Below are 60,948 nucleotides of genomic sequence, written 5' to 3'. Positions count from 1 at the left end.
ACAGATTACTGCACCTGTACATAGCCCATCTATAATTTAGCTTAAACAACTACCTCTCTCCCTACTGTATTTATTTATTTATTTAGCTCATTTGCACCCCATTATTTCTATCTCTACTTTGCACATTCTTCCACTGCAAATCTACCATTCCAGTGTTTTACTTGCTATATTGTCTTTACTTCGCCACCATGGCCTTTTTTTTGCCTTTACCTCCCTTATCTCACCTCATTTGCTCACATTGTATATAGACTTATTTTTCTACTCTATTATTGACTGTGTGTTTGTTTTACTCCATGTGTAACTCTGTGTTGTTGTATGTGTCGAACTGCTTTGCTTTATCTTGGCCAGGTCGCAATTGTAAATGAGAACTTGTTCTCAACTTGCCTACCTGGTTAAATAAAGGTGAAATAAAAATTATTTTTACTGGTCAAATTACGTTGGTAACCAGTTCATAATAGCAATAAGAAACCTTGGGGGTTTGTGGTATATGGCCAATATACCACGGCTAAGGGCTGTATCCAGGTACTCCGTGTTGTGTTGTGCATAAGAACAGCCCTTAGCTGTGGTATATTGGCCATATACCACACCCCCTCGTGCCTTATTGCTTAAATATACCACGGCTTTCAGCCAATCAGCATTCAGGGATCGAACCACCCAGTTTATAATACTATTTATTCTCCTGTGGTTTTTGATTGACAGGTTTCTTCAGTGGCTGCTGCCCAAACTGAGATGTTCAAAGAAATAATGGCCAACTATTACTTCTACCACACACACACACACACACACACACACACACACACACACACACACACACACACACACACACACACACACACACACACACACACACACACACACACACACACACACACACACACAGATTCTGAGTATTGGTTACTCCTACAACACACACAAGCGTAATTTCAGAGACAGGAACTATGATTAGCAAAATACATGTTTAGGCTTGGAAATATAGCCAGGAGAAGCAGGGTCAACACCTCTACTCGTGCCATAAGTGCATGACATCTTTAGTAACCACAGAGAGATAAGACCTCTGTCTCCACAGTCTCATTTAAAGGACAGCACTAACCTTAGGGTAGTGTCACTGGTATTGGGGTCTTAGGTCTCCTATGGCCAAAGGGAAGAGAAGAGGGCCCCTGACTGGTCTCCTTGCAATATCTGGTCTCCCACACAGAGATGTAAATCTACACCTGTTTAGATCCTTGAGGAAATGGCTTCAGATGAAAGACAGCAGAGAGATGCAGAACGTAAAAGCTTGAAACATTGTGATATGCAAGTTCAGGACCATTGTACACTGAAGTGGAGCATGCATCTGGTCTGAAGCATGTCAAAAGAGTGAAAATGAGCTGGGACTGGAGGACTGCATCACATTTCAACTAAATTAGCACGTATCTGATTTAGCTACACTCATCTGTACTTGAATTGTGCTGTTTGAAACGTGTATTTCCAATAAAGCTTTATAAATTCAAATTATTTGTGTCAGACAGATTTTTGTCTTAATGAATTACATCAGGTGTTCTTAAACTTTTTACATCAAAGGAATATTTATTGTACTGATATTACCTCACCTGTTATCAGTCGGGGGGGTTTATTCTGCTGCTCTGGACTGTATCCCACGGTTGGTGGCGGTAGTGAACCAATAAATAGTTGGATTGCTCGCCAGAAACCCAACCAGGCGGGCAGACTGTTGTTACCATGCAACGAGCAGACGCTTGTGAAGCGTACTAGCTACAAAATTGGCTAAATTGCCTGCTGCTGTATACATAGCGCGCGAGTGTGTATGTTGCTAACCTAGCTAGTTAGCTAGCCATCAATAAAGTTCCTAACGTTACAACATGGCAGACGGCTGGAGCACCGACACCGGAGAGGCTGCCTATCGTTCCCGGGATGCTGTAAAAAACCTTACAATTAAGTAAGTTGCAGTTGGCCTTTGTGTGGCTTTTATTCCTTGCATTGCCATACAAGCAAGACACTGTCGTTAGCTAACGTTAGCTCTCAAAGCAGATGATGATAAACACCCAGTATATCGCTTGACCTGATCCCAGAGTTTGCCATGAAAACATGGCATTTAGCTAGCTAGAATCCTGTTTACTTTGTTTATATTTACAATGGTGTTTACAGGATCCGTATTCAGAGAGTCACCTCCACAGCAGCCCTCTCCCAACACCTTCAGCAGCAGGTTTTGACTCAACAGGAGAGGGGAGGCATTGAGCTGGACACCCTCAACTCACAGGCTCAATCAGGTATTAACACTGTTTTGAAACAGCAAGATGATGTTAGATGTTTTGAAACAGAAAGATGTTAAATGCTTCTTAGTTGAGTAGATGTTATTTTCGTGGTGGCTAGATATGGACCAGAACATCTTGGTTTTGTTTTCAGCCGGAGATGGTGAGGAGGAGTTAGTGGTAGGCAGGCAGGAGAAGCTGATCAGTCAGGTAGGTCCTCTACCAGTGTCCTTATAACAAATAAGACTTCACTGTTTAGGATAGTTTGATGTTGTGTGTGTGTGTGTGTGTGTGTGTGTGTGTGTGTGTGTGTGTGTGTGTGTGTGTGTGTGTGTGTGTGTGTGTGTGTGTGTGTGTGTGTGTGTGTGTGTGTGTGTGTGTGTGTGTGTGTGTGTGTGTGTAATATGAAGTGGTTTTGTTCCAGAGTGAGTCAGTATGCCAGACTCCACTGGAGAGACAATACCACACAGCGATCATGGCTCTGGAGCGGGCAGACGAAACCGCAAGATTTCACCTACACTGATTCTGACTGCTATATCAATTGGGATGGGGTGGATTTCTACTGAATCTCCATTTCTGTAATGGTTCTGTAACCACAGACGCTGGGAGTGGGGCAGCAAGTACAGGGTGAGGATTTACTAATAAATAGACATGAAACTAAAGAAGAACAGAGTCTGGACAAGAGAAACAAAACATTATCAATGCAGACACAGGAATGAAACTGAGGATGTGACAGATATAGGGGAGGCAATCAATGACGTGATGGAGTCCAGGTGAGTCCGATGAAGCGCTGGTGCGCGTAACGATGGTGACAGATGTGTGTAATGATGAGCAGCCTGGCGACCTCGTGCTCCAGAGAGGGGGAGCGGGAGCAGACGTGACAATTTCATTATTCAAAACAAAGCATTTACCTAATTTCTGTCCCAAAGAAACGTTAGTGTTTTAAAGCTGTTTTTGATATACTCATTACAGGATTCCCAGAGTATGGTGACGCAGGTCAAGTCCAACCCTACCTTCCTGGCACATAGGATGGCCAATGTCAGACACAGACGACATGACAAACGCCCAGTGTAGGTCCCAGTTACTCACCAAAGTGAATTATTATTAAAGTGAATGCAATTGAAGCAACATTGATGTGTGATGTGCTGCTTTGAAGACAACCAGTGTACCGGTATGTTCACATTACACCATACCCTTGTATGCAAAATGTGTTTGTGGTATTCTGTTGGTCTGCAGTGACAGCACCGTCCCCAAGTCCAGGCTGATTACCTGGGAGCCCTCGGAGGACTTTATGAAGACCAGCCACGTGGTCAACACACCTGTACAGACCATGCACATCATGGGGGACCTGGGACCACCAGGCAAGTGAGTAGCACAAGGGGAAGAACCACTATGTAGCCTATGCACTTATTACACTGCTTTGTATGTAATAACTTTGAAGTACATTCCAATTCAGGAATTGAAAAGTGGCATTGTATTCTTGTATTCCTCAGACGATCTTAGTCCTGTATTGACACTTTGCCTGTTTGATGGTTCGTCGGAGGGCATAGCGTGATTTCTTATAAGCTTCCGGGTTAGAGTCCCGCTCCTTGAAAGCGGAAGCTCTACCCTTTAGCTCTGTGCGGATGTTGTCTGTAATCCATGGCTTCTGGTTGGGGTATATACGTATAGTCACTGTGGGGACGACGTCATCGATCCACGTATTGATGAAGCCAGTGATTGATGTTGTGTACTCCTCAATGCCATCGGAAGAATCCCAGGAACATATTCCAGTCTGTGCAAGCAAAACAGTCCTGTAGTTTAGCATCTGCTTCATCTGACCACTTTTTTATAGACTGAGTGCTTCCTGCTTAAATTTTTTCTTGTAAGCAGGAATCGGGAGGATAGAATTATGGTCAGATTTGCCAAATGGAGGGCGAGGGAGAGCTTTGTACGCATCTCTGTGTGTGGAGTATAGGTGGTCTAGAGTTAGCTTGTATTCTGAAAAATGAAGAAGAGCAGTCTGAATGAGTGGACCCTAAAGTGTCACAGAGCTTTTTCATGCGCGCGACCGAGAGAGTGCGTTTCTTGTTTACCTTTTAAATTGACAACGTTATTGTCCGGTTGAAATATTATCGATTATCTAGGCTAAAAACAACCTGAGATTTGAATATAAACATTGTTTGACATGTTTCTATGAACTTTACGGATACAATTTGGATTTTTTTGTCTTCCTGCTTTGACTGCGTTTGAGCCTGTGGATTACTGAAGAAGACGGGCAAACAAAACGGAGGTTTTTGGATATCAAGAGACTTTATCGAACAAAAGGGGGAAAAAATGAGTAAATGAATGTCTGCTGAGTGCAACCATATGAAGATCATCAAAGGTAAGGGATTCATTTTATCTCTATTTCTGACATGTGTAACTGTTCTACTTGGCTGGCTACTGTTTGTAATGATTTGTCTAGTGGGCTATGTTCTCAAATAATCGTAAGGTATGCTTTCGCCGTAAAGCATTTTTTAAATCTGGCACCGTGGTTGGATTCACAAGAAGTTAATCTTTAAACCTATGTAAAATATGTTTTGTTTTCTGAATTTTTATAATGAGTATTTCTGTATTTGAATTTGGCGCCCAGCAGTTTCACTGGCTGTTGAAGAGGTGGGACGCTACCGTCTCACGTGCCCAAGAGAGGTTAATGTCCCCGGCCACTAGGAGCGCCGCCTCTGGATGAGCGTTTTCCTGTTTGCTTATGGCGGTATACAGCTCATTGGCGGTATACAGCTCATTGAGTGCGGTCTTAGTGCCAGCATTGGTCTGTGGTGGTGTGTAGACAGCTATGGAAAAATATAGATGAAAACTTTCTAGGTAGATAGTGTGGTCTGCAGCTTATCATGAGATACTCTAGCTCAGGCGAGCAAAACCTTGAGAGACTTCCTTGGATATCGTGCACCAGCTGCTGTTCTATCCTGCCGATAGTGTATAACCCGCCAGCTGTATGTTATTAATGACGTCGTTCAGCCACGACTCTGTGAAGCATAAGATATTACAGTTTTTAAGGTCCCGTTGGTAGGATATATGTGCTTTTAGTTCGTCCCATTTATTTTCCAGCTATTGTACGTTGGCTAACAGTACGGATGGCAAAGGCAGATTAGCCACTCGTCGCCTGATCCTCACAAGGCACCCCGATCTCCTTCTGCGAAATCTACATATTTTTTTCCTACGAATGACAAGGATGAGGGCCTGTTCAGGTGTCTGTAGTAAATCCCTCTCGTCTGACTCATTAAAGAAAAATTATTTGTCCAATTCAAGGTGGGTAATCGCTGTTCTGATGTCCAGAAGCTCTTTTCGGTCATAAGAGACGGTAGCAGCAACATTATGTACAGAATAAGTTTCAAACAATGCGAAAAAATTAACAAAATAGCATGGTTGGTTAAGAGCCAATAAAACGTCAGCCATCCTCTCTGGCGCCAGTACAACTTTATAAGTCCATGTTACGGGGAACAAAGGGAATTCGTTTTTCTGAAGGGTTTGGTCACAGATCTGCCAGTTCAGATCAAATCCCACATTTTGTTGCCTGACTCAGGACTCAAACCAGTGACCTTTCAGTTATTGGACTAAGTCTCTATCTTCCACCTTCTAACACTTTTTTATTTTTTTATTTCACCTTTATTTAACCAGGTAGGCTGGTTGACAACAAGTTCTCATTTACAACTGCGACCTGGCATGGGCATCCTAGGCAAAGTTCCCTTTACACTGTCCCATGTGCGTGTTTCATGATCTGGTAATGAGGTAGTCCTGCCTGTAAGTTTAAAATCAGTGTCAACCTCCGCTCAAGAGGGCATTACATCTTGGTCTAATGGTCAAGACACTGGTTTTTCCCATGGGAGGCCCGGGTACAGATCCTGCCCATGAAATATCCACACCTCTCACAAAGCACAATTCCACTACCACCAATGTAGTGTTTTTTTTTGCAATGAAGTGGGTGATGGGTAGGACGACCAGTATGAACTATATATCTATGAATGTATTACAAACGGGGATGGATGCTCTTCATCAATACCATCTTTTCTGTGAAACTAGATATCAGCAATCAATCAACAAGACTAATGAAATGGAGCAAATGAAGACATTAGAACTGCTAAAGGTAATATATTATATTCTGAAACTAATTTCTTACTGGTAGATTTTGTACATGATCTGTCAATCCTGAGAGTGACGCTCTCTCTCCTCCCCTTCCCCCCATCTCTCTTTGCATGTGCTGGGGCGAAGTTTCCCCTAGATACAGATCTAGGATCAGCTTCCCCTCCCCAAACCTAACAAGTACCATTAGCGGGGGGAATTCAAACCTGATCCAAAGCCAGGGTCTATTTGGGGAACTTGTCCCATCCCCCTACATGTGGATGCGGCTTTCTCCAGCTCACCATGCTCACAAAGAAAACAGCAGTGTATTTCAGCTGTAAGTATTTTGAAGTTACTAGCGATATTATTTTAAATGAATTTACCTAGCTTCGTTATTATTCAACAATAACTCGGCCAATGTAGCTGTAGCGGGCTACATTTTGTAAAGGGTTGCGTCAATCAAATCTGGTATCAGGATAAATGTGATGCAGAGTCACCGAATATACTATAAGTACTTTTATTAAACTCAAGCGGTAAATGCAATTTTCGTATATACGGGTTCACTGTAACACCTCGCAGGGCAGAACAGAGTGACTTATTCATACAGAGTTCTTCTTATATACTTCTGACAGAGTTAGTTCCCGCTTCTGAGCTGGCCTGTCAGAGTAGAGGCTGAGCGAGGTCTAGACTCACTCAACCTATCGTTGGCGCACAGGCTGGTCCCAGCCCCCAGGGGCTCCCGTTGGCAGGTGTAGTTGTTGCTGGGCAGATTACCTTCTGGGCCCACACCCTGGATACAGTTATCACACATCTGGCTCCTGTTATTGTCTAACAAAAGACAGTTTGTTCTCGCAACACTATGCTCTGTATGTGTCCCCCACAACTCATGATAACTGCCTACACCCAAGGTTAGCCACAGCCTTCCCACTAGTCACACCATATGTTGCAAAATGTTACTTCCAGCACACACACACACACCCCCATGATAGGCCAAGCATATTTTCAATCCTCACAATTTCGTCGATGCATGGAAAAGTATTAGCTATGTTGAAACATTATGTTAGCTAGCTAGCAGCTAGCTAGCGAGCCATTTTTCCTGGCTATACTGATAGGTTAATTAGCCAGCTAGCTGCTAAAGGTTGCTGGAGTAGACATGAATACATTCCAGAATTGATTATTATTGCATTGCTTATCTTTGCTATGATGTTTTAGATGTTCTCATATGAAAGAATTTTCTGTTGTGCATAATGTTAAACTCCATAGGAGTAATGTTAAACTAGCTACGGGTAGCTAGCTACATTGTAATGCAAATGTGGTCCTAGCTCGGTAGCTTTCCTGTGGCAGGACGAGTTATTTGCGCAAGTCACAATGTGAGACATTTTGTTTCGAGGTGATTGTATTTTGAAATGGCAGCTAGGGATAGCCATTTGGAATATTTCACTATTCAAATATGGATATCCGGATGGTCCAAATACATTTCTTTATTTTGTGAAAATATGTTTTGTTTGCCGCAGGACTGGCAGAGACCGTGCGGTGCTAGAAGGGAAGGTTTGATTGGGAGAGACAGTTGTTTCTGCCATAGGTAATCTGTCATACTATATATTTTTTAATGACGTGTCTATTTTAAAATTGTTCTCGTCAGAACATGGATAAAAGCAGGAATCTCTCGTGCCAAGGTATGTAGCCAACCGTCAACCACCCCCTCATTTCCTGCATTTTAAAGTGGCAATCGGCAGTTGCGAAATCAATTTTTGGACCTGCAATTTAATGATATATACCTATTGATTCTTGAAGAATCTAACTTATAAATGCCTCATGAGCTTAGTTCAACTGTTGTACCCCATCAGAACTCAACATATAAGCATGTTTTACTTCAATGTGGGTAAACAAAATGTAAACAAAAACTATATAGCCTCAAAACATGGTTAAACATGGATCAATCCACTAATGGGAGGGAAATGTAGCCTCAAAATTAGCTGTTATTGGCAGAGAGATTTCAAAGTCTTTGTTATTGGTCTATTAACTTAGACCACCTGGGGATGTCACCAAGCAAGCCACAACTCCACCAATGCAAAACCTGCTGATTTAGAATGTCTTATGTAGATTGTATTTTTAATCAGCAACTATCAGGAAGTTACACTGATAAAAAAAAAATCATAGTTTCATCAGCTGTTGTACAAATATGATACAAAACACCAACTGAGTGACACCGGCTGCATCAGTGAGTATGAACCTGACAGCGAAAGCTCGAGTGACAGGTGTTCAGAACTCACTCAGCCTGGTAAATTTGTGACGGTAGACACCGGCTGTTTTCGTAAAGCAAGGGAACAGCCGCAGTCTACCGTCAAACTTACCAGGCTGAGTGAGTTCTGAACAAAAATGTAATGTCGTTGCTTGCTAATATGTGGATTTGTTGTTACTTTTATGTATGTTCCATCTTTTTGTGTTTTTCAGGCAAGCCTGGGAAAGAACTGAAAAAACGCACTAAAGAGTCAAGACAGACACCAGAAAGAGGCCCAAGAAGACTTGTACACAGGATCAGAGGACACCGAGGGATGTTCAGAACTCACTCAGTCCGGTAAGTTGGTGAGGGTACACTTTGAGACTGCTTACCTGACACGGAGGAAGTATTTTATTTTGATCTCCTCTCCCTTACCTTCCCTATGCCCCCCTCCCCTATTGTGTTGGACCATCATGTGTTTTAATCTTTTCTTTGTTTGCGATTAGGTTTGGAGAATGACTTCTCAACCCAAGAGGCCTAAGAGCAGCTGTGAGAGAGCATCAGTTTGGGAAAATGTAAAGTGCTAAAGAAGGGTCCCGGCAAAGAGGATTGCCTGTTATGGGTCAGAGCCAGCTCTCAAAAACAGAACATGGAAAGACATAAAAACCTGGTGCACAACAAAATGCAGACAGACAAGGCTCTCCGCAGCCAGTAAAAGGCTAGCATGCCACGAAGCTGAAGTTCACACAGGGGAATGGGAGAGTTGTAAAAGACAAAAAGCTTTTTAGACATAGCTCTAAAATGCAGGTCCTAGTTGAGCCCGTGAGCTAGTTCTGCTTTTTTTGTGTTTTTTTGTTTTGTGGTGGAAAACTTAGTGTGTCGAGCATAACACGTCAACCCTGTTACCAATAGATAAAAAGGCTAGACATTTTTTAGCAATTTCATTTTTTGTCTGAAACTTCCAATTCAAAAGCTTCCAATCCCCTTGTCACAAGGGATTTATGCATGATTTATAATGAAACCCTGCCTCCCAAGTGGCGCAGTGATTTTAGGCACTGCATCGCAGTTGCTAGCTGTGCCGCTATAGATCCTGGTTCGAGTCCAGGCTCTGTCGCAGCCGGCTGCGAACCGGAGACCCATGGGTTGGCGCACAATTGTCCCAGCGTCGTCCTGGTTAGGGGAGGCATTGTGTCAGGAAGCAGTGCAGCTTGGCAGGGTCGTGTTTCGGAGGACGCTCATGTTCCACCAACCAAAGGACATCCAGCCAACTTGACAACTGTGGGAGGCATTGGCTTCAACATGGGCTTTCAACACCTTGTAGAATCCATGCCCTGATAAATTGAGGCTGTTCTGAGGACAAAAGGGGGTGGGGGGGCTAACTAAATATTAGGAAGGTTTCCTTATTATTTTGTACACTCAGTGTATAACCTATAGGCTACACTGCGCATTTAGGGGCCGTCTGTAAAGGTACTATCTTTACCAGCATCATAAAAGCTGATATTATCTCATGGGCCTATTGCAACGACGAATGGCCACTAGAATATTGCCAGTTTATATTCATAACTAAAAGTTCACCTAATTTTACCTTCTGTTATAAAGACCATATTCAAATGAATAAAAACGAAAATAAAAAGAGATAAAGAAATAAAATTGCACTGAGACTGCACTTGTGAAGGTGGTAAATGACCTTTTAATGGCGTCAGACCGAGGCTCTGCATCTGTCCTCGTGCTACTAGACCTTAGTGCTGCCTTTGATACCATCGATCACCACATTCTTTTGGAGAGATTGGAAACACAAATTGGTCTACACGGACAAGTTCTGGCCTGGTTTAGATCTTGTCTGTCGGAAAGATATCAGTTTGTCTCTGTGAATGGTTTGTCCTCTGACAAATCAACTGTACATTTCGGTGTTCCTCAAGGTTCCGTTTTAGGACCACTGTTGTTTTCACTATATATTTTACCTCTTGGGGATGTCATTCGAAACATAATGTTAACTTTCACTGCTATGCGGATGACACACAACTGTACATTTCAATGAAACATGGTGAAGCCCCAAAATTTCCCTCGCTAGAAGCCTGTGTTTCAGACATAAGGAAGTGGATGGCTGAAAACTTTCTACTTTTAAACTCGGACAAAACAGAGATGCTTGTTCTAGGTCCCAAGAAACAAAGAGATCTTCTGTTGAATCTGACAATTAATCTTGATGGTTGTATAGTCGTCTCAAATAAAACTGTGAAGGACCTTGGCGTTACTCTGGACCCTGATCTCTCTTTTGACGAACATATCAAGACTGTTTCAAGGACAGCTTTTTTCCATCTACGTAACATTGCAAAAATCTGAAATTTACTGTCCAAAGATGATGCAGAAATGTTAATCCATGCTTTTGTTACTTCTAGGTTGGACTACTGCAATGCTCTTCTTTCCGGCTACCCGGATAAAGCACTAAATAAACATCAGTTAGTGCTAAATACAGCTGCTAGAATCCTGACTAGAACCAAAAAATGTGATCATATTACTCCAGTGCTAGCCTCCCTACACTGGCTTCCTGTTAAGGCAAGGGCTGATTTCAAGGTTTTACTGTTAACCTACAAAGCGTTACATGGGCTTGCTCCTACCTATCTTTCCGAGTTGGTCCTGCCGTACATACCTACACATACGCTACGGTCATAAGACGCAGGCCTCCTAGAATTTCTAAGCAAACAGCTGGAGGCAGGGCTTTCTCCTATAGATCTCCATTTTTATGGAATGGTCTGCCTACCCATGTGAGAGACGCAGACTCGGTCTCAACCTTTAAGTCTTTACTGAAGACTCATCTCTTTAGTAGGTCATATGATTGAGTGTAGTCTGGCCCAGGAGTGTGAAGGTGAACGGAAAGGCTCTGGAGCAACGAACCGCCCTTGCCGTCTCTGCCTGGCCGGTTTCCCTCTCTCCACTGGGATTCTCTGCGTCTAACCCTATTACAGGGGCTGGGTCACTGGCTTACTGGTGCTCTTTCATGCCGTCCCTAGGAGGGGTGCGTCACTTGAGTGGGTTGAGTCACTGACGTGATCTTCCTGTCTGGGTTGGCACCCCCCCTTGGGTTGTGCCGTGGCGGAGATCTTTGTGGGCTATACTCTGCCTTGTCTCAGGATGGTAAGTTGGTGGTTGAAGATATCTCTCTAGTGGTGTGGGGGCTGTGCTTTGGCAAAGTGGGTGGGGTTATATCCTTCCTGTTTGGCCCTGTCCGGGGGTTTCATCGGATGGGGCCACAGTGTCTCCTGACCCCTCCTGTCTCAGCCTCCAGTATTTATGCTGCAGTAGTTTGTGTCGGGGGGCTACGGTCAGTTTGTTATGTCTGGAGTACTTCTCCTGTCTTATCCGGTGTCCTGTGTGAATTTTAAGTATGCTCTCTCTAATTCTCTCTTTCTTTCTCTCTCTCGGAGGACCTGAGCCCTAGGACCATTGCTCAGGACGACCTGGCATGATGACTCCTTGCTGTCCCCAGTCCACCTGGCCTTGCTGCTGCTCCAGTTTCAACTGTTCTGCCTGCGGCTATGGAACCCTGACCTGTTCACCGGACATTCTACCTGTCCCAGACCTGCTGTTTTCAACTCTCTAGAGACCACAGGAGCGGTAGAGATACTCTTAATGATCGGCTATGAAAAGTCAACTGACATTTACTACTGAGGTGCTGACTTGCTGCACCCTCGACAACTACTGTGATTATTATTATTATTTGACCATGCTGGTCATTTATGAACATTTGAACATCTTGGCCATGTTCTGTTATAATCTCCACCCGGCACAGCCAGAAGAGGACTGGCCACCCCTCATAGCCTGGTTCCTCTCTAGGTTTCTTCCTATGTTTTGGCCTTTCTAGGGAGTTTTTCCTAGCCACCGTGCTTCTACACCTGCATTGCTTGCTGTTTGGGGTTTTAGGCTGGGTTTCTGTACAGCACTTTGAGATATCAGCTGATGTACGAAGGGCTATATAAATAAATTTGATTTTGATTTAAGTAAGCATTTCACTGGGTCTACACCTGTTGTATTCCGCGTACGTGACAAATAAACTTTGATATGATTTGTAAGTGAAAGTAGGCAAAAACAGAGGTGATTATGATATGAAGTATTGCGTCAGGACATCTATCATGCTGTGAAGTTCCTTCTTGTATATTAACTCATTTCAAATGTAAGGTATTGAACGCATTCTATTTTTGCTGTCTGTAAATGTATTTACAAAATTCAATATGGCTGCCTATTCAGATGCTCTAGGAAGGTTGTGTAAATACAGAGAGCAGAGTAATATCAGAGTAAAATATCCATACTTGTAGCACATTCATATTGTACCATGTATTGTTCAATTCGTACATTTAAATTGCAGTAACTATTCAGTCATTGTGCCTTGTTTTTCATCGGTTCATTAAAGAATAATTCTTTGATTAAGTCGTGGTAAACTGTAAAAATTCTGTTCCTTTGAACTTTTTCTCTTGCATTACTGATATCGAATAACGTGTTCCATCATGACCTGTTACATGACTCTTACCACTTGATCCAGTTGTTTATGCAAAATAGCTATTTGTATATAAACAGTATAACTTGAAAACATGCATTTGTAAAGAAATAATAATCATTGATTTGCTATACTTAGTCTTGGTTGTAATTTATGGCTTCTCTTTACTGTGCACAATGACCAATTATTATTTACTTATTTTTTGTACTTTTATCAATTTTTTCTCTCACAATTTTCAATTGGTAGTTACAGTCTTGTCCCATCACTGCAACTCCCCTATGGACTCGGGAGAAGCGAAGGTCAAGAGCCATGCATCCTCCGAAACAGGACCCTGCTAAGCTGCACTGCTTCTTGACACACTGCTCGCTTAACCCGGAAGCCGCACCAATGTGTTGGAGGAAACACCGTCCAGCCGGTGACCAAAGTCAGCCCACTCCTACATTTGTGCGCCGCCTCATGGGACTCCCGGTCACGGCCGGCTGTGACACAGCCTGAGATCGAACCCGGGTCTGTAGTGACACCTCAAGCACTGCGATGCAGTGCCTTAGACCGCTTCGCCACTCGGGAGGCCCGACTACCTCATTTTCTAAAGATTACATCATAATCTGCCCTTGTAGCCCACACTCTTGATAACCTCAACCACTGCTTCCTGATCCAGAATTTACAATAATGTTGAATGATGCATTGCCCAACAAACTGCATGTAATGGATCTAATTTACTGGTGAGTGGATGCTATTTCATTTTATAGCTGTAAGTAGTTAAGGAAAGAAAAACGGAATACATCAGTGTCTACCATATGTGTAGAACAACACAAAGTACAAGCCAAAAGGAGTGGTCTTACAATCAACTGACAATCAAAACCTTGCATTGATTTGACCCTGAACATTCAGAGTCTGATTGACTCTTCAAACCAAAATCATCAGTGAAGAAACCGTGTACCTTTTAAGTTCTGCCTCAAACCCCATGTCCAAGTATATTACATTTCAACGTATAACAAATGAGAGAGCTCTGTCATTCAATGTGTTTTCTATGTCATCAATCTGTCAATGAAGACACAGGTGCCCCTGGGTGAACCATCACAGACTCGGGCATGTTTGCTGTGAAACTCTGGGGGGCACTGACAGACAGACTGGAGAGAATGTTGAGAATGTAGATGTTGAGCCACTGGAGCCCAGTGACTGCTGGTTTGAGAGGCAGATGTCTGCCAATGACTGTGTCCGTGACCTTGACTGTGGCTGCAGCTGTGTTCATGTTTGTGACTTTACCCAAAGCTATGCTTGAGGGCATATCCATGGTTGTGAACATAATAACCTGAGAACTGAACAGGGCTCCCCTGTGTATAGTAGGAGTGGGCCCAGCCTTCAAATGTCTTTGGTGTGGTCTCGGTAGCCTGTAGGTTGGAGGAAACTGGAGCGTAGGCTTGGACTGGGTAGAAATGATTCTGCAACCAATGAGAATGTGGAGAGATTACAGAGAGCTTATCTAACTAAACAGTGATTCTCTATCTAATAATGGGGGACCACAAGGTCCTATTGTACAGTATTCAATTACAGCTGAGGATCATCTATTGAAACTGCTCCTCATTATACTGTAGTACATCATGTACTCTGGCTTGCACCCAGCAACCATGTTAATTAATGACCTCTCGTCTTGTAGGATAAATGATGTGTCTAGTGCTTTCTCGGTACTCAGTGTGGGTGTACCATCTTCCTTCTCTTGCTCTTCTCTCTATTGATGCAGGGTCATACAGGGCATCAATGTTCAGGGGTGCAACTTTCACTGGTGATGGGGGGGACATGTCCACCTTCTGAAATTGCATTTTTGTCCCCTCCAGTTTTATCATTGAATTGTGATACAAAACAAGGCAACGGTGTGCTTTAGGGCCATGAGGACACCCCCCGAGTGGTTGGGTAGGCTGTTTGGAGTGTTTATCTCACTGGATAAAAAAATATATACATACCCCCCCACATTCTGAAATTGCATTTTTGTCCCCCCCAGATTTATAATTGAAAGGTGATACAAAACGAGGCAAAAGTGTGCTTTAGGGCCATGAGGACGCGGTTGGGTAGGCTGTTTGGAGTATTTATCTGACCGGATGAAAAAACAAACACTTCTAAAACCAAAGTTGTCCCTCAGAAGCCTGAAAGGCATCTTCTTGTCCAGCACTGATGCTCTAGCATCAGACATGTCTAGAAGTGAGTGCCAGCCCTTTCCGTATGTTTCACCAGAGCAAGATAGGGAGAATGTGTGACACAGTGATGATAGAGTTTCCAAACATCCCATTATGTTCAGCATGAGGACTCAACACACATTTCAAGCACATTATTTATTTGTATTTAACTTTTATTTAACTAGGCAAGTCAGTTAAGAACAAATTCTTATTTACAATGACGGCCTACCCTGGCCAAACCCGGACAGAGCTGGGCCAATTGTGCACCGCCCTATGGGATTCCCAATCACGACCGGATGTGATTCAGCCTGGATTCTAACCAGGGACTGTAAACTGAGATGCAGTGCCTTAGACCACAGTGCCGCACATACACATATTACCACTTAACTACACTACTAACCACACTTAAAGATGTGACATAATGCAGTGTATCATGGTTATTTTCAACCACAATAAGGTTGGAGTAAGGATATAGATCCCCCCCTGCGATGATTGGATTGCAGAGGAAGACAGTGTGTGGGACCAAAAGTGTTACGATGACCAGAAACAGCCATTTCAGGCCTAACATGGGTACGCTGACCCCAAAAAGAAAGCCCTTAACCATAAGTGAGTACACTGTGGCCATACCCATATGGGAGAGGGATACAGGAACTAACCCCTCCACTTGATTCTGGGCAGATGCACCAAACAGTACCAGCCCCAGGATTGTGTACAACACCCCTGTGCTGATAGAGAGAAACTGAAACATGAGGACCCAAACAGCGTCCACACTAAAATCAATCCCACCACAGAGGAGCACCAGAACCCCAATTCTGAGGAGTAGCTGGGTCACTGTCTTGTGGTGGAAGGAGTATGTGATGAGTTTGTGTACCACAAAGGAAGAGGAGAGGATTAAAACTGAAATAAACGGGGTGACAGACATCCGCGGCATTGATGTGTTGTGCTCTAGCTTGCTGCTGTAGCCTACTGGCACCATATGTTACATCATTAACGTTAGCTACAAGTTGTAGCAAGCTAGATAACGTTACAACAGTCCCATTCAAATTAGCTAGCTACAGAGCATATGATTCTTAAATCACTCAGTCCCTCCTTGCTAACGTACAATGCCCATTGGCAAAAACTGTAGTTCCAAGACTTTAGACATCCTCTGATAAACCGAAATATGTAGTGACAGTAAACAAAACAAATGATAGTGTAACGACTCTGGGTTTATAAGCGCGGATATCGACTCTGCCGTTCGAGCATGTTTTTGCGGCACAGTCGATAGCGCGCCAGGCCTCGGGCTAGAAGGTCGAGGTTTCGAGACCTGCTCCCTGCTGTTTCATTACAATACTATAATGACAGCAACAATGACACTTGTTAGCCTGAACTCAGGAGTAAAACTCTTGAACCTCGGGTGATCATTTTGATGCTCAGTGCATACTTGTCAAACTACTAGAGGATAATCAAGCACAATACAAAATGTCAGTTACGACACTTTCTTTCAATATTGCACAAGACTTGAGTAGCTAGCTTGCTAAACCAAAACAAAAGTACTGGACTTCCGCATTTGGATTAATCACTTTCACAACCACAAAGTTACTGTTGCGAAGTGCGCTAAGGCAGTGCTGCATTTAAAGACATTTCCACCTGCTGGCTTGTGCCTGAAATGTGATGACCAAAGAGTCCTCAACAGCTCATTTGAGTTAGATAGAAAGCTAGATAGATATATTTGATTTGACAGTTTAATAAAATAATAAAAACCGTTTAATTAAATAAAACATGTCAGGCCAGGGACAACACAATAAAGTAAACGGCTTCCATTGTGGTCCCTTAATGTTACTCAAAGTAAAACAATAATACAAATATATTTGGCAAGGAATGGTTTCTTCCTATTGATATCATGTTGGCCTATCTATGTAAAACGTCCAACCAACCATCGATACAACCATTACTCAGTCAGTAGGTTATAATAAGCACATCACGTTCGTTATTGAGCTACAACCAGTGAGAAGATGATACCACCGGCTCCAAACAAGCCTTTTTCTTGTGACGTATTATGCGCAGTCATAAAGCTGTGACCTAAAATGACGTAACCATGCATTCATTCACTACATAAACTGTGTTCAGATTTGATTTAATCTGTACAATAGTTTTCTTCACTCGGGTTGTTGCAGGTAATCTTTGGCCTTTTGTGGCACCTCCTTCCCAACATAAATATACATATATAGGGAATAGGGTGCCATTTGGGATGCCATCTTTGTGTGTGTGTCTGTGTGTGAGTCAGGATGTGTTTTGTGTCAATTCATTGATGGAAATGTTTCCCTCAGAAAGAAAGATGGATCGTAATGATGAGAGAATAAAAAGAGCTTTAAGACGCCGCCCTTATGTGGTAAATATCAAATATTTGTTTGTTTTGTCCTGTTTTTGTTATATTATCACATTTTAAATTGAGTGTTGTGTTGACAGTTGAAACCAGTGAGGGTGAACACCCCTGATTCCGTATTGTGGCCAACCGGCAAGGTGTACAGAAGGCCAAAGCCTGTAAGTCATATCTGACCTGAAACAAAAACACATACACATTAGTTATGCATTCTGCATGTACAAACTGCAGTTATCAGAATTAAAGCAAATGCAGATATCCCTATCTAACCTCATTGAATGCTGTCTTGACAGTCTACTTCAGTGCAGACCCCTCAGATCCACAAAAGGCCTGTAAGTCACCTTCAAATTCAACCACATAACAGTACTTATATTATTTATTGATACACAATTCAAGGCCAAAATGAGCAAAGCAGTGTTGAATTCATTCTTTACTGTTAACAGCCAATCATTGTGAGCTATGGGCAGGACCAAACATCTGGGGATGGATGGAGCGTCAATCCAGAGCCTCTCAGCCAGGTCAGACATCTCTGCTGTTCCCATAGAGACATAACAGATAGATCAATCTGTTGATTCATATGGCCATTTTGGTTGGCTTGGTTGAATTGACAATCATCCATTTGAGATGCTAAAGAATCCTATACTATGGTAGGTCTTTAGCCCCACCCCTAATGTTATGGGAGTTGCATTTATTGCATTTTCAGTTACCCATGTATTGCTTACTACTTGTACAACCATGTTGGATTGCCTACGTATTCTACATTTCCTTGAGGCTCAATGCCAGTGTATTCTATGGCTGCCATGAGTACATGCCTTTCTCTGTCTCCTCAGTCTGGAAGGGTGACTCGGCTGATAGAGAGAAAAAATGATGACGTGATCTCATCCTCCAGTTCTGATGACTTTTCAATCTACTCCTTCACTGACTGTGAATCGGAGGTAAAAGAGTTGTACCCTACCGTCCATGTCTTTGTTGAGCGACATCACTGTGAGGACGATGGTCTCTGACTAGTTGACTCTGATACACAGTGTGATGATGAGGATCATGAAAGGAGAACACCGCTGCTGAAAGTTGAGAATGGAAAGGTGACAAAGCTTGACGTGAGGGATATGGACGAGGATGATGATCTGTCTCTCCACTCCTTCGATGAGTCAGACTTCCTGGTAAGTTCTGCATATTAAAAACATGTATATATATAAATGGGGGATTGGAAATGATGCAGACAATTACTTATTGAGTGTAGTCATGTATCTGCAATGTGTATAGAGTAGTTAGAAAGTATTTCCACAGATTGTGTTGAACATAGCATTTTCCTATATGTTACTTTACTTTCTGGTCCTACAGGGCCCAGGGAAGGTCTCAGGTCCTGTATCTGTCAAGAATGGCCTCTCTCCTCTTGTGACCTCAGCACACCGGACCCTGGCTGAAGCACTACGCGCCCTGCCCTCTGCTGTAGGCTCTCCCTACCCAGTAAATGTCCCAAGGCCTCTGACTCTTCTCAGCCCTGTCATTATCGCTCCGCTCCGACCAGAGAACTTCCCATACCGCCACAGCCCTCGCCTGGCTCCCATCACCAACCTGAGCGAGACCGGCAGGAAGCTGCTACAGGAAATGGCTGGAGTGGCCACACAGGTGAGAGGAAATACAAGAAGGGAATATTGGCCGTAAGTCCTTCTATAGTATAGCATAAGTCCTTCTATAGTATAGTATAGCTCAAGAGAAGAGAAACCATAAGCTTACATTACTTTATCTCCTTGTCCAAAATATTCAGGAAGGGAAGGTCAATAAGAAAAAGAAGGGCAAGGCCAAAAAAGTAGTGAAACAAGAGAAGGCCAGTAAGATGCAACAGATGGGAAATGTTGGAGAAAGTAAGGAGGAGGACAAGAAAGAGGAAAAGAAGAGTCTGAGGAAGAGGTGAGGAAATAGAGGAGGGGGAAGTGGACCATAACCAGGGAATACTATACTAGAGAATTAGAGAAATATAATGAGGTAGCAGAGAAAGAGCAGCTATCTGATGTGTAAGTGCAAACTTAAGCAATAAGGCACGAGGAGGTGTGGTATATGGCCAATATATCACGGCTAAGGGCTGTTCTTACGCACGACGCAACACGGAGTACCTGGATACAGCTCTTAGCCGTGGTATATTGGCCATATACCACAAACCCCCGAGGTTCCTTATTGCTATTATTAACTGGTTACCAACGTAATTAGAGCAGTAAAAATAAATGTTTTGTCATACCCGTGGTATACGGTCTGTTATAAACTGGGTGGTTCGAGCCCTGAATGCTGATTGGCTGACAGCCGTAGTATATCAGACCGTGTACCACAGGTATGACAAAGCATTTAATTTTACTGCTCTAATTACGTTGTTAACCAGTTCATAATAGCAATAAGAAACCGTGGGGGTTTGTGGTATATGGCCAATATACCACAGCTAAGGGCTGTATCCAGGCACTCTGTGTTGTGTTGTGCATAAGTACAGCCCTTAGCTGTGGTATATTGGCCATATACCACACCCCCCCCTGCCTTATTGCTTAAATATACCACGGCTTTCAGCCTATCAGCATTCAGGGATCGAACCACCCAGTTTATAATACTATTTATTCTCCTGTGGTTTTTGATTGACAGGTTTCTTCAGTGGCTGCTGCCCAAACTGAGATGTTCAAAGAAATAATGGCCAACTATTACTTCTACCACACACACACACACACACACACACACACACACACACACACACACACACACACACACACACACACACACACACACACACACACACACACACACACACACACACACAGATTTTGAGTATTGGTTATTCCTACAACACACACAAATGTAATTTCAGAGACAGGAACTATGATTAGCAATATACATATATTGGTCTCATTCTTATATTTTGAGACATGCAGCATTATTAACACAAAAAAAGATATTGATCCCCATACAGCCTATGATAATGAGTTGGATGTACATGTTTAGGCTTGGAAATATAGCCAGGAGAAGCAGGGTCAACACCTCTACTCGTGCCATAAGTGCATGACATCTTTAGTAACCACAGAGAGATAAGACCTCTGTCTCCACAGTCTCATCCAAAGGACAGCACTAACCTTAGGGTAGTGTCACTGGTATTGGGGTCTTAGGTCTCCTATGGCCAAAGGGAAGAGAAGAGGGCCCCTTCCTGGTCTCCTTGCAATATCTGGTCTCCGACACAGAGATGGAAATCTACACCTGTTTAGACCCTGGAGGATATGGCTTCAGATGAAAGACAGCAGAGAGATGCAGAACGTGAAAGCTTCAAACACATTGATATGCAAATTCAGAACCATTGTACACTGAAGTGGAGCATGCATCTGGTCTGAAGCATGTCAAAAGAGTGCAAATGAACTGGGACTGGAGGACTGCATCACATTTAAACTAAATTAGCATGTATCTGATGTAGCTACACTCATCTGTACTTGCATTGTGCTGTTTGAAACGTGTATTTCCAATAAAGCTTTTTAAATTCCATTACATTTACATTTAAGTCATTTAGCAGACGCTCTTATCCAGAGCGACTTACAAATTGGTGCATTCACCTTATGATATCCAGTGGAACAACCACTTTACAATAGTGCATCTAACTCTTTTAAGGGGGGGGGGGGGGGTTAGAAGGATTACTTTATCCTATCCTAGGTATTCCTTAAAGAGGTGGGGTTTCAGGTGTCTCCGGAAGGTGGTGATTGACTCCGCTGACCTGGCGTCGTGAGGGAGTTTGTTCCACCATTGGGGTGCCAGAGCAGCGAACAGTTTTGACTGGGCTGAGCGGGAACTGTACTTCCTCAGAGGTAGGGAGGCGAGCAGGCCAGAGGTGGATGAACGCAGTGCCCTTGTTTGGGTGTAGGGCCTGATCAGAGCCTGAAGGTACGGAGGTGCCGTTCCCCTCACAGCTCCGTAGGCAAGCACCATGGTCTTGTAGCGGATGCGAGCTTCAACTGGAAGCCAGTGGAGAGAGCAGATTAAATTCCAATTATTTGTGTCAGACAGATTTGTCTTAATTAATTACATCAGGGGTTCTTAAACTTTTTACAGCAAGGGTATATTATTGTACTGATATTACCTCACCTGTAATCAGTGGGGGGTTTAATTCTGCTGTTCTGGACTGTATCCCACGGTAGGTGGCGGTAGTGAACCAATAAATAGTTGGATTGCTCGCCAGAAACCCAACCAGACGGGCAGACTGTTGTTACCATGCAACAAGCAGACGCTTGTGAAAGTAGGCCTACTAGCGACAAAATTGGCTAGCTAGTAAATTGCCTGCTGCTAACCATCTTTCTGCTAGATACATAGCGCGCGTGTGTATGTTGCTAGTTAAGCAAACGTTAGCTTCCTATTTAGCTAAGAATAATATTTATTAAGCCACCAACTGCAGCATAGCTAGCTAACCTAGCTAGCAAGCATCAAGAAATAAGTTCCCAACGTAACAACATGGCAGACGGCTGGAGCACCGACACGGGAGAAGCTGTCTATCGTTCCAGGGACGCTGTCAAAAACCTTCAAATTAAGTAAGTTGCAGTCAGCTTTTGTGTGGCTTTTATTCCTTACATTGCCATACAAGCAAGACACTGTCGTAAGCTAATGACGTTAACTCTGAAAGCAGATGATGAACACCCAATAACGATGACTAACCACATTCCGTGCTTGACCTGATCCTTGAGTTTGCTATGAAAACATGGCATTTAGCTAGCTAGAATCCTGTTTACTTTGTTTATATTTACAATGATGTTTACAGGATCCGTATTCAGAGAGTCACCTCCACAGCAGCCCTCTCCCAACACCTTCAGCAGCAGGTTTTGACTCAACAGGAGAGGGGAGGCATTGAGCTGGACACCCTCAACTCACAGGCTCAATCAGGTATTAATAACACATTTTTCAAACAGAAAGATGATGTTTTGAAAAATAAAGATGATGTTAGATGCTTCTTAGTTGAGTAGATGTTATTTTCGTGGTTGCTAGATATGGACCAGAACATCTTGGTTTTGTTTTCAGCCGGAGATGATGAGGAGGAGTTGGTGGTAGGCTGGCAGGAGAAGCTGTTCAGTCAGGTAGGTCCTCTACCAGTGTCCTTATAACAAATAAGAGTTTACAGTTTATAATAGTTTGATGTTGCATAGTAAGTTGTGTGTGTGTGTGTGCGTGCGTGCGTGCAGTATGAAGTGGTTTTGTTTCAGAGTGAGTCAGTATGCCAGACTCCACTGGAGAGACAATACCACACAGAGATCATGGCTCTGGAGCGGACCAGGGGCAGACGGAACCGCAGGATTTTTACCTACACCGATTTTGACCGCTTCACCAATTGGGAAGGGGTGGGTTTCTACTGAATCTCCATTTCATTAATGTTTTTCAAAACAATCCATCCTGGACAGATGTAAATCCTCAAGAGGAGTGGGTTGTCCAGTATTGTAGTAGCATTTACCTAATTTCTGTCCCAAAGAAACGTTAGTGTTTTAAAGCTCTTTTTGATATACTCATTACAGCATTCCCAGAGTATGGTGACGCAGGTCAAGTCCAATCCTACCTTCCTGGCAGAAAGGATGGCCAACGTCAGACATAGACGCCAGGACAGACGCCCAGTGTAGGTCCCTGTTACTCACCAAAGTGAATTATTATTATTATTAAAGTGAATGAAATTGAACCAACATTGAAGCATAATGTGCTGCTTTGAAGACAAACAGTGTACCGGTATGTTCATATTGGAATGTTCATTACACCATACCCTTATATGCAAAATGTGTTTGTGGTATTCTGTTGGTCTGCAGTGACAGCACCGTCCCCAAGTCCAGGCTGATTACCTGGGAGCCCTCGGAGGACTTTATGAAGACCAGCCACGTGGTCAACACACCTGTACAGACCATGCACATCATGGGGGACCTGGGACCACCAGGCAAGTGAGTAGCACAAGGGGGAAAAACCACTATGTAGCCTATGCACTTATTACACTGCTTTGTATGTAATAACTTTGAAGTACATTCCAATTCAGGAATTGAAAAGTGCCATTGTATTCTTGTATTCCTCAGACTTGGCCAAAAGGAGAAGGAATGCTTGTTGTGCACGATAAGAGCAGATGGAAATGGAGTGGTTACCATCAAACCAGACTTCAACAAAGCCAAGGAGCCCTACAGGCAAGTGACCCGCACCCGCTGAAGTCAAAATGTTTTACCCCTAGCTCAAATAAGGGTCACTCACTTGGGAGCAGAATACATACAGTACAAGCCATTGACTGTGTTATGATACTGTGTGTTTGTGCCCAGAGTTGAGACGGAGGGGGAGAAGAGGGAAGTGTGGCGTCTAACCCTAGAGAACGTGTCAGAAGGCATCAGACCAGAGGAGAAGGAACGGGAACAGCGCATGTATAAAGACGTGAGTGACTGAGTGTGTAGTGTTATTCACTGTTGATGCACTGTAATAATACTTGTATTATAGTTCACCCCAAATTGAAAACTTGGCAGATGGTTTTGTAACCCAAAGTGGCCTAATGTCAGATTTGTCCTTATGCATGTACATACAGTACACTGATGAAATATTATTATAGCCTTTCAGGCAGGTTAGTCTTTTCTATGATGATGACCTCTCCTGTCTTTTTCTCCTTTCAGCTTTATGTACGTCATAAAGACTACCTCAACAGCTTGGTTGGCCAGGACTTTGAAATGGTATGTATGTAGTCTGTGACAGATCCTTAACACAAGTTGTTTAATCAGCGAAGGTCATCTGCGGTATTAGCTCAGTATTTGGTCATTCAATTAAGCACTAATGCTCAGAAACCCATACATTTCAGGGTTTTGGTGAAACGCCAAGTCAATGTATGAAATTATGGGATGGATTAAATCTATGTGTTTGTGTCCTTCAGCCACCCCCTGGAATTCTGCGTCTGTTGGTGAATGGAGAAATAGGTAAGTAATGGGAGAGACAGTTATAATATGACTTTTCAATATACTGTATTTTAAAATAGACACTTCCTTAAGTCTCCTGTAGTGACCATTTCTCTGCTCTCCAGACTCAGCCAAAGGCTTTGAATATGACAACTTATACGTCCACTTTTTTCTGGAGCTGCCCCACAGTGAGTCAAAATAAACTGTCACCTTTATGGAGAAAAATATCCCACTTCTTACACATATTATCAATATACTATTACACATATTGTCAATATACTGTATGTCTTTTACATCATTTAACTTTGTACGCTCTATTTACAACTAAATTCCTGTCTCTTTAGAGAATATAGCTGGTTGTTTTTAACAAGCTGTTTTCAACTAACCCTACCTTTCCTGTCCTGCCTAGATTGGTCCACTCTGCCATTCCACTCTCTCTCTGGCGTGACTCAGACATGTCGCACAAAGACCATAGGAAAGGTGGGGACATACTTCAGGTCTTCACATTAATCTATGTTCTTATTACAGACATAGGCAAATATCTGAACATGCTTTTATTATGCTTGCAGGACGACGTGGCTTTCTTCAGCTACCCTTTCAGCTTTGAGGCATTCTTCAGGAGAGAGGATGAGACAGAGGGTGAATTTGCATTGTATTCCCTCTTTCCACATTTTGTTACGTTACAGCCTTAATCTAAAATGGATGAAATATTTTTTCCCCTAATCAATCTACACACAATAACCCATAATGACAAAGTGAAAACCGATCCTATTCATATCCTTTGCTATGAGACTCGAAATTGAGCTCAGTTGCATCCTGTTTCCATTGATTGTCCTTGAGATGTTTCTACAACTTGATTGGAGTCCACCTGTGGTAAATTCAATTGATTGGACATGATTTGGAAAGACACACACCTGTCTATATAAGGTCCCACAATTGACAGTGCATGTCAGAGCAAAAACTGAGCCATAAGGTCGAAGGAATTGTCCGTAGAGCTCAGACACAGGATTGTGTCGAGGCACAGATCTGGGGAGGGTACCAAAACATTTCTGCAGCATTGAAGGTCCCCAAAAACACAGTGGCATCCATCATTGTTAAATAGAAGAAGTTTGGAACCCCCAAAACTCTTCCTAGAGCTGGCTGCCCGGCCAAACTGAGCAATCGGGGACGAAGAGCCTTGGTCAGGGAGGTGACCAAGAACCCTATGGTCACTCTGACAGAGCTCCAGAGTTCCTCTGTGGAGATGGGAGAAACTTCCAGAAAGACAACCATCTCTGCAGCACTCCCCCAATCGGGCCTTTATGGTAGAGAGGCCAGACGGAAGCCACTCCTCAATAAAAGGCACATGACAGCTCGCTTGGAGTTTGCACCTAAAGGCACCTAAAGGACTCTAAGAGCATGAGAAACAAGATCCTCTGGTCTGATGAAACCAAGATTCAACTCTTTGGCCTGAATGCCAAGCGTCACGCCTGGAGGAAACCAGGCACCGCTCATCACTTGGCCAAGCGTGGTGGTGGCAGCATCATGCTGTGGGGCTGTTTTTCAGCGGCAGGGACTGGGAGACTAATCAGGCTTGAGGGAAAGATGAACGGAGCAAAGTACAGAGAGATCCTTGACGCAAACCTGCTCCAGAGCGCTCAGGACCTCAGACGGTTCACCTTCCAACAGGACAACGCAGGAGTGGCTTTGGGACAAGTCTCTGAATGTCCTTGAGTGGCCCAGCCAAAGCCCGGACTTGAACCTGATCGAACATCTCTGGAGAGACCTGAAATTAGCTGTGCAGCAACGCTCCCCATCCAACCTGACAGAGCTTGAGAGGATCTGCAGAGAAGAATGGTATAAACTCAAATACAGGTGTGCCAAGCTTGTAGCGTCATACCCAAAAATACTGTAATTGCTGCCATAGGTGTTTAAACAAAGTACTGAGTAAAGGGTCTGAATACTTATGTAAATTTTATTTATTTAGAAACGTTTCTAAAGCCCTCTTTTTACTTTGTCATTATGGGGTATTGTGTGTAGATTGATGGAAAAAAACATTGGAATCAATTTTAGAATAAGGCTGTAACGTAACAAAATGTGGAAAAAGTGAAGGGGTCTGAATACTTTACAAATGCACTATTATATTGTATTTATATCAAAATAAATATTTAATTTATATTGTATTCCTAAACATAATTATTATAAAATTGTATTTGTACCAGGCATTTTCAGGGCTCCATGCATTTTATCATAGCATTTCTTCATATGGCATTTCTTTAATTTTCCTGCTAATTATTTTGTCATAGAATCCCTCCCCCAATGGCCAGTTCTGTACTTCAAAGTCCTCTCCCTGGACTTCTGGCAGCGCTACAGAAATGAAGGCTATGGCTACCTGGTCCTTCCTTCCACCCCTGGTAAGATGTGTATAGAGCATGGTGCTGTTCAATGACAGTCAGAATTGTTTTCTGAAAGTAGCGTAAATTATGATCTACTCTGGCTGTGTGTGTCTGTATTCCATAGGGAAGCATACAATAACATGTCATACGTGGAGACCACTCCAGACGGGAACAGTGTCAGAACTGAGACGCTTCTTCATTGGTGGATCCCCTGAGCTGGAGGACTACAGTTACGTCAGAGTCCCAGGAACCTTCAAGGTACAAAAAAAATACTGCAATTCTCTGAATGAAGTCCTGAAAACACTGACTTCGAAGAGAAGTATTTAAATACAAATCTAGCTAACGCTGTCTGTGTAGGGAGAGAGGCTGAGTCGCTTTGGCTTCCGCACACAGACCACAGGCAGCGTCACCTTCAACCTCCATTGTATCCAGCACGCCAGGTGAGTCTGGTTCAAGTCAAGACTTCTGTTGGTTGCACAGATGAAAATACCACATTGAATATTTACAGATTATTTATGAGGGGTCTACAGTATTATGTTCTTTTAGTATGGGGTAAAGCAGCAGAATGAAAAAGGTTCAGACTTCTAGAGATCTGGATTCTTTCCATTTGGGCCATATTTTCTCTGTTGTTTGTTTGACATCACTCTGCTTGTCTTTTGTGAAGGGCATTTGTTGATGCCAGCACCTTGAAGAAGAGGAGGCAGAGTGTGCTGGACCAGCTGGGAGGCTTCAGTCAGCAAGGTTCTGTCTATAATGTCCTGGGTAAGGAATGTAATGTCCAAATACAAATCATTGAGAAAGAATAACAAAATGTCAAGATGCTGGTACACAATATGCTGAGTGAAAGAAAGTACAGTAGTCTGGTAAACAATGGATTTGTGCTCTAATTGGCAGAGGCATTCCAGAGGGCCAGGAGACGGATGCAGGAGGCCAGAGAGAGTCTTCCCAGAGATCTCATAAACACTACAGCCCAACAAAACTCTGAGTCCACTGCATAGACACGTACATAGTTTACATACAGTAGGCAGCACAGCGTTCACCTGTAAGAAAATGCTGGGGAAATTCCATCTCCCTGTTCAACAGCCATCTGTTTATGGTCTGTAATTATTACTATGCATGTACACCTGTATATACTGAATATATCAAACATTAGGAACGCCTTCCTAATATTGAGTTGGACCCCCCCCCCCCCCCCTTTTACTGAGACAGCCTAAATTCGTCGGGGCATGGACTCTACAAGGTGTTGAAAGCGTTTCACAGGGATGCTGGCCCATGTTGACTCCAATGCTTCCCACAGTTGTGTCAAGATGGCTGGATTTCATTTGGGTGGTGGACCATTCTTGATATACACGGGAAACTGTTGAGCGTGAAAAACCCAGCAGCGTTGCAGTTCTTGACACAAACCAGTGTGCCTGCCACTACCATACACCGTTCAAAGGCACTTAAATGTTTTTGTCTTGCCCATTCACAATCGTCTCCAGGCTTAAAACTTCTTATTTAACCTGTCTCCTCCCCTTCATCTACACAGATTTGAAGGGGATTTAAAAGTAACATCAATAAGGGATCATAGCGTTCACCTTCATTCACCTGGTCAGTCTATGTCATGGAAAGAGTAGGTGTTCTTAATGTTTTGTATACTAATTGTATATGTGCTTCTGATACAGTATTTTAAGAGCGACTTTATAGCGCGGTGTCAGATGATAAAGTATTTTCCATGTTTTGTTATCATAGTTTGTCAATTGATTTTATAATAAAACTAAGATATACCTATTTTAGATTCACATCTTAAAAAAGGAAAACGTCTTTGAGGCTTTCTATACCTTCTTTTCCCATGATTTGTATGAAACATTACTCTGCTATCATTTGGTCAAATACATGTTTACCTTTGGGAGAAATGAGATGAGCACAGGTCTACCTAGTAAAGTCCAGGTTGTATCAAGCCTGTACTGGCATAAGATGAGACTCGTCACTCTTCTCCTCTCATCTCTCTTCTTTTCCCCCTACGGTGTGTGCAGCTCACTGCTGAGCGTGTCTCAATCCCATGTGTAGCAAAGTGTCCGAGAGGAGTGAGGGTGCCAGGAAACTGTCAGTGCTGGCGCTCCCCTCTGCCCGTCTGGACATCTGCTGCACCTGCCAGCCCTGCTGGCACCGCCACAGAGTGGCCTGGCGCTGGCCATGGTGTGAACACGGTCTGTCTCCCTCTCCTAAGTAAACTTTATACATTACAAACATCTTATAGTTGGTTGTCCTGATGGATACTTGCTAGCAATATAATGCAGGCAGTGACATGTGTATACATTACCAGTCAAAAGTTTGGACACACCTACTTATTTAAGGGTTTTTCTTAATTTTTTACTATTTTCTACATTGTAGAATAGTGAAGACATCAAACTATGAAATAACACATGGAATCATGTAGTAACCAATTTTTTTTTAAACAAATCAAAATATATTTGAGATGTGAGATTCTTCAAAGTAGCCACCCTTTGCCTTGATGACAGCTTTGCACACTCTTGGCATTCTCTCAACCAGCTTCATGAGGTAGTCATCTGGAATGCATTTCAATTAACAGGTATGCCTTTTTAAAAGTGAATTTGTGGAATTTCTTTCCTTAATGCGTTTAAGCCAATCAGTTGTTGTGACAAGGTAGGAGTGGTATACAGAAGATAGTCCTATTTGGTAAAAGACCAAGTCCATATTATGGCAAGAACAGCTCAAATAACCAAAGAAAAACGACAGACCATCATTACTTTAAGACATGAAGGTCAATCGATCCAGAACATTTTAAGAACTTTTAAAGTTTCTTCAAGTGCAGTCGCAAAAACCATCAATCGCTGTGAGGAAACTGGCTTTCATGTGGACCGCCACAGGAAAGGAAGTCCCAGAGTTACCTCTGCTGCAGAGGACAAGTTCATTAGAGTTACCAGCCTCAGAAATTGCAGCCCAAATAAATGCTTCACAGAGTTCAAGTAACAGACGAATCTCAACATCAACTGTTCAGAGGAGACTGCGTGATTCAGACCTTCATGGTTGAATTGCTACAAAGAAACCGATACTAAAGGACACCAATAAGAAGAAGAGACTTGCTTGGGCCAAGAAACATGAACAATGGACATTAGACCGGTAGAAATCTGTCCTTGGTCTGATGAGTCCAAATTTGAGATTTTTGGTTCCAACCGCTGTGTCGTTGTGAGACGCAGAGTAGGTGAACACATGCTCTCCGCATGTGTAGTTCCCACCATGGAGGAGGAGGTGTGATTGTGTGGGGGAGCTTTTTTGTTTTTTTCTCATTCTGGTGTTTTTTATGCTCAGAATTTGCTTAGAACTGCATCAAAACCTCAGGAAAGGCGGTAGGGTATTCATGCATTTCTTTCCATCGACTCAAATCCATAAACAAATCATCTAAACTCATTGACGCATGGCCTTTTCTGAATCCAGTCACTGTTAATGAACAGGGTCAGCATAGGTGTCGCTGCTTTGCCTAGCTTTTGATGCATTGAGCCGATTTTCATATTATGCGTATTGCCTAAATGTGTGTGTATTGCCTGGACACATTTGGGCGAGTCTGCATAATTTGGCACTCGCATCCCTTGAACTGAACAAAGCTAGATAGTAAAAATAACCTGACAAATGGACACTACTATACTGCACCTCTAAAATTGTCCAAGTTGGAATAATGAAACGGACGTGCCATTTGGAGGGTTCAAAGAGTGGATCCTCAACTGTAATTACATTTATGACGAGACTGAGGCAGCATACAAGACGTGACTTTATTCATGACAGGCAAGGCAACCACCATCTCCCTCACTGCTAGCTGTAGGGCATGTGAACAGTGAGTACTGGACTGTCCACTTGTCTGAAACATCATTACCAATTAATACTTACCCTGACTTTTACACATCTTGGTCATTTACTTTTGCTTTGTGGCCGTATTGAGAATGGAGCTTCTCCTGCCACTCAGTGCGGGCCTGAACCTTGGCTTTAACAAGATGGATGCAACTAACTACAGTACACTACAACCATTGTATGTGCGTGGCTTACCTGCTGTGTGCATGCAGAATAAAATAATGAACATGGGGTCCTGCCTTCTACAACACTGTCATACAGAGGTTCAGCAGACGAATGGACTTAATTTACAAGGTAGGCCTAAATGCATTTTTCTTTGCAATTTGCAGGTTAGGCTTTTATTGACTCATGAGAAGAATAGACAACATCCCTTTGAATGCATTTGATTTATCAAGCTAGAATTTAGTTTTGATGAGCCACTTTTTACGTTTTGAACTGCATTTTCAGGCAAATTTCTTAAGAACCTTTTTTATTATATGTGTGTAATAATATTTCACATAATAATGTGTGAGTGAGTGAGTAATCACCTCGGTTATGCCCCGGACACCTGCCCAGTGTTTAACGACCCAGAGGTCAAGGTCAGTGCCACTTATCAGTTGTAACTGTGGATGCTACATCGTTCTATGGCTGAGCTGAGCAGTGTGTCATTTTGTCGGATGACATGAAATATCCCACCATCAGAGGCTATTGCTCGTGTATCTTGGCTGCATTGGTATTTACATTTGGTGAAAATTGTTAGTTAATTTCGGTTAATAGCCTATGTCACTCTGGTTGTTCGATCTACTGTATCTGTTGTATGGTGAACTTGGGCTTCATCAAGGTTTATTTGTGAGTATATCTGACTTTGATAATAGTCTGTGTTTATCCAACCACCGACCTCACCGCCTGTCACTGAGCGCAAGGTCAAGTCAGAGTGAAATCTATTTTGGTTTTGTTCAGTGTAAATATTGTATGGAAACTACTATAGTTATGAAGTTGAACCTCTCTCTTTCCCTGCTAGACTTCTCCGTAACAATATTCTGTTGAGGCCTCTGGGGTGTCTTGTGTGACTGATGTAACCAATGAGCAGAAATGATAAAGTGAGGGGAGTATTACTTTCCTGCACCTATGTTCTCAGCTAAGCGATGTGTATATGTGCGTTTGTTTTCTACGGCGCTAATGTAACAAGAGTGTGTGTGGGGGTCGGTGGGGACTCTAGAGAGCTGACAGGCAGACTGATGTAGACCAATCCACTTTGTCCACTATCCAGGTGCACTGCTAGGCTACTTACTGACACCAATCTGACCCCTTTCACACAAGTCCTACTACTGCACCAACGCTCCCTCACAATAGTCCAGTTCATGTAACAGTATTGGCCTCTTAGTCATGTAAAGCTTGGATTGGCTCACAAAAACATTGAGGGGTGGGGGGATTATTTAGAATAATCTAAACCCCCCCCCATTTCCCAAAGAACAACCTCAATTCGTCAGGGCCGATGTTGACTCCAATGCTAACAAAGGTGTGTCTAGATGGCTGGATGTCCTTTGGGTGGTGGACCATTCTTGATACACACAGAAAACTGTTGAGCATTAACCCAGCTGCGTTGCAGTTCTTGACACAAACCGGTGCACCTGGCACCTACTACCATACCCTGTTAAGTTAAATCTTTGGTCTTGCCAATTCACCTTCTGAATGGCACACATACACAATCCATGTCTCAAGGCTTAAACATCCTTCTTTAACCTGTCTCCCCTTCATCGACACTGATTTGAAGTGGATTTAACAAGTGACTTCAATAAGGGATCATGGCTTTTACCTGGATTCACCTGGTCAGTCTGTCATGGAAAGAGCAGGTGTTCTTAATGTTTTGTTCAATCAGTGTATGTTCAGACTAAACAATAGATTTACTGCTCACCAGTGGTGTAAAGTACTTAAGTAGTACTTTAAAGTATTTTTACTTAAGTAGTTTTGTTGTGTATCCTGTATTTTACCATTTATATTTTTTACTTCACTACATTCCTAAACTAACAAAAAATATTTTTACTCCATACATTTTCCCTGACACTCAAAAGTGTTCGTTACATTTTGAATGCTTAACAGGACAGAAAATGGTCCAATTCACACTTTTTAAGAGAACATCCCCGGTCATCCCTACTGCCTCTGATCTGGCAGACTCACTAAACACAAATGTTAATTTGTAAATTGTGTTTGTGTGTGCCCCTGGCTATCCGTAAATAAAAAAAGAACATTGTGGCGTCTGGTTTGCTTAATATAAGGACTTTCAAATTATTCATACTTTTACTTTTGATACTTAAGTATATTTAAAACCAAATACTTTTAGACTTTCACTCAAGTAGTATTTTACTGGATGACTTTTACTTGAGTCATTTTCTATTAAGGTATTTTTACTTTTACTCAAGTATGACAATTGGGTACTAAGTTCACTGCTACCTCCAGCAGTATTATTTATTTCCTGACCAGTCATGTGAAAAGTCTGGGTTTTGGAGAATATCTTTTGCAATAGAACTCAGCTTTGCTAAACCATTGGAACTATTCATTTCAAATCAATTCTGTATGGACCTCGCTTTATTCAGGGGGCATTGACATACTGAAACAGGAAAGCGCCTTCCCCAAACTGTTGCCACAAAGTTGGAAGCACAGAATCGTCTAGAATGTCATTGTATGCTGTAGCGTTAAGATTTCCCTTCACTGGAACTAAGGGGCCTAGTCCGAACCATTTAAAAACAGCCCCAAACCATTATTCCTCCTCCACCAAACGTTACAGTTGGCACTATGCATTCGTGCAGGTAGCGTTCTCCTGGCATCCGCCAGACCCAGATTCGCCTGTCGGACTGCCAGATGGTGAAGCGTGATTCATCACTCCAGAGAACGCGTTTCCACTTCTTCAGAGTCCAATGGCGGCGAGCTTTACACCACTCCAGCCAATGCTTGGCATTGCGCATGGTGATCTTAGGCTTGTGTGCGGCTGCTCGGCCATGGAAACACATTTCATGAAGCTCGTAAAAAATATTTATTTTTTCATTAAATGTTTTACTTTTTACCCCTTTTTCTCCCCAATTTCATGATATCCAATTGGTAGTTAGTCTTCTCCCATCGCTGCAACTCCCATACGGACTTGGGAGAGGCAAAGGTCGAGAGCCATGCGTCCCCTCCGAAACATGACCCTGCCAAGCCGCACTGCTTCTTGACGCACTGCACGCTTAACCCGGAAGCTAGCCGCACCAATGTGTCGGAGGAAATACCATACAACTGGCGACCAAAGTCAGCGTGCATGCGCCAGGCCCGCCACGAGTCGCTAGAGCGCGATGGGACAAGGACATCCTGGCCGGTCAAACCCTCCCCTAACCGGGACGATGCTGGGCCAATTGTGCATGGGTCTCCCTGTTGCTGTTAGCTTCGACATAGCCAGGGATCAAACCCGGGTTTCTAGTGACACCTCAAGCACTGCGATATAGTGCCTTAGACCGCTGCACCACTCGAGAGATCCCAACGAATAGTTATTGTCCTGACGTTGCTTCTAGAGGCAGTTTGGAATTCAGTAGTGAGTGTTGCAACCAAGGACAGACTATTTTTACTCACTTCTTCACTCAGTGGTCCTGTTCTGTGAGCTTTTGTGCCCTACCACTTCACGGCTGAGCCGTTGTTGCTCCTAGACTTTTCCACATCACAATAACAGCACTTACAGTTGACCGGGGAAGCTCTAGCAGGGCAGAAATTTGACGAACTGACTTGTTGGAAACGTGGCATCCTATGACGGTGCCATGTTGAAAGTCATTGAGCTTTTCAGTAAGGCCATTCTACTGCCAATGTTTGTCTATGGAGATTGCATGGCGGTGTGCTCGATTTTATACCTGTCAGCAATGGGTATGGCTGAAATAGCCGAATCCACAAATGTGCAGGGATGTCCTCATACTTTTGTATATATATATATATATATATGTGTACTCAAGGACTTGAGATGAATGTCACACTTCATTCTCAGACAAGCATGCTATCAGAAGATGAACAGTATCATGATGTCATGTTGTGTCGTTTTTCTTTCTTTCATATTATATCATTTAACAGTATTGAATAGTGTACTGGTGCCCCACTCTGCCTCTGAAATGCATGGCACTTGCCATATGCTTGCATCAGTTGTAACACTGAGAACAGTTTGCTACAGCAGCTACATTCTGTAAATTGTTGTCGCTTTGTTGTTCTCCGAAAGCCACAGCGGGAGCCAGGTGTAAACCGATCGTAGTTCCCGGGACAAATTAATATCCCAGGGTACTAAAAGTGGCACAAAAACTATTTACCATCAGAGACAATGTAGTGTCATGATATTTGGCATGGATTTAATGGTTGTGGCTTGGAGAGTGCTAAATAAAAACTTACCCTATTGGAGGTATGTAGTCCGAAAGCAAAAGAAGCCAGACAGGCAGGCACTGTCTCCCTCTTTTTCAACAGGTGTGGACGCACTTTTATCAGTCCATGGACTCTCACGCAGACCCTCTCGTTGACAGATCTGCCCCCCCCCCCCACCTCTCAACACACATGCACACACACACTCCATCTCTGGGGTCAGCCTGTCAGATGTGCCAGGCATCTTCATTAGAGTCTCTGCTGAACTTTGTCTCCTAATTACCGGCTGACCCGTGGGCCCTCGGGGAAGAGAAGACCCAGCCCTGGCTCTTCTGGCTGAGGGTCAGGCGACAGACTGAACACAGAAATCAATATCATGTTTTTATATGTTCTGCAAAACACTATATAGCTGGTAGGCACAAAAGTAACACCTACCAGGAAGAGAGGTGGAGACTTGATCATAAGCATGCCTACTCGATATTCAAATTGTCATTTCCAATCAAGAATTTAATGTTTTGAATGAGAACTCGGGTTCGGGAATAGAGGAGCGCAAAATTGAACTTCCAGCGCGCATTTACTGTGAACACTGAGGCTGTAGCCACTTTAAGTTACAGTTTTAACAGTGGCCAAGTAGGCTACTGTGACTATTTTATCATATTGGGGGCCTACCAGCATTTTTTTGCTGTGTTTGTTGACAGTCTCTCTCTAGTTATGGTTTTAAATGTTTTGAAATCTCACAGTATCAACTTTGCTGTAGCTTTATTTTACGCCTGCTACGTTACTGCAGATGTAACAGCAAGGGGAACCACTACTTCAGGGTCTCAAAGCGAGTGACGTCACCGATTGAAATGCTATTAGCACCGCTAACCAACTAGCCATTTCACATCCGTTACACAGACAAGGTCGGAGCCATCCGATTGGCCAGCGGTAAACCTATAGTGCACTTGATTTGCTCTCCGGGCTCGCTGGGAAGACAGACTTTGTACCTTCAGAAACATAAAATGGTTCAAAATGGCAGCAGTTTGCCTACCGATGAATTTGTATTTTTTTTAACCGTTGTTAAACTAGGTCAGTTAAGAACAAATTCGTATTCACTATGTTGGCCTAGCCCGGCCAAACCCTATGGGACTCGCAATCACAGCCGTTTGGGATACAGCCTGGAATTGAACCATGGTCTGTAGTGACGCCTCTGTCACTGAGATGCAGTGCCTTAGGAGCCACTGATTTTTTTAATTTCGCATTTATTTAACTAGGCAAGTCAGTTAAGAACAAATTCTTATTTACAATGACGGCCTACACCGGGCAAACCCTAACCTGGACGACGCTGGGCGAATTGTGTGCCGCCCTATGGGACTCCCAATGACCGGTTGTGATACAGCCTGGAATCGAACCAGGGTCTGTAGTGACGCCTCTAGCACTGAGATACAGTGCCTTAGACCGCTGCGCCACTCGGGAGCCCCAATCGGGTGCACCTACCGTCAACAGCCCGATAATAAAAAATAGAAACAGAAGGCTTAATCGTTGTTGTTTTTACAGAAATGTTTGGCGATCGACTAGGAATGCCTTGGAGACCGACCCGTCGATCGCGATTGAACGATAGGTGACCACTGCTCTAGAAAGTTGAGCGAAATTCAATCGCGTGCTTCTCTCCGTGGGCTGATATTTTTATTCTGCACGGCAGTCGGGGTGCAGCTGCGCAGCAGTCCCGGGGCTACTCAGTTTAAAAGAAACATTGGTCCCCAGCTGTGAGGAGATTCCCTAAAAACCAGCCACATCGATACAGCTGCGACTTTTTTGTGGCAGGCGAGGAGAATTTACACAGCAGGTTAGGATAATTAACGTAGCAGGTTAAAATAATTCGGTTAAGGTTAGGAAAGGGTTAGTTAGCGAAAATGCTCTCCTAACCTGCTACGAAAAGTCACTTGTATCGAAGTGGTATTTTCAGGGAGTCCCCAGCTGTGAGAGGAGACATGTCCCAGCAATGACAGATGGGTTGGGAAGACATTATTTTACAGCAACTCACTGGAGCTCTGCCCAGTCAACCCAGCTGTGGCTACTGCTGTCTTTCGAGAATGTGACAAGACTAACGCATCTGTCAATCCTCTCTTGTTCTTAATTTCCCTGTAACATGAGTGGCAAGAAAATGAAGCAAGTTGACGTTTGTCATGTATCTTGCCCTGAAGGCAGAACTGTGCGATTTCCGCTAGACGGGCCAGCTGCAAAGTCAAAACTGTACAAATTAATGAGAACAAAAATGTGCTTTTTGGTCTTAATTGAAGGTTATGGGTAGCAGGTTAGGTTTCAAATGATATTATATGACTGTGCCAGCTAGTGACCACTGCAGAGCTTCCTCCAGAACAAGATTCATGACGGAAAACACTAACCTGCGAAAATGAATAGAAGTAGATTTCATTAATCGTTTGTGGAACTACAGATCAAGAGCATGGAAAAATTGCCAGAGCATTATTCTAACTCGACAAACTTTTTCAACACGCCATTAATGATCAGGTTTTAATGTCTACAATTCAGCTGTGCTGCTCTTTACAGCCAGGTGTAATACATGCATGAAGATGGCCAATGATTCATCTCTCCGTAGATACGGTGATCAGTGCTCGCCTACCAGTAGATGTCACTCTTGGTTTGGAGGAATTTATACTGTAGAACGTAGGTTGTGTATAGACTTGTTATGGGCTGCCTTTTAAAATAATCTATATCCAAGCGAATTATCCATTGATAGAAAATCATTATTGCATGGGTTATAATAAAAAATATAAAAAATAAACCCAGAAATGTAATTATGACTACAAAGGATATTTTCGGACTATATTTAGATAATCAAATGGCCAAAACAATAGTAAAAAAAAGTATGTCACAAACTCACAATCATAGAAAGATAAGCCCTGTGTTTGCAATTAATGTTTGGTGAAAGTGAAACTTCTCAGTCAAATGTGGCTTTCTACGTAAATGGGCCTCAATGAGCAGCAGTGTAAGCCGAGGGAAAACAGACACCAGAGGTGTGTGTGTGTGTGTGTGTGTGTAATCACCCCGTCTACGTCCTGGACACCTGCCCAGTGTTTAACGACCCAGAGGTCAAGGTCAGCTAGAACACAACCTCCACTTAATTAGTCCCCTCTCTGCAAAGAGCCAGCTGGCACCACTTCCATGCAAGCACACACACACACACAAACAGTCCTCTCCCCCCAGCTGCCATGTGGGGGCCCCTCCCTCGATCCACTGCAGAAAGTATTCTATGGTTATCTTCATGGATAACACATTTTCACCACAATTAAAATATTTTGGATCATTCTGATTTATGGCTTTACAGTAGAAGAGGTATTGTTAACACTGCTGTATTTATTGAACTGAACACAGCCACTTGAAAACATCCAAAGAAGTCTCTTTCAAAAGCACAAAACATTCAATCTGACAGTGTGAGAATGGCTGCTTATAGTTACATCCGGAGTTTTATTGAAATCCAACTCAATTCGCAAAAATGGCATGCAAAAAATGATTTGATTTGGGTTCAATAAAGAACACTTCAGTATTTTTTTTAATTGATCATGGTGACCACATTCTTGTCATATGAAAGTTACAATTGTACCTCTCCATGCCAAAACGCACCTACAGTATCTATATCACATACAATCAGGTAGTGCATTAGTCCCCTGTTTTGCCACCCTCCCTATCAGTAACCCCAGTCTTCCTGTCTGTATATCTACTTCCACAGTTCTAGTGCCCCCTCTCCCACAGCCGTTAGAAGTGTCGGCATCCCAAACATCCCCCTCTGCTTATCAGTGGAACTTGCGGTCATCGAATGACTTCAACCAGGCCTCATCACCCCCAGAGATCCGGCGCTATAGCTAAATAACAGTGGAGCTGGCCCTGGAACAGACAGGCACAGGCTGACATAAAGACAGAGCGGTTCTGCATGTGTTCAATATGTATAACGTTCTGTTGCAATATTTTCTTATTGGGAATGACGAGTGTGTAAATATGTATGGTTATATTATTGATGTGGGGGTGATAGTGGGGCTATGTTGGGAGAGATAACGACAGCTTTTCCTGACAAGAGTTCTTGGGGGCTGAGAGTGTTTCGGGGGCTTGGCGTCAGGCATGTAAGTGTCTGTGTGTGTGTTACATTAGTGTCAGTGCTGGTGCCTCACTCCTCTCACATTCTGTGTGTCCGTCAGGTATCTGTGCATGTGTGTTACATTAGTGTTAGGGCTGGTGCCTACCTCCTCTCTCTCAGTGACACCCCAGGGCCCCTGCCTTTATCTGGGCCCCCAAGGCCCGCCTTGATCCATGCTTTGTAAAACACTGGCTCACTCCATGCGACCCTGAGAGGGACTTAATGCTATTTTTGACAACACACACACACTATTGAGTCCCAGAGGCCTACAAGCCTACTAATGTGTGTGATGGTGTGAGTGGGGCTGTATGTCTGCCAACATGGGGGGATTAGATTAGTGGCGGCCCACTGCCAGGCAATGCCCTCATCCCATTGCCTGACTTCGACCCCCCCCCCGACACATCCCGCTCTATGTCTCTGTCTGAGAGGGCGCTAACTGGTTGCCATGCCTGAAACATCATCCCTCCCTCCCCAGTGTGTATCTTCGCTATTTGTCTCTTAGGTCACCTATGTTGTCCACATGCCAACAGCCCACTCCAGACATCTCCCAGGTCAACTTGTCACATGTAATAGAGATAGAGGAGTTGTCAGTCAATCACATGGTGTGTGTGTGTGCTGTATGTGGGCAACTGTGTGGAAAGGAGTTTGATATTCTGACGATGTAGCCCGTATAACAAACCTAATCTGCAGATAATGCTGACAGCAAGCCAAAAATGATGCATGTCGCGAAAGGTAGAAACTGATGTCTATAAACTGAAACATCTGTTTTTCCCCTGCTGCAAAATAAGATATTCAAATAAAATGGACAAAAAATGACCTTTGTCTTTATTTGTGCATAACTGTTGCTACTTTTGCTATAGGTAACCATACAAACGTTGATTTAATGTTTCACAGTTTCATACATAAGAGTTTGTCATACAAGATGAACTGTTCATAAGTGAACTTGATATGACATGCTATGACACGTCTTCACAATATAACATCTAAACAGTACCGGCAATATGGCAGCCCACATCACATTTAACATTTCAGTCATTTAGCAGACTGAGATAGCTAGGTGGGACAACCACATATCACAGGCATAAAAAGTAAAATTTTCCTCAATAACGTAGCTATCAGTAGAGTCAGAGCTAGAAGGGGGGAGGGGGTGTCAAGTGCAAGTGCTGGTAAAAAAAAAAAAATGTGGGGGATTACATACCCTCTATTTGTCTCCTGTTCTGATTTACCTGACTTCAAACCCCGTTTCTCCTGTCCTGTGGGCTGGGGAATGGCAGAGCATCAGCCAAACGGCCACAAGATGGCGCTATTATTCATTTGACGTTGTTCGCCATCTTACGTCCGAATTTAATGTGGCCAGTCGACAATACACTTGTGTCCCGTTGTCGTCGACGCAGCCTGAATGGAAGATGTTTTATGTACGAGTCGACCATGGGAGACGGGAGTGTATTATCGGCTGGGCTGACTGCGTCAACACCTAAAGGTATTAAGACATCCGGACTAACTATGCCCTCTTGGGGTCTCGGTGTTAGCAGATAGTAGAGCAGCTGTCTGAGTGAGGGGCCATGTGGTGAGGAAGAAGGCAGAGTGAGACAGACAGAGCTTTCCCTTCCTGGTGACAACTGGACCTGTCTGCTGAACAAGGCTGCTCTGTGAGAGATGGCACTGCCAGAAATGCCACCCACCCACCCTGGCCCCCAACCCCCCTCCAGGCAATGTCCTACAGCGACTGGCAGGGAACAGTCTACCTACTACGATATGGCCAGCTGATTAAATGTTAAACTGGTTTTGGGGTCTCCTGGGATGTGCTAAACCCATTCCAACCCCATTAGCTCCCCACGCTCTAGTCCCAAACAGCTGGTCCGAGCATTCCCGTCTATTCCCCGGGGATGCCTAGAATCTGTTGCTGAGGTAGAGCCATGGGCTGCTGGGGCTTCTTACTCAGCACCCCTCAGCTGGCTGGGACAGTGTTGTGGCCTAACAGGCCTCCCTATCTCACCACCGCCACTTTGTGCGCTAGTTGCTTCCTGACTCTGGAGAAAACAGCATCAGCCTCCTGATTCCAGATTGCTTTATCACCATGGGACTGGCAATCGTCACAGTCTACTACTGGCACCACTTCCATGCACGCACACTGGTTTTGGGGCCCCCCACCATGGACAAATTTGTAGGTCTATTTGTGTGTGTGTTTTGCTGAAAATCTTGAAGATTACAACAATGATAGTTGCTCTTATCTTATCTAACATCAAGCATAAGTGTTATAAATGGGATCGTAAAGAGGCAGTGCATCTCAAATGTTTTTTGATATGTACTTCTCAAGAGGAGTTGTGAGACGAATGTCAAAACACACATCAAAAAGGTCACACAAGGTCAAACAGGAGGCTGGTCCCATTATGTATGTGCAGAGTTCACTGAACACCCCACGCAAAGCAGGCCTCTGCTCTCTCTCTCACACATACACACACACACACACACACACGCCATCCATTGTGGCGGATGAAGAGCGAAAAAGCTCCCACAGTGACTGTAGGAGGCGAAAGAACATCCACTGAGAAAGGCAGTGCAGCTTGAATGACTGCTCTAAACAAACATGAATTCTGTTCTGTTGTCATATTGATGATATGTGATGATGTAGCAGGCTAACACGATTTTAAACCATGCCGAAAGTCCAGTACCCAAAACTTAATTTCCATGTTATCAACTTCGAGGACCACAAAACAAATTTGGGATGGCCAAGTTTTAGAGGGGGTATTAAAACAGTTTCCTCCAAGCTATAAGTTGCCACTAAAATCAATATGGCTCACACAACTGTGGGCCAACAGCACCTCAGCATATCAACCTAACATATCAATCAAGGCTTCATAAAGAGGTGATATTAAGACCTCAGGGCCTCCTCTGCCTCTACTTGGGGATTAATAGTTGCTTTAACATTGACAGCTGACGGGGGGTTCATGACAGAGGAACAAAAAAGACATGGCCGCCTTAACCCCCCCAGCCCCGTCCCCTTAATCCAGCTCTGTTTCCTGCTGACAGATGCGATAACGTGAAACTGCAGGGCCCGGCTCTGGCGCCAACCCGTTTTATTGCCCGCTGGGTGTGCTTGTAATCTCCTTCGGGTCGGTGGCGGGGAGTGTGTTTTGAGGCAAGCGGCCGGGGGTCGGGCTACCACCACAAACCTCTTGACTGGTCCCCAAGGCCCCAGGGCCGCGCCTGCTGGGGCCCAACACATGCTCACACGTAATAAACAGTGAGGAACTCGCGTTAGCATTAGCATATGTTCTAAACTTACACTGCATGGCACTTCCAATGAGAAGGGGATGTGGTAGTTTCTGGGTGCAAGTCTTTAGCAAAATTTCCATTCTAGACATATTTTCTTCTTGAGCCAACTTGCCGTTCTTCATTAGCACAGAAACCAAAATCAGACAAGAGATGTGAGATGTCCACCTCCCAGCCTAGACCAATGTCCCCCTCTTCCCTCAGCCGCCACCATCCGCAGTGGTGCTAAATGAGCAGAATGCCAGAGGCGAGACTGCTGCCCTCCAAGGCTCTGTGTTCCGCTGCCAAGAGACGTGCCATTTGCTCCCATCCTCTCACTGTAGGACAGAGGGGACCTCTGCGAGGGCCCGCCTTGTGTGCCAACTCTGGGGAAACTCAACTCTGAGTAGCCCTCGCCACAGTAGCGTGCGAGCGGGATTATGGGTAATGCAATAAAGCAGAGGGGGCTCAAGTGGAAACATTGTACTCTCTCCCACATTGTAAAGCTGAAGTTGTTGTGTGGAACTGATACAGGGTGGGGGGCAGAGGGTGAGGGTGGAGAGGTGGTGTGTGTATTGACATTGAGATGGTTGTTTTGTGTAGAAATGCGAGCGGGGATGCTTAGGGGTCTAGGGGGCCTACTGCGGTTGGATCATAGGCTGGAAAGAGTGCAAGCATGCAGGTTGAAGGTCAAATAGCAGCAGAGAGGGACATCTCGTATTAACGGAGTCTGGTCTATGGTCACCGACGGCAGCAACAAACTGATACCTGACTTAATGAGGTCATCCGGTCAAGTGTAAAACAACAGGCCTGTGAGCAGGAACGCTACATTGACTGCAAAGTTACAAGCAGTTTGGCCAAAGAACTCATTTTAGAGTACGAAAAGTAAAGATTGGATCCGTTGTGTACGATAGCTTATTTTGTACAACATCCCTCATTTTGACCTCACCACAAACAACTTCAACGACGGCAGTCTCAGACTGAAGTATGTAGCGAACATAGAGCAGCCGAAGAATTCAGTTTGAGTCGTCAGGCAAGTTTAGATTCAAGCTCAGCTCATATTAAACCCTGGTGTTTATCATTATCAAAGATTCTTGCTGACACTTGACCACCTCAGTTTTCCTAATGCTTTGGCTTAAATGATTCAGGATTGTCAGCCATAACTAACAGCCGTTAAGTCCTGATAAACACTAGTTATAAACTGATTGCAGAATAGTATAAAGCGCCTGAAAGCAGCTTTGCAGAATATGCTGAGACCATGTATGCCTAATTAAGCTGGTAAAACACTAAATATTGCTGCCCTGGTCGGGTACGTGCTGTATCTTTTCCTTGTCTCGCTTTTCCCAATAACTCAGCATTCTTGGTGAGCCAGGCTGGAGTGGAGGGGAAACCACATCCTCTTGGCTGGTCTCTTCCTGGAGCCAACACCTGGGAGGGAGTCCTATCACCTCTCCCCCTTTGTCCCTCCATCGGCCCGCACGGCTGCCAGCAAGGCAAGGTTACATACTTTTCCCTTCTGCTATTTGTGCAAATACAAAAGAACAGTAAATGTATTAATTTACTGTAAACACATATTGTACAGTATACACACAAAAACACAGTCACACATACCCTTGTAGGCACATGAACACACTCACTGTCTTAGTCAGACATACTTGCTCAATGATTAGAGCACACATACAAAAGCTTGTGTCAACTTACACACATGCACATTTACAGTATGTATGATTAACTGGCCTAGAAGTGGGTTTGGCGTTGTAATGGGATTGTGTAAGCCGCATCATACCGTACCCTCTCATTTGAGGCAAAACAAGCCTCAGAGTGCAGGACACCAAATGTACCTCAGGCCAAAAGAGAGAATGAGACTATTCCTGACTGACTTCTCTGACAAACTACTAATCCCAACCGACAACGTCTCTCTCATAACATCGAGGTGACTGTTTGGCTTTCAGTACGATTCGATAACAGGAAACGGAGGGGAAAAAGTTCCCTCTCCAAAGTCACATCATAACACCCCACCGCCTTCAATCAACTCACTGTTGCAGTTTATAGAAAAGAAAACATGCTATGTCAGTGGAGGTAAATGGAAGGCAGGTTTTTCGGGGAGGTGTGAGTCCGTAACTACGCAACAGAGAACCTCGATGGCGATGGAGATCTTAATGGGAAACAGTCTGAGGAGGGAGCAGCTCGCAGTCACACATATCCATATAGGCTCCTTTGAGTGGCGGGCAGAGCGTCAGGCCTGGTAATGCAGCGCAGATGGGAGAGAGGCATTGTAAGATTAGCTCCTGGGCTGAGCGAACGGCCTTCACAGGCCAGCCAGAGCGAGCAGGAGAAGCCACAAATGTTGGCGCTCACCCCAGCTTTGGGATTGTTTGGGTTCCAGACAATGTGATTGGCTCTCGTGTCTGATATGGTCTCGTTGCGGTTTGTTTCTGCTGTACAGGCTGTATGTCAGACAGGTATGGATGTACGTGATGTGCAGACATGGTGAGGTGGTCGTCTATTTATGGGAACTGATATTGGGTCTGGGAGAATGAGAGCAGCACTGAATTCTTCCAGTTAAACTTGATGCATCCTGATGGGACATTTTGGTGCCTGTGAGGGCTGGTTTCCTTTGCACACAGTATATTAATACTTTAATGTGCAAATCCAGATACTTTTTATACAAATAAGTACAAAAGTGAGATGGCATGAAGTTATCCAAAGTCAGATGCTGATTATAGCACACCTGTCTGTGACCATACTGATTCATGTGAACTGAAAACGACATTTGAATAAATAAAAGTCACTTAATTTTGTTTTGATTGCTAAGTCTATGATTTACAGTACGCTGTCACACGGTCTGGTTGAGCAAATCCAGGTCGATAACACAGCACCATAAAGACTGATTTTAGGGGTTTCAGATCCAAGCAAAGTTAAGATGCTGAGCTTGTCCATAGAACGTTTCTCAATGTCTTGGAGAAGCAGAATGACGGACCACAGATGTCATGTGAGTTTGGCCAGTGTCGGAGCGGCTGTCTCCACAAGCTGCGTTGTAATAGTGACGAGTGGACCGCGGTGAGCCAAGGGGTTGGGCAAGGAAAACAATAGCCACATTCTATCACCCAAGGTGCTCCAGATGGAGGGAAGCGAGTGCTAGAAGGAAAAGAAACGCAAACAAAAACAAGGGAGAGTTTTTCACACCATCAGCATCTCTGGTGTGGCCCCTTATGTTAAGGCCCCGGGGCTCTCGTTTTCTGCCCACGACTCTACCCTCCGCTGCGGGGAAACAAAAACCCCTTTCTCATTCCCAGTCTCAGCCAGGCGGCGTCAATTTCATTCTGTCTTTTCATTTTCATCCCGTGTTTTCTCTGCCTGAGCATTATTGGTTTTATATTGACACAGTGTTTGTAGAGAAAACGGAGGTGTATGTTACAATACACAAACGCAAGTTTTACTTCGGATTATGCGCTAAAGTAAAATACTTGACTCGAATGTGCAAAAGTCTGTTCGTCAGACATCTTGATTCTGTTCCAATTTTTTATGCATTTGGAAATGTTTAATAGAACGCTCTATTCAATGTATTCCCCCTGTAACCTCCCTCCTTTCCCACAGTATCACAAGGGCAGGAAGCAAGAAACACAGGTCTGGATCTAATTAAACAGCCATAAAATGTGTTCTAAACTTTGTACAACAAATTATTGACTGAGAAAATACTACTACTTTAGTTTTGACTGTGGTCCCTATAAAGTACAGGGAACTTAAATAGGCAGTAGAAACCGGATTTTGTGAAACAGCACCACTGCTCGCCCCAGCGCCTTTGTTATTGTTTTTGTTTTGTTGATGAAACGGATGAAAGGAGCGTCTGGCAGCATGAAAAGAATACTAATAATCGTAGTACATATGCTGGTGTTCTATCACGTGAGCAATGATGTCAAAGGGGAAAAAACTGTGTTCATTGATTGCAGTAACGTCTAAGTTGTTGTAATATCCCAAACAGACGTGGCAGTTTTACTAAGTACCAATTCCAGCTTTAAATGCACATTATTAACTGTTTTAGAAATGGTACTTGATAGTTTCGCTTACGTTTGTAAGGAAAATAGATATTTTTCCCACAAACCAATTAGCTCGCTAGTTATAGAAAGGTTAACTGGCACCTCACTGGAATTTATCCTCACTCAACATTAGACTGACTACGACCACTTTCACACTCAAGGACCTATTTTTCAGCCAGCACCCTAAAACGGTTACATTACAAAATATAGATAATGACTACACCTCAACATCACCCACAATTTAATCACCTGCCCCATTACTCTCTAACCGTGGAAAATCTCACCGCTGCGAACTCTCACAAAATGGCTTCCGCTTTAACATTCAGACACCATAATTTCTCTTACGTGCCTCTTCCTGGAACCGATGCCAGCCAACCAGTTGTCTGGCCAAGCGGTGGGCAGTTAAAACCATGTGGGACATTGTTAGCACTTTAAACAATCATACCTCAGACTCATCATCTGGCCTGGCGCTCGAGGGGATGCCACGCTGGGTGCCAGCGGAACCGATCCCACTTTTGCGTGAGCAGGGCTAATGGGCTACATATGGCCTAGCAGGATTTTTTGTTTTTACTACAACACCGGTGGGTCTGGACTCATTAACACTAACACTGACACAACCCCCCCATGGGAAGTAGTGTTTACAAGGTTCTGTGTTTTTGTGTACACAGACCCAGACATAACACACACAATAATATGGTCTCTAATGAGGTTGGAGATTTCCATGCAGTTGCTAGGGTCTATAATATAATGACAGAGGATCTTATTTGGCTCATGTCTAAAGTGGATGGGAAAGACCCATCTGAGGCTCACGGTTAGGTTATCAACTGCTGATAGGTTTCTGATAACTTCTTCTGTATTGTGATACTTCAGCTCCAAATGGGCAATAGCTCCTGTAAATTGTAATCCTGTTTTTACAAAGGTTGTGTATGCAGTTCTGGGTGTGGTGTGTTGTGTGTACCAGAGCCAGATTCGTATGTGTAATACTCAGTGGCCTGTTGTCTGGCCTTTATAACATGTCACCCCTGCATTGACGTGCCCAGTAATTAAAGAGTGAAGTGGGGGCAGGGGCCAGACCTGGCAGCTTCAAGGTTTTCACTCCCCGGGTGGACCTCTTTCTCACTCTCCCTCTTTCTCCCTCTCAGTACAAAGCCCACACTGTGCTACCCATCTCAGGCCAGGCCAGAGCAATGGCCCTTTGTTAAGGGCGGCCGATGTCTCTGGGTTTTGAGGGTTGCCTAAATTATACATGCCTCTCAACCACTGTCAACTTATCAGCGCAGCTTCAAGCCCAATGTTTGTCTCGGCCCCTACATGATCTGAAATTGGTCGTAATTTGCACAAACAACATCCCAGTGGCAGCTGCCACAAGCACAAAGTACCTTTCTAAGAGGAGCAAGCCCACTGGACACAACCTTGGATATATCTGAACTCTATGGCAATTATATATGACATCCTCCTACGTCACTCAACAGGTGCAGACCTACTTGTATGGTATCTAATGGATCTACAGCCATCATTCCTAGACTTGGAGGGCCAGTGGCAGCAGGCTTTCTTGTCTAACAGACTCTCAACTGATCACTTCATGTCAGTGATCAGTCCACTCATTAGGTCTCCAAAGTCTATGCCTAAACAGTGTCCATTGTACATAGCACTGTACTATAGTACAGTATACTACCTGAGTTAAACATTGCACAACTCGTTGGTGAAATCCAACTCTCCCTAAATCTAAAACATATCTTACAATGAGAATGTAATTTGCACACCAAGAGGGGAGAATGCCAAGAGGGGCACGAATACAATTACTGTCTATTATTACTTAGGCCAACTCAGCAATGCAAGTGAGTCAAAAAAGACTGTTTGGGGCCGACCCAAAACAAACTCAGTGAGAATTCAGTCTTTATTCCAAATAAGTTTCAGTTTGTTGATTCCTTAAATACTGTATGTGTGCTCCTTGGTTAGCACATTCCTGAATAAATTCTGTTTGTTTTATTTGGTCCGACTTCAGGGAGGACAAACAGAAAAATGGATACGAGGGTGTTATCTAGGGCTGTTGAAGGACAACAGTGTTTGCTCACAGTGTCGCCTATTTCAGAGGCTAAACATTGAAAGTGAGAAATGATACACTACATGAAGAGAAAACTCCATACATAAAAGCAGACATTGATATCAAATCAAATTTTATTTGACACATGCGACGAATACAACAGGTGTTTCACCTTACTGTGAAATGCTTACTTACAAGACCTTTACCAACAAGGCAGTTCAAGAAATAGAGTGAAGAAAATATTTACTAAATAAACTGAAGTTAAAAAATAAATAAGAATTATAATCTAAAATTAACACAAGAAATGTACATTACAATAACGAGGATATATACAGATTTGCCACAAACATAACACTGTGTATTCATGACAAAAAGTAAAATGCTTAGCCACATTTTTTGCAGTATTACTTTAGTGCCTTGTTGCAAACCGGATGCATGTTTTGGAATATTTTGATTCTGTACAGTCTTCCTTCTTTTAACTCTGTTAATTAGATGAGTATCTTGGAGTAACTACAATGTTGCTGATCATCCTCAGTTTTCTCCTATCACAGCCATTAAACTCTGTAACTGTTTTAAAGTCACCATTAGCCTCATGGTGAAATCCTTTAGCGGTTTCCTTCCTTTCCAGCAACTGAGTTAGAAAGGACACCTGACAAGTAATTTTCCCAACAATTGTTTACAGACAGATTGTTTCACTTATAATTCACTGTATCACAATTCCAGTGGGTCAGAAGTTTACATACACTAAATTGACTGTGCCTTTAAACAGCTTGGAAAATTCCAGAAAATTATGTCATGGCTTTAGAAGCTTCTGATAGGCTAATTGACATAATTTGAGTCAATTGGAGATGAACCTGTGGATGTATTTCAAGGCCTACCTTCCAACTCAGTGCCTCTTTGCTTGACATCATGGGAAAATCAAAAGAAATCTGCCAAGACCTCAGAAAAATAATTGTAGACCTCCACAAGTCTGGCTCATCCTTGGGAGCAATTTACAAATGCCTGAAGGTACCACGTTCATCTGTACAAACAATAGTACACAAGTGTAAACACCATGGGACCACGCAGCCGTCATACCGCTCAGGAATGAAACGCGTTCTGTCTCCTAGAGATGAACGTACTTTGGTACGAAAAGTGCAAATCAATCCCAGAACAGCAGCAAAGGACCTTGTGAAGATGCTGGAGGAAACAGACACAAAAGTATCTATATCCACAGTAAAACGAGTTCTATATCAACACGACCTGAAAGGCCGCTCAGCAAGGTAGAAGCCACTGCTCCAAAACCGCCATAAAAAAGCCAGACTACGGTTTGCAACTGCACATGGGGACAAAGATTGTACTTTTTGGAGAAATGTCCTCTGGTCTGATGAAACAAAAATAGAACTGTTTGGCTATAATGACCATCGTTATGTTTGGAGGAAAAAGGGGGAGGCTTGCAAGCCGAAAAACACCATCCCAACCGTGAAGCACGGGGGTGGCAGCATCATGTTGTGGGGGTGCTTTGCTGCAGGAGGGACTGGTGCACTTCACAAAATAGATGGCATCATGAGGCAGGAAAATGATGTGGATATATTGAAGCAACATCTCAAGACATCAGTCAGGAAATTAAAGCTTGGTCGCAAATGGGTCTTCCAAATGAACAATGAACCCAAGCATACTTCCAAAGTTGTGGCAAAATGGCTTAAGGACAACAAAGTCAAGGTATTGGAGTGGCCATCACAAAGCCTTGACCTCAATCCTGGGAATGTGATGAAATAAATAAAAGCTGAAATAAATAATTCTCTACTATTATTCTGACACTTCACATTCTTAAAATAAAGGTGGTGATCCTAACTGACCTAAGACAGGGAATTTGTACTAGGATTGAATGTCAGGAATTGTGAAAAACTGAGTTTAAATATATTTGGCTAAGGTGTATGTAAACTTCCGACTTCAACTGTACATGTACAGGTCCAATGACTCCACCTGTAGTGTGTGTGAGTGTGTGGGTGTATGTGATACAATCAATGTCAATCTGATCCACCTTCTGCTGGAGACAAAATACTTCAAACAGCTGGTAAAAATAAAACAAAGGCAAAATGTACACTGAACAAAAATATGAACGCAACATGCAACAATTTCAAGAATTTTACTGAGTGACAGTTCATATAAGAAAATCAGTCAATTGAAATACATTCATTAGACCATAATCTATGTATTTCACATGACTGAAAATATAGATATGCATCTGTTGGTCACAGATACCTTAAAAAAAAGGTTAAGCGTGGATCATAAAACCAGTCTGTATCTGGTGTGACCACCATTTGCCTCATGCAGCGCGACACACCTTCGCATAGAGTTGATCAGGCTGTTTATTGTGGCCTGTGGAATGTTGTCCCACTCCTCTTCAATGTCTATGAGAAGTTGTGGATATTGGCAGAAACTGGAACATGCTGTCGTACACGTCGATCCAGAGCATCCCAAACATGCTCAATTGGTGATATGTCTGGTGAGTATGAAGGCCATGGAAAAACGGGGACATTTTCAGCTTCCAGGACTTATGTACAGATCCTTGCGACTTGAGGCCGTGCATTATCATGCTGAAACATGAGGCGATGGTGGCGGATGAATGGCAGGACAATGGGCCTCAGGATCTCATCACGGTATCTTTGTGCATTCAAATTGCCATTGATAAAATGGAATTGTGTTTGTTGTCCAGGATGAGGGCTGCAGTAGGTATCTCAGATAGGGGGGAGTGAGCCCTAAGAGGGTTTATAAATAAGCATCATCCAGTGGGTCTTGCGACGGGTATACAGAGATGACCAGTTTACAGAGGAGTATAGAGTGCAGTAATGTGTCCTATAAGGAGCATTGGTGGCAAATCTGATGGCCAAATGGTAAAGAACATCTAGCCACTTGAGAGCACCATTACCTGCCAATCTATAAATTACATCTCCGTAATCTAGTATGGGTAGGATGTCATCTGAATCAGGGTTTGGCAGCTAGGGGTGAAAGAGGAGCGATTACGATATTAAATCTAGACTCGGAAACCAAGTCTAGATTTAACCTTAGCCTACAGCTTTGATATGTGCTGAGAGAAGGACAGTGTACCGTCTAGCCATACTCCCAAGTACTTGTATGAGGTGACTACCTCAAGCTCTAAACCCTCAGAGGTAGTAATCACACAGGTGGGGAAAGAGGCATTCGTCTTACCAAACCACATGACCTTTGTTTTGGAGGTGTTCAGAACAAGGCTAAGGGCAGAGAAAGCTTGTTGGACAATAAGAAAGCTTTGTTGTAGAGCGTTTAACACAAAATCCGGGAAGGGGCAAGCTGAGTATAAGACCGTCATCTGCATATAAATGGATGACAGCGCTTCCTATTGCCTGAGCTATGTTGTTGGTGTAAATTGAGAAGAGTGTGGGGCCTAGGATCAAGCCTTGGGGTCCCCCTTAGTGACAGGCAGTGGCTGAGACAGCAGATGTTCTGACTATACACTGTACTCTTTGAGAGAGGTAGAAAGCAAACCAGGCCAAAGACACCTCAGAGACACCAATACACCTTAGCCGGCCCACAAGAATGGAATGGTCTACCGTATCAAAAGCTTTGGCCAAGTCAATAAAAATAGCAATGGCATCATTTCGGACCTTTAAGGTTGCAGTGACACATACATAACCTGAGCGGAAACCAGATTGCATACCAGAGAGAATACTATAGACATCAAGAAAACCAGGCAGTTGAATATTGACAAGTTTTTCCAACACTTTTGATAAACAGGGCAAATTATAAATTGGCCTATAACAGTTAGGATCAGCTTGATCTCCCCTTTAAATGAAGGACGCACCATGGCTGCCTTCCAAGCAATGGGAACCTCCCCAGAGAGGAGAGACAGGTTAAAAAGGTCAGAGATAGGCTTGGCAATGATAGGGGCTGCAAGGGTCTAAACCATCTGACCCAGATTGTTTTTTTGGGGTCAAGTTTAAGGAGCTCCATTAGCACCTAGGACTTACTGACTGCCCGCAGGGAGAAACTTTGTAGCGGGGCAGGGGAAAAAGAGGGAGGAGCATCGGGGATAGTCGTATTAGAAGGGGTGGGAGATGAGGAAATGTTGGATGTGCAAGGAGGCATGGCTGAGTCAAATAGGAATCCTGACTTAATGAAGTGGTGATTAAAGAGCTCAGCCATGTGCTCCTTGTCAGTAACAACCACATCAACATTAAGGAACACGGGCACAGCTGTGAGGAGGAGGGTTTATTCTCCAGGTCTTTAACTGTTTTCCAGAACTTATTGGGGTTAGACCTACAGAGAGAGAACTGCTCCTTAAAGTAACTAACTTTGGCCTTCCGGATAGCCTGAGTACACTTATTTCTTATTTGCATGAACGAGAGCCAGTCAGCCTGAGTATGCGTGTGCCAAGCCTTTCGCCAAATGGAATTCTTGAGGTGGAGTAACTCTGCCAGATCACGGTCGTACCAGAGGCTGAACCTGTTTTTAATTCTCATTTTTTTTATGGGGCATGTTTGTTAACAATACCACTGAACATATTGAGGTCCAAGCATCTTTGACAGAGGGGATCAAGCTGATTCTATACCAATTTACAGAGGCCAGGTCATGAAGGAAGGCTTGCTCATTAAAGCTTTTTAGCAAGCGTCTATGACAAATCAGGACAGGTCGCTTCACTGAGCAGCCATTGCAAACACAGTGATCACTAAGGTCATTAAAGAAAACACCAGACTGATACATATCAGGATTATTTGTTAGGATAACATCAAGGAAAGTAGCCTTTTCTGGGTGTTTGGAGTCATACCTTGTGGGATTGGTAATAATCTGAGAAAGATTTAGGGAGTGCCATTGCTTTAGGACTTGGTTAGGTGGTTTAAGCATGTCTCAGTTTAGTTCACCTAGCAGGACAAAATCAGACTTAGTGTAAGGGGCCAGGAGAAGAGCTTAGGGTAGTTAAGGTACAGGCTGGTGCTGATGGTGGAGAGACTTGGTGGAGATAACCGAGCACTGAAGGTGTTCCTTGGTAAAGATTGCCACTCCACCACCTTTGAAAGATCTGTCTTGCAGAAAAAAGTTAGAACCAGAAAGGTTAACAGCAGTGTTCAAAACACTCTTTCTTAACCATGTCTCAGTAATGACCAACACATCTAGATTGGAGCTGTGAACCCATACTTTCAATTTAATAAGCTTCTAGTGTTAACGTGCAGAAAATACAGGCTTTTATAAGAGCAGGAATCAGTGAAGCAGATATCAGAGTACAAGTCAGAATTGGGGCTAGCAACAGTAGATGGGCCAGGGTGTACAGGCACATGTCCAGATATCATCAGCAATAATACAATCAGGGCAGGGCAGAGGACAGGGAGAGCTCTGCAGTGTTGAATGTGCATCAGACGGCAACAACATCATATTGTACAGCAATTTCATCAGGTAACATGAATACAAAGCCGGCGAGAGGTGGTTAGAATAGGATGGGAAAGTCTGTGTAACCAATAGAGAGTCAGAGTCCAGAGTGTGGGAACAAACATAGTCTGTCTCACGGTCGGGTAAACAAGCATGTTCATAGTCAACAAAGCATGCAGTAGTCATGAGGCAAATAGCATAATGCACAAGAAAAAATATATAATGACTTGGGGCTAGCCATTGTAAGTTCAGAGTCACCTGCCCCAACAGTGCATGTGTGCTGGAGGCGAGCGAAAGCTCTGGAGAGAGGGGGGAGTGTGGCAGGGGTACCTGTACCAGACAGGGTTGAGACAGGCCAGGGCAGGCGGTGAACAGATCGCCAGGTGGAATCCAAGCAGCAGTGCAGCAGGCACAGGAGTAGGTTGAACAACCACTTGGGAGAAGCTTTTTTTGGGAGGCAGATTCCTTGTAGAAAATCCCAGCTAGCTAGCTAACATAGCTAGCAAGTCTCTGTCCACCGGTTTTTTTTCATGTGAAAAAGGAGGTCGTTATCTAGCTATATCTCTTCAGTTTCGGCGAATGGTCCTTTACGACATCCAAACAAAGTTGTTCTGTGGCTGTTGTATTTTGGAGATTGCGAGGAGGATATCTTCTGAAAATGATCATGCTGGATAATCAGCTTCTTGATACGCCACACCTGTCAGGTGGATGGATTATCTTGGCAAAGGAAAAATGCTTACTATCAGTGATGTAAACAAATTTGTGCACAAAATTTGAGAGAAATACGTAAGCTTTTTGTGCGTATGGAACATTTCTGGGTTCTTTTATTTCAACTCATGAAACATGGGACCAACATGTTTTACATGTTGCGTTTATTATGTTGTTCAGTGTAAATGAGGATTAGATACCCCAGTGAAATAAACACAGAAGTCTGACATCAAATACTCTGTGACATTAGAGTATAAAAGACAGACAGTTGTTGGCCTGAATGCAGCCTCGACAAGAACCAAGCTTCCCTAAGGCGTGACAATGATGTGATTTTGGAGGTATGGCAACGTAAGACTAGCCCGAATGTGATATCTAGTAACAATAAGTGGTGGCATAGGAAATCTGAATTTCCAAGCCACAGCAACAGTCTTATTACACTAACAAAATGAATGATGAAGGTGGTAACTGTTTTGTTTGAAAGGTGGGTTACAATGATTGAGTAATCACTCCGTAGAGGAACTATAGTCTATGCTTCACTACACCACTCACCTAATCTAAGTTTAAAGAGATGTTCAATGTTATAGCATACTTCAAAAACCTGAGTCTTGGTGCATTGTGTGTTGACAGATACAAGTAACACAAGGGGTGCTCAGCTCAGCAGGTGGGACATGGCCGAGCCAGTGGCACAGAAGGCTCAGGGGGACACATTTCGGGGGGACACCCTTTCTGAGGGGCTGCTGCTATTCAATAGACTCATTTCCACATCAAAACCAGCGCAGGAAAGGGATACTGCTTGGGGGTGGGATGTAATGAGGAGCTCTTTTTACCTCCCTTTTTCTATTCTTCTGGTGTTTTTTTTTTAAGAGGGGGGAGAAGCCCTGATGCTTTAATTATCTCCTTTAATCAAATGTATGAGCTAACATAGCCTTTTCCTTTCAGAGTGCACACAATTACACAGATACTCTATATTGTCCGCTCTCCTACAATGCCATTAGGAATCTCTATTACAGTGGTGTCTCTCTTTGTGAATGATTTGGCTAAGATATGCCTAAAACGTAGTGAATGTGGCACATTTCAGGATTTTTGATTGGTTGAATAAAGACTACTGTTAAGAACCACCCACATTTGACTTGACAAATCCTCAGAAAGAGCAATTCCACGTTCATGGTCTGAGAATTTGACTTTATGTCTGGGGAGCTAGTTTAAACATTACCAAATGCCATTTCTCAAATGTCTTATTTAACATTTGAAAGACTCCACGTAGAGTATGTGAATTACAATGTCATTGTCAATTCTTGTTAGCAATTTGCAGTGTATTTGAATCACATGAATTCTTACATAATTCAGATCTTTTGGAGGATTACAAACCCCTTGGTTTGTGCTGTGGTGGAGATCTTTGTGGGCTATACTCGGCCTTGTCTCAGGATTGTAAGTTGGTGGTTGAAGATATCCCTCTAGTGGTGTGGGGGCTGTGCTTTGGCAGAGTGGGTGGGGTTATATCCTTCCTGTTTGGCCCTGTCCGGGGGTATCATCGGATGGGGCCACAGTGTCTCCTGACCCCTCCTGTCTCAGCCTCCAGTATTTATGCTGCAGTAGTTTATGTGTCGGGGGGCTAGGGTCAGTTGGTTATACCTGGAGTACTTCTCCTATCTTATCCAGTGTCCTGTGTGAATTTAAGTATGCTCTCTCTAATTCTCTCGTTCTCTCTTTCTTTCTCTCTCTCGGAGAACCTGAGCCCTAGGACCATACGTCACGGCAAACCGGGCATGATGACTCCTTGCTGTCCCCAGTCCACCTGGCCTTGCTGCTGTTCCAGTTTCAACTGTTCTGCCTGCTGTTATGGAACCCCTACCTGTTCAACTCTTAATGATCGGCTATGAAAAGCCAACTGACTTTTATTCCTGATTATTATTTGACCATGCTTGTCATTTATGAACATTTTGAAAATCTTGGCTCTCTCTAATTCTCTCGTTCTCTCTTTCTTTCTCTCTCTCGGAGAACCTGAGCCCTAGGACCATACGTCAGGACTACCGGGCATGATGACTCCTTGCTGTCCCCAGTCCGCCTGGCCCTGCTGCTATTCTAGTTTCAACTGTTCTGCCTGCGGTTATGGAACCCCTACCTGTCCCAGACCTGCTGTTTTCAATTCTTAATGATCGGCTATGAAAAGCCAACTGACATTTATTCCTGATTATTATTTGACCATGCTTGTCATTTATGAACATTTTGAAAATCTTGGCTCTCTCTAATTCTCTCCTTCTCTCTCTCTTTCTCTCTCTCGGAGGACCTGAGCCCTGGGACCGTGCGTCGGGGCTGCCGGGCGTGATGGCTCCTTGCTGTCCCCAGTCCACCTGGCCTTGCTGCTATTCCAGTTTCAGCTGTTCTGCCTGCGGTTATGGAACCGCCACCTGTCCCGGACCTGCTATTTTCAACTCTTGATGATCGGCTATGAAAAGCCAACTGAAAATTATTCATGATTATTATTTGACCATGCTTGTCACTTATGAACATTTTGAACATCTTGGCATAGTTCTGTTATAATCTCCACCCAGCACAGCCAGAAGAGGACTGGCCACCCCTCATAGCCTGGTTCCTCTAGGTTTCTTCCTAGGTTTTGGCCTTTCTAGGGAGTTTTTCCTAGCCACCGTGCTTCTACACCTGCATTGCTTGCTGTTTGGGGTTTTAGGCTGGGTGTCTGTACAGCACTTCGAGATATTAGCTGATGTACGAAGGGCTATATATAAAAAAATAAAAATAAACTTGATTTTATCTTTTGCTTTCCCCTTTTATTTCAATTCAAATAAAGACTTAAAAACCAGTTTACCATCTTACCAGGAGCAGGGGGCTGTAGCAAGGGGATTTATCAGTTGCAATGGCTGATGCAGAGCAGACTGTTATTGTTATGAGAACCAAGTGTTTATGCATGTCGCCCATGTATAAACTTGAAAGCTGGCACGCATTAATTGCGCTTTATTGTGACTGGTACATGTGGTTTACGCACCACAGCGGGGTCCCAGTGCGCAGCTCCAAGACAAACACAGCTTTTTATGGAGAAATGTAACAGTGGTTTCAGCTCCAGGGGGAGATGTGCTGCCAAGCTATGGACAATGTCTGCACAGGCAGGAGGCAGGCACCAGCAACTGGGAAGAGAGGATATAAAAATTGAAGGATAGGCTGGTGGGCAGGACCAGCCCAAAATCTAAATATCAGCATTGTTAAAGGCCTAATATGAAATGGTGTAAAATAGGTCTACAACACAGTAGCAGAAATATGATAGACCTATTCAAAAGGGATAAAGTCATGTAGGCTTTAGCTTTGGAGAGACTGAACTTATGAAAACCCTGACATTTTGATTGCCTGTGTTATATTTGGGAAACACAGAGAAAAATGTTCTTAAAGGCAGTGTCATGACTCATTATTAAAACTCTGTCTCTCTCTTTCTCTCACCATGGAATGCTGTCACCCCATGTAAGTTATTATTGCTGGAGCTGATGTTTCAATGGAAAACAGAAAGTTCAGCATAGCTTCACAAACATGGGCAGGCAGAGAGGCCTGGAGACCCTGACCGTTTTCCACCTCAACTGTGGCTGCAGTTTAGAAAAATATTAACACTTTTGTCAACCAACCAGAAATTTGCCGCGAGGCTCAACTGCGTGGAACAAGCAGCTTTTTGTTTGCAGTTTACTCAAGCAGTTTGAATTCCTCAAATGTGACAGAACACTGATGCAATGCGATTACAGAGTTATACATGAAAGGGCATATACAATTAACAGCTGATGTCACTTGGGAAAATATGACTAGTTTTGCCAGTGAGAGCTTCATACTGTAGGTGGATCCACAAGGTAATCAGTCTAATGAAAAAGAAACTAAAATGAATAGTTTTAAAAATGTCACTGAAACTAATGATGTCTATTTAATTTATACAATATATTCTTGCATCAAGTTAATGACCACTGTCAATTTGAAGAGGCGCTGTAGCAAAATGTTTCAGATACAAATGAATATTTTCTTAAACCAAAAAATACTTAAGGCTATTGTAAGATGTCTTTGCTTTGCTTATGTTAATAACCACTACACTAAAATGTACATGCATTGTGAAGTAATGAATAGAGTAAAGTCATCAGTGAAAATATATAAATATGTTTTATTAATGTCCATTGTTTTGAAAAATATGTATTTGCAAAGGCACTTATACATCTCAACAGGCCCTATATTCATAACTCATAACTCTTTAGTACATGTGCTTTTATATACAATATACAAAACCTTAGGAAACACCATGAAGAACTTGCAATTAAATACCCAACACAATAAATACATTTACAGGGAGAGAACACTAAACCAAATGTTGATACATCCATGCAAGTTCTATTTTGCATTCATGTTCAGTTGGTTAACCAGAAACAACCAACTAGCTCTATGGCATACAATACAAGAAATGTTTCCTTCAGAAGCATATCTGATTCTGCATGTGCACCGAACTGTGTGGTTTAACTGAAAGCAATGTGGATCATCTGTCACCAAACGAAAGCACAACCACTGTTACGTTCAGGTATTGCTACTAATCGAGCATTAGATGCAATCCAACCTGAGCTTTTCAAATGATCACATAACAAAATAGCATCCTTTGGCATTGTCAATACAAGACACTGTGAGAAGTGTCACTTGAAATGTTAGACGTGTGTGGGGCTCTCTAGGTAAGAGTCTGTTTTGGCCATGTGGAGCACCACGGCTGGGGACTTGTAGTGACAGTGGGAGGTGCTGCAGCTGACGCTGCTACAAGGCTTCCTGCTAGTCCGCACCGACAGCTTCCTGTTGCACAGGCCCTGCCAGGTCTGCAGGGTCTTGGAACTCCAAACCCACACACCGCTGGTGATGCCCACCACCAGAGACATGAAGATCTTCAGCATGAACACTGCCACGGTGGGCACCGACTCCTCCAGTGAGCAGTCCTCATGCCGGCGCCCGGGGAACGACACACACTTGTTCTCCAGCGCCTGGAACTTCCAGTACCCCATGTTGAGCCTCTCGTAGAAGTAGCAGATGATGACGCAGGTGGCGGGCACCGTGTACAGGATGGAGAACACACCGATCTTCACCATGAGTTTCTCCAGCTTCTCCGTGTTGGTGCCGCCCGTCTTCATTATCTTCCGGATGTGGAAGAGCGCCACGAAGCCCGTGAGGATGAAAGAGGTGCCAATGATCAGGTAGCAGGACAGAGGGATGAGCACGAAGCCGGTCAGTGCGTTAACGTCCATGCTGCCCACATAACACAGCCCCGTCAGCTCGTCCCCTGCCACCTTCCTCATAGTTAGGATGACGATGGTCTTCATGGCTGGGATGCCCCAGGCGGCCATGTGGAAGTAGCTGCTGTGGGCCTCGATGGCCTCGTGGCCCCACTTCTTGCCAGCGGCCAGGAACCAGGTGAGTGTGAGGATGACCCACCAGATAGATGAAGCCATACCAAAGTAGTAGAGGATGAGGAAGACGATGGTGCAGCCCGTAGACTCCAGCCCCTCCTGGATGACGTAGAGCTCGCCATTCTCCCGGTCACAGGCGATGTTCTCGGCCCCGGCCACCGAGCGGATGACGAAGGCCACCGAGTAGACGTTGTAACACATGGAGAGGAAGATGATGGGCCGCTCCGGGTACTGAAAGCGCTGCGGGTCCAGCAGGAAGGTGAGGACAGTGAAGGCGGTGGAGATGAAGCAGAGTGTGGACCACACCGCCATCCAGATGAAGGCAAAGTCCTTGTCCTGCCGCGACCAGAACACGTCCACCACCGAGGAGCAGCGCGGGGCACATGACTGGCTCTTCTCCACGTACTGGAACTTCTCTGGGTTCTCGCAGGAACCCAGGCTGTTGCCCGAGCGCCCGCTGGTACCCGGGCCGGGCTGCCTGGGTCTGGGGGGCACCGGTAGCATGCCCTCCCCCTTCTTGATCTCCTGCTTGGTGTCATTCTCAGGCGCCTCCATGCACAGCGAGTTGGGGTTGTTTTTAGTGGGCAGCTTGGAGCAGTCCAGTGAGTCAGGCCAGCCAAAGCTGAATTTCTCCATGATGGGAGAGCACTTCTGCCTGGCCTGCTCACACATTGGTCGGCAGGCAGGTATGGTGGTGGACACTTTGTCAGTGCACATGGGGACGTAGAGGGAGCAGAGGAAAAAGCGCAGGTGCACGTCACAGCCGTATTCCACTAGAGGGGCAAACTCATTCAGTTTGATGCTGGCCTCTGCTTGGCTTTCGTATTTCATGAAGTTGGGCATTCTTGTCATATTGTAGCCAATGCCCTGGCACATGGGAATGGTGATGGGTTCACATTTTGCAGGTCTGCCCCTCTCTATA

The 60,948-nt window shown here is 43.8% G+C and overlaps 4 protein-coding genes across 7 annotated transcripts in view; 2 read left to right on the top strand and 2 right to left on the bottom strand.

Moving 5' to 3' along the window:
- The first annotated feature begins 1,598 nt into the window (after window positions 1-1,598).
- Window positions 1,599-13,187, top strand: LOC139531008 (tectonic-like complex member MKS1). 4 transcript variants are annotated; one of them, XR_011666160.1, is made up of 8 exons: window positions 1,599-1,933; window positions 2,143-2,264; window positions 2,401-2,456; window positions 3,219-3,316; window positions 3,483-3,611; window positions 6,306-6,369; window positions 6,495-6,681; window positions 8,799-13,187. XR_011666160.1 is itself a non-coding variant. In XM_071327785.1 (6 exons), the coding sequence occupies exons 1-6, from the start codon at window positions 1,857-1,859 to the stop codon at window positions 8,830-8,832; spliced, it is 516 nt and encodes a 171-aa protein (XP_071183886.1). In that variant the 5' UTR covers window positions 1,602-1,856; the 3' UTR covers window positions 8,833-13,187. The 4 variants fall into 4 exon arrangements, 1 of the variants encoding a protein (XP_071183886.1); XR_011666165.1 differs by lacking the exon at window positions 8,799-13,187 and adding an exon at window positions 7,859-8,792; XR_011666181.1 differs by lacking the exons at window positions 6,306-6,369; window positions 6,495-6,681 and having other exon boundaries at window positions 1,602-1,933; window positions 8,799-8,922; window positions 9,072-13,187.
- Window positions 13,188-14,416: 1,229 nt separating this feature from the next.
- LOC139564714 (rhomboid domain-containing protein 2-like) lies at window positions 14,417-16,559 on the bottom strand. Its single transcript, XM_071384521.1, has 3 exons — window positions 15,606-16,559; window positions 15,167-15,288; window positions 14,417-14,496 (listed from the first exon to the last, which is right to left on the bottom strand). The coding sequence occupies exons 1-3, from the start codon at window positions 16,199-16,201 to the stop codon at window positions 14,417-14,419; spliced, it is 798 nt and encodes a 265-aa protein (XP_071240622.1). The 5' UTR covers window positions 16,202-16,559.
- Window positions 16,560-21,796: 5,237 nt separating this feature from the next.
- mks1 (MKS transition zone complex subunit 1) lies at window positions 21,797-28,637 on the top strand. The gene is made up of 18 exons (XM_071327784.1): window positions 21,797-22,128; window positions 22,356-22,477; window positions 22,613-22,668; window positions 22,774-22,929; window positions 23,101-23,198; window positions 23,383-23,511; window positions 23,641-23,745; window positions 23,875-23,983; window positions 24,217-24,273; window positions 24,471-24,513; window positions 24,618-24,680; window positions 24,902-24,972; window positions 25,062-25,131; window positions 26,778-26,885; window positions 26,992-27,125; window positions 27,225-27,307; window positions 27,532-27,629; window positions 27,762-28,637. The coding sequence occupies exons 1-18, from the start codon at window positions 22,052-22,054 to the stop codon at window positions 27,863-27,865; spliced, it is 1,683 nt and encodes a 560-aa protein (XP_071183885.1). The 5' UTR covers window positions 21,797-22,051; the 3' UTR covers window positions 27,866-28,637.
- Window positions 28,638-58,730: 30,093 nt separating this feature from the next.
- LOC139530988 (frizzled-9-like) overlaps window positions 58,731-60,948 on the bottom strand; it is a 2,978-nt gene continuing 760 nt past the window's right edge. The window contains exon 1 of the mRNA XM_071327780.1: window positions 58,731-60,948. This exon is cut by the window's right edge and continues 760 nt beyond it. Coding sequence (XP_071183881.1) covers window positions 59,280-60,948 — 1,669 coding nt within the window. The 3' untranslated portion in view covers window positions 58,731-59,279.

The sequence above is a fragment of the Salvelinus alpinus genome, chromosome 1 (assembly GCF_045679555.1).
Source record: "Salvelinus alpinus chromosome 1, SLU_Salpinus.1, whole genome shotgun sequence".
Classification (NCBI taxonomy): Eukaryota; Metazoa; Chordata; class Actinopteri; order Salmoniformes; family Salmonidae; genus Salvelinus; species Salvelinus alpinus.
The sequence above is the reverse complement of the archived record's forward strand: the minus strand, read 5'-3'. Positions and strand labels throughout refer to the sequence as shown.

Bases quoted from the DNA above. Each gene is read 5' to 3' on its own strand.
- mks1 (XM_071327784.1), top strand. From the start codon at position 22,052: ATGGCAGACGGCTGGAGCACCGACACGGGAGAAGCTGTCTATCGTTCC. The intron at 23,512-23,640 runs GTGAGTAGCACA...TGTATTCCTCAG, and splicing joins GACCTGGGACCACCAGGCAA to ACTTGGCCAAAAGGAGAAGG. The intron at 26,886-26,991 runs GTAAGATGTGTA...TGTATTCCATAG, and splicing joins GGTCCTTCCTTCCACCCCTG to GGAAGCATACAATAACATGT.
- LOC139531008 (XM_071327785.1), top strand. From the start codon at position 1,857: ATGGCAGACGGCTGGAGCACCGACACCGGAGAGGCTGCCTATCGTTCC. The intron at 2,265-2,400 runs GTATTAACACTG...TTTTGTTTTCAG, and splicing joins CAACTCACAGGCTCAATCAG to CCGGAGATGGTGAGGAGGAG. The intron at 2,457-3,218 runs GTAGGTCCTCTA...TACTCATTACAG, and splicing joins AGGAGAAGCTGATCAGTCAG to GATTCCCAGAGTATGGTGAC.
- LOC139564714 (XM_071384521.1), bottom strand. From the start codon at position 16,201: ATGGTGCCAGTAGGCTACAGCAGCAAGCTAGAGCACAACACATCAATG. The intron at 15,289-15,605 runs GTAATATGTGTA...ATTCTCCCTATC, and splicing joins GTTAGTAGTGTAGTTAAGTG to TTGCTCTGGTGAAACATACG. The intron at 14,497-15,166 runs GTGTTTGTTTTT...CATTGGTTGCAG, and splicing joins GGACAACTTTGGTTTTAGAA to AATCATTTCTACCCAGTCCA.